Source organism: Mauremys mutica, chromosome 14 (genome assembly GCF_020497125.1).
Source record: "Mauremys mutica isolate MM-2020 ecotype Southern chromosome 14, ASM2049712v1, whole genome shotgun sequence".
NCBI classification, from domain to species: domain Eukaryota; kingdom Metazoa; phylum Chordata; order Testudines; family Geoemydidae; genus Mauremys; species Mauremys mutica.
In genome coordinates, this window is record NC_059085.1 from 4,805,686 (window position 1) to 4,875,903 (window position 70,218).

General features: G+C 51.5%; 2 protein-coding genes across 3 annotated transcripts; one reads left to right on the top strand and one right to left on the bottom strand.

Moving 5' to 3' along the window:
- The first annotated feature begins 2,801 nt into the window (after positions 1 to 2,801).
- On the top strand, positions 2,802 to 11,375 carry LOC123349649 (C-factor-like). Its single transcript, XM_044987863.1, has 6 exons — positions 2,802 to 3,201; positions 3,677 to 3,728; positions 5,533 to 5,720; positions 9,855 to 10,013; positions 10,554 to 10,673; positions 11,158 to 11,375. The coding sequence occupies exons 1-6, from the start codon at positions 3,055 to 3,057 to the stop codon at positions 11,269 to 11,271; spliced, it is 780 nt and encodes a 259-aa protein (XP_044843798.1). The 5' UTR covers positions 2,802 to 3,054; the 3' UTR covers positions 11,272 to 11,375.
- A 10,552-nt stretch (positions 11,376 to 21,927) lies between these two features.
- GOT2 (glutamic-oxaloacetic transaminase 2) lies at positions 21,928 to 48,022 on the bottom strand. Of its 2 annotated transcripts, none has more exons than XM_044987164.1 (10): positions 47,972 to 48,022; positions 35,421 to 35,577; positions 33,058 to 33,186; positions 32,241 to 32,300; positions 31,959 to 32,120; positions 30,809 to 30,913; positions 29,671 to 29,821; positions 29,146 to 29,311; positions 26,652 to 26,802; positions 21,928 to 23,900 (listed from the first exon to the last, which is right to left on the bottom strand). In XM_044987164.1, exons 1-10 carry the CDS (start codon positions 48,010 to 48,012, stop codon positions 23,778 to 23,780), a joined length of 1,245 nt encoding a protein of 414 aa, XP_044843099.1. In that variant the 5' UTR covers positions 48,013 to 48,022; the 3' UTR covers positions 21,928 to 23,777. The 2 variants fall into 2 exon arrangements, with proteins under 2 accessions (XP_044843099.1, XP_044843098.1); XM_044987163.1 differs by lacking the exon at positions 47,972 to 48,022 and adding an exon at positions 43,180 to 43,363.
- Between the last annotated feature and the right edge of the window lie 22,196 nt (positions 48,023 to 70,218).

A 70,218-nucleotide genomic window follows, 5' to 3' on the forward strand; every position in this document is an offset into this window, starting at 1 on the left:
CAGCCCAGGCCCCCAGAGTGCTGGCCCACCCAGATGGGCCTGGCACTAGGCCCACAAATCATAGATTATTAGGGTTGGAAGGGACCTTAGGTCATCTAGTCCAACCCCCCTGCTCAAAGCAGGACCAATTCCCAACTAAATCCCCAAATGGCCCCCTCAAGGATTGAACTCACAACCCTGGGTTTAGCGGGCCAATGCTCAAACCACTGAGCTATCCCTCCCCTCACAAAGGTCAGTCCACCAGGCCTGGGCCCACAAAAGGGCCATCCCCCGATATCCTTGGTGCCTAGTATCAGTCCGTTTATTACTGTTTTCACAGTCCAGCCAATCTGAGAAGGCCTCAGTAAGAGTACTGCAAACCCATGCCTGCTCTGTATACCTACCGGAGAGAGATGTGTGGTTCTCAACACCCCCATAAGCAGCCCAAACTCTATACCTGCCTGGGCCACCCCCCTGCAAGGTGCCAACTGAAGGTGTTGGAGAACAAAGAGATCGGGTGGCCTCCTAATGCCTGGAAAAGAGACAAAGGCCAGAGGAGGGAGTGTCAGTGCCTGTGCAGACTTCCGGGAAGCGCATGGTGTGGAAGGGGATGCTGGGATGCTTTGGAACAATTCCATACAAAGCCAGTCAGGACTCTGGGGGAGCCTCCTCTCTGAGCATGCTGTCTCCAGGGCAAGAAGCTTACACCTTCCTGGGTCTGACCTCGGAGCATTCAGCATGCCCTTCCACACTGTGCACTTTCCGCAGCGAGTCTGCCCAGGCAGGCCCTGGGGCAACCAGAGGTCCCTGCGCCCCAACTCTGCAGTCAGATGTGACTCTCAGCCAGACAGTAAAACAGAAGGTTTATTAGATGACAGGGATACAGTCTAAAACAGAGCTTGTAGGTACAGAAAACAGGACCCCTCAGTCAGATCCATCTTGGGGGGTGGGGAGCCCAGACCCAAGTTCTGGGCCTCTCCCGATTTCCCCAGCCAGCTCCAAACTGACACTCCCTCATCTGGCCTTTGTGTCTCTTTCGGACAAGGAGGCCACCTGATCTCTTTGTCCCCAACACCGTCAGTTGGCACTTTGCAGGGGAAACTGAGGCACCCACACAGTATTCAGAGAAAACATTAAGAACATTCCCACTTTGTCACAACAGGTGCAACAAAATTTAATACTGTATATTGAAGCAGGCAAGTGCTGCTTCTGACTTTCCACTTTTAATTGACCCTTGTAATCTTGTGGTGCTGACGCATTGTAGCTTCATTTTATATCAGCTTACAGGGTGAGAGCGGGGCGGGACGGGACCACCATTTTGGGCCCCACCAAAAATTATACGAACCTGCCGCCTATGGCTGCTTGGGTATATCTTATAGAAGAATAACCAGCAGTTGCGGGTTGGGGGTCCTGCCCTATTTCTCAGCAGTTTGTCCTGAATTTGGTATTCTCAGTTGTGACTCCCGGGGGCACGGTGGGCCCCTCGCACGGCACTCTCTGTGCGTGGGGTGGGAGTACAGGAGTGCATTCTGTCACCGCTTCTCACTGCTTGCTGTGGGAGTGGACAGTGAACAGAGCCAGGCCCAGATGTGTACCCACCTTATCACTCTTGCCTGCCATGCAGGGAGTGGGGTTGAGTCTGCGCAGCTGGGGGGGCACAGAGGAGGGGCTGGTGGGTGTCGTCACTTAAATTGTCTGACTCTTGAAATGCTCCAATTCTTGAGTAATTATTGGCTATTTATTGTCTCTTTCTCCTCTCAAGGGAGTTAAATGCAAAGAGCTGGTTATGCAGAGTAAAGGGCAGACAGGTAAAGTTACAGAGGCAAGGAGGCAATTAGGGAATAGTTCAGATCCTCAACATAGGGGCTGCTCCAGCAAATTGCATCCTAGGAGGAGATTCTTGATTAACTATATAGGTTAGTCGATCGTGCTGGGTCACAGGACTACAGTTCCAGTTTCGGGGGGGGGGGGGGGGGGGGGTTGTACTCACTTCGTTTTCAGGTTTTATTTTGAACAATTTTTGAGTTTGACATAGACATCCAAAACTCGGGGGCGGAGGGGGGCGCGGGGGGTTTGGGGCTTTCTCTTTGTGTGTACTGTAATGAGTACCGTCCAGCAGGACATACGGCAATGACTAAGCTCTCCCTAATAGTCCCTAGTGCGTTGCACACTAACACTGTTTCATTACATTAAAGCACACTCAAGGCCCTTTAGTGTGTATCAGCAGGGTCTACGCGGATGAATTAGTGTGCAACACGTCAGTGCACTTTAGAAAGTGCAGTGTCTTAGTTCACATTACTGCACCCTGTGGACGAGCCCTTAGAGACAAGGAACCACTTCCAGTGTTTTCCAGTGTTTACTGGCTAATCACCAATTTCAATTCTTTTGTGTTGGGTGCTCACAGGTTAAAGCCTAAAATCAGAAGCCCGGTACTATGTGCATGGGTGTAGTTAAAGTTTTATAACGTTGATGAAGTTTTATAAAATTGAGACCCTAACATATGGGGAGTGTGCTGCACAGCCTGGGCTTTTCCCCATCTTCATAGGACAATAAAATGTAGGGTTCTTGCCCTGCAGTACGTTATAACAGATCATTCCTCTGTAAAACTACGTCCCACAGCCCCTGAAAGCCATTACTAGGTGCCATGCGGCTCAGCCAAGTCAGGGGAGTGGAGAATGAGTTTCACCATGTTGAATATTAACTTGCCCAAATTCTTATCACTTCAGTGAGAGATTGCAAACCCTGCCCAGTTTAAAGGTCACCCCGTGAAAATGCACGAATCCATGCGATCCCTATAGCTTCCGATCAGCCTCCCCTCCACCCCCGCCATCTCCTTTTCTGCACTTCTCAGCTTCTCCCTTCTGGGGAGCTCCTCCAATACCCCTGCAGGGGGAGCCTCTGCCCAGCGGCCAGTGATTTTACTCTGCGCAGGGCAGGCGCCAGGCCTTGGTCTAGGATCGGGCACCCAGGAGTCAGACCCTGTGTAACCCCAGGTGCAGGGGAAGTGGGGCCAGCACTAGCCCAGCGCTCGCTGAGCAGAGGCACTGCCAGCTGGGGCACAGGCAGGCGAGGACCATGGCTGGCTTTAATGTCCGCAGCGTTCTGGTGACTGGGGCCAATCGGGGAATCGGCCTGGGCCTTGTCAAGCAGTTTCTGGGGAAATCCAACCCACCCGAGTGGGTCTTTGCGACCTGCCGGGACCCGGAGGCAGAGCGAGTGCAGGTGAGAACGGGGCGAGGTGAGACGGCGTTAGCTGGACCTGGGTGGGGGAATCTAAGTGAGGGGCCTCCAGCCTCCCAGCACGTGGAGCCAAAAGCAAGAGGCCCGAGCAGGAGGGGATTTCAGCCCCTGCTCCAGGCGGACGCTCCCTGGCGCATACGGCTGGGGACGAGTTCTGCACGGGACACAGGCAAAGCTAGCAGAGCGGGCGGGGAGCACAGGTGCCTGTCTCCTAAAGGGAACAGGGAAACGGGTCCCTGACTTGACTGCACTGAGCTAGATGATGCCGGTTTAGACACCCAGGATACAGACCCCTGCTGCAGACTCCGAAAGCCAGGGCTGGACCCTGCGCATGGGAGCTTTGCAGGCAGGTATTTACTTGGCCCAGGGTAGCAGCAGGGAGCTGAACTGTGCCAAGCCTGACCGTCCCTGCGAGCTGGCGGATCTGTCAATAATCATTAACTTTATTCTTTTTCAGGAATTAAAGACCTTGGCATCCAGGCATCCAAACCTGGCGATCGTTGCGCTAGGTGGGTGCCCTGCCCTGGGCCCAGAGAACTGAGGCTCCTGTGCTCTGGGTCCCTTTGTTCCCCGTTCCCTGTCCCCCTGTCTCCATGTTCCTGTCTCCTTGCCTGGTTGGGAGCCACTGTTAGTGTTATTCCTGCCTAGGTGTTAGTGAAGGGGAGGGGCCCAGGAAGCCACCATCTCAGCAGAGCAACTCCCAGGTCTCCCACGTCCCACTCAGCCTCTGTGGGCTTGCTCAGGAGAGGCCCAGGAAGTTCCTGGTATTTGCAGATTGCCACGCGTGCCAGACTGGCAGGGAAGGGATGATTTTGATTGAGACAGGGACTGCCTGTGCCATGCATGAGCCTGGCTGGTTTGGGTCTGAACAGGCCTCACTCTATTGGAGACAGATTTGCTTTCATAGACTCATAGAATCATAGAATCTCAGGTTTGGAAGGGACCTCAGGAGGTATCTAGTCCAACCCCCTGCTCAAAGCAGGGCCAATCCCCAACTAAATCATCCCAGCCAGGGCTTTGTCAAGCCTGACCTTAAAAACCTCTAAGGAAGGAGATTCCACCACCTCCCTAGGGAACCCATTCCAGTGCTTCACCACTCTGAGTGAAAAAGTTTTTCCTAATATCCAACCTCGACCTCCCCCATGGCAACTTGAGACCATTACTCCTTGTTCTGTCATCTTCTACCACTGAGAACAGTCTAGATCCATCCTCTTTGGAACCCCCTTTCAGGTAGTTGAAGCTTTGGAATCAAGGAATCAATTTCATGAACAGGGGCTGCCCTTTGTACAGCTCTGCTAGCCTCAGGGCTGCCTCTCACAGGATGGGAACCAATCCCAGCCTAGGGATCCTGCTGGGGCCAGATTAACGAACTAGGCCAATGGCCAGGGCCCAAATTCATGGGGGAGCACCCCAGGCTCAGGCAGTAGCCATAAAGTGGCTGGGCGGGCCATGCCTTGGATCTGCTGGGACCAGCTGCTCATCCTGCTGATGCTTGGAGTGCTGCTCACATGCCCGAGGCTGGGGGAGCAGGGCCAAATCGGAGTGAGTGGCACAGTGACTTCGCACATAGGGTCACACCAGCGCTCAGGTGAAAATTGATTGGCTCCTCTGATGTTTTCGGTGATGTATCGAAATGACTAGCGAGCTGTTTTGTTGAACCAGCTGTTTCAGTAACCCAAAAATGCTGCTGATGGTTCCAATAAAAAAAATGCCGCAAACACTTTTTAAAAGGAAAAATCGGCATGTTTCAAATGCTGCCAAACAACTGTGCCATCGGGGTGTTCTTCCCTGAAGGGTGTTCTCATGGGATGGTGAAAGCTGGATGAGGGTGAGCCTGCCAGTGCTCTGATGGCAGATTTCAAACCCTGCTCACCCCTGGGACGATCCTGTTGTTCCAACACGCCCTTCCCCCCACCCCATTAACACTCTCACTGCCACACTGGTTTACACTCGCCCAGCTGACTCCTGGTCCCCCCGCCCCCGATTTCACTCTCTGTCTTTGACGCTATCCGTCCTGCCCTTGCCATGGCACTAGCCAGCTCTGACTGGCTAGCTGTGTTTATGAGCGCCCTCGTCGTTAGCATGGCTCTGTAGAACAGCCTGGGCTTCGTGTCTCCGGGAGAGGGGCTAGCTACAGGGTGGAGGAACCACGCCTCTGAACTAGGGTGACCAGATGTCCAGATTTTATAGGGATGGACCCGCTTTTTGGGTCTTTTTCTTATATGGGCTCCTATTACCCCCCAACCCCCATCCTGATTTTTCACCTTTGCTGTCTGGTCACCCTACTCTGAACCCCCTGCTCTGTCTCTGTAGAAGCTACTGACCCAGCCAGCATCAAGGCTGCAGCAACCAGAGTTGAGGAGCATCTGAAAGGCTCGGGACTGAATCTGTTGATAAACAACGCTGGGGTAGTAAAGCTGAGCACACTAGAGTCTGAGACACCGGAGAACATGTCCCTGGTGTACACGACCAACGTGACAGGGCCCCTGCTGGTGAGCCAGGTAAGGGCCCCGACAGAGGGCAGGTCGCCGGCTGCACTGGGGTTTGACTTTGCTTAGGCCAGAACTTTTCCCTTCCCCCCAGGGCTCTGGTTCCCGGATCAATGAGCCAACCTGGTGTGTGTGTGTTTGGGGGCTGGGGTGCGGCGTTCATCACAGCATATGTGTCAGGTGCATTATGGGACTGTAACCACTCGAGAAATGGACCCAGAGGCCCTAATGCTGCCCCGGTGGGGTCTGAGCCAAGAGTCCAGCTCCTGCATTAGAGGCCATCTCCCTATCCACACCCTCCCCCCTCCTCTGACCACGCTGCTCAGAGCAGCAGGAGCTCGCAGCCATGGCACCATGCTGCCCGGCAGGAGCAGCAGGCCAGAGCGCCGGCGGCGCAGCACACTGAGGCAGCGGGGGAGGGGCCGGGGGCTAGCCTCCCAAGCCAGGAGCTCAGGGGCCAGGCAGGACGGTCCTGCGGGGTGGATGTGGCCCGCGGGCCACGGTTTCCCCACCTCTGCCCTAGAGAAAAGAGAGTTGATGCTTCTCCACTGTCTCCTTCCACTATGACAGGGGGTCTCAAACTGGGGGTCAGGACCCCTCAGGGGGTCACGAGGTGATTACATGGGGGGTCGCGAGCTGTCAGCCTCCACCCCAAGCCCTGCTTTGCCTCCAGCATTTATAAATACATTAAAAAGTGTTGTTAATTGATAAGGGGGGTCGCACCCAGAGGCTTGGTATATGGAAGGAGTCACCGGTATGAAAGTTTGAGAACCGCTGCACTATGACAAATAGTCGCAATAGAACGTCTAGAAAACATAGCGAGACCAGGGTTCCTTCCAGTGCCGCATGCGGCTCCTGCTTGTTAGTTTCTGTCTAAGCTTTTCTGGACCTGTCATCCCCCAGCTGCTGCCCTTCAGCTGCACCACAGGGCACACAGCCCCTTTCCAGGCACTTTGTGTCAGGAACTAGATGTGGCAAATTGAACCATTTAGAAACTAGGTCTAACGTGGCTTCAAGGCTCCAGGCACCAGCTGGCAGGGCAGGAGTCACTTTGGGGACGGGGGCACTTCAAATCTCTTTCCCTTTCTCCCCCAGCCCCACCCTCTCCTTCCCCCATCCCTCAGTGGCCTCTTGTCACTTGCCCTCATCAGGGAGCTGTTGTTGACCCTCCTGTCTGAGCCCAGGACACCCCACTGGACAGCATGGGACCAGCGATGGGTGTAAATGAGTTTCAGGAAGGAGGTCACAAGTGGTCACCCTTGGGAGCTGGTGCAACGTCCCCAGCCAGACTGGGAAAGACACTCCAGATAAGAGCAATTCAGCAGAGGTTAAGGCTGCCCATGCAACCTTAACTGTGCCCCGCTGGACACATGCCTTACAGCAGGCCTGCACAACTCGTAAAGCGGCGAGGGCCACATTACTCCAAAGAAAACAGCCGAGGGCCGAAACCTCCCGGCCCTGCGGAAACACCCCGCCCCAGAGCCGCTCAGCCCTGCGGAAACAAACCCTCCTTCCCCAGCGCTGCCCCACCAAAACAGCTGTTGGGGGTGGGGAGGTGATACTTTATTTTAAATCAACCGGGGGCTCCCCGCTGAAGAGGTGGCTGGGAGCCCTCAGGGTCAAATTAAAGGGCCCAGGGCTCCGGCGGCTGGGGGAACCCGGCAGGGCCGGCTCTAGGTGTTTTGCTGCCCCAAGCAAAAAAAAATTTGGCTGCCCCCCATCCCAGCCCTGGGCTCCCCCCTGCACTCCCCTGCTGCCCCAGTCCTGGGCTCTCCCCCCACCCACCCACCCACACCCCCTGCCACCCCAGCGCTGGGCTTCCCCCTTTCCTCCCCACCAGTGCCCTCCCTCCACCCTGCTGCTGCCCCAGCCCTGGGCTCCCCCGCATCAGTGCCCCCCCCCACCTCCTGCCGCCCCAGCCCTGGGTCACTGGTAACTCGCTCCCAGGGCGGGTCATTCAGCAGGAATTTTGGACGTGCACAAAACAGACAGGATTGGTTCCCATATGGTTACAGAGCTGCAGTAAAGTGGAACAATTTTCAGCTTGTGTGATTGGAGGATATCTGGATGCCTATTATAAGCCTGTCCTCCATAAATGAGGAAAAGTTGAGGTGCCTTTATTATTGTTTTGTTCCACTCTTTCTTTCTATGGGGAATTTGCCAATGCGATACCACTGTCTTCCTTTTAAACAAACAAAAAGGCAATGGCTATTGAAAACAGCAATTCCAGTCTAATAAGCATTTCTTGCTCAATTTTATCCTACTCTTTCTACAGCAAGTTACAGTGGATCAGTATATTTGATTTGGGAGAAATGAAGTAACAGCTGCCCAAACTGAGCTTGAGCACTCCTGAATTTTGAGGTGTTCAAATCTGGAAGGCAGGTGCTGGGGGGGAGGAAGGGGGCCTGTGGGCTCCACGGGGGAGCACGGCAGCAATGTGTCTGGAGCTGCATGGAGCCAGACACGCTGGTCTCAGTGGCACCGTAAGGGGGCTGGGGGTTGGAGAAGGGGTAGGGGGTTCCGGGGGGCAGTCAAGGGACAGGGAGCAGGGGGGGTTGGATGGGGCAGAGGTTCGGAGGGGCAGTCAGGAGACAGGCAGCAGTAGGATAGGCATGGGAGTCCCAGGGGTTTATCAGGGGGCAGGTAGGGGGTGGGGTCCTGGGGGGAAGTTGGGAGGGTCTCAGGAGGGGGCAGTTGGGGACAAGGAGAAGGGAGGCTTAGATAGGGGCTGGGGTCCCAAGGGGCAGTTGGGGCAGGGGTCTTGGGAGGGGGCAATCGGGGGACAAGGAGCAGCGGCATTTAGATAGGGGGTGGGGTCCTGGGGGGCAGTTAGGGGCAGGAGTCCCGGGAGAGGGGTATCAGGGGACAAGGACCAGCGGTGTTAGATAGGGGGTGGGAGTCCTGGGGGGGCAGTTGGGGCAGGGGTCCGGGGACGGGGCAAACAGCGGCCGAATGCCGGGATTCAAATGGCTCTGGGCTGCCCACAGCAGCGGGGAGCCCTGAGCCCTTTAAATCCCAGCCGCGGCTGGGAATCTCTGCGGGCAGCCCAGAGCCCTTTGACTCCCCGCGGCTGAGATTTAAAGGGCTCTGTGCTCCCCGCAACTGCGGGTAGCCCAGAGCCCTCTGACTCCCGGCTGCGGCTGGGATTTAAAGGGCCCAGGGCTCTTATACTGAGTGTAGGATTTGAAGAAGCAAATTGTATTGGCCTAACCGGGCTCTTAATACCTCCGTGTTAAAATTCTCATTGGCTCGGATGGAAGCCGAGTTAGGCCAAGGCTGCTGGTATTTGACCATCCTACCCGATTTCTGCAGTGTGCTGTAAGTACGGCTCAGCGTATTGGAGAGGAAATACTTCCATGTCAGTGAGTCGAGGCCTCTGTCTAGCACAGATCTAGAGCAGGGGCTCTCAAACGTTTGTACTGGTGACCCCTTCACACAGCAAGTCTCTGGGTGCGACCCCCCCTTATACATTAAAAACACCATTATAAATGCTGGAGGTGATGCGGGGTTTGGGGTGGAGGCTGACAGCTCGCGACCCCCCATGTAGTAACCTCGTGACCCCCAGTTTGAGAACCCCGGATCTAGAGGGTGTGTACAATCCCGCAAGATACTCTGTGCAGGGCTGTAAGGTAGGGAAACAGCCTATGATCGGCTGTATCTACACTAGAAACACGACAGCGGTGCCAAAAGAGTTCTTCTGTCGCTGTAGTAAATCCACTGCTCCGACAGGTGGTAGCTAGGGCAACGGCAGAATTCTTCCCTTGACCTCACGCTGTCTCCACTGAGGCTTAGGGTGTCTCTCAGGGGTGCAGCCCTTTTCACCCACTTTCTATTGTAAACACTGGCCTGGGACCAGCTCCCCCATTCACTGCCAGAGAAGGCAGAATGAGGTTACCCAACTCCTAGAAATCAGCCTTTGAAACAGGACTGAGCCTGTGAACAAGTTGGAGGGCAGGGGGAGAGCATGGCCCAGGAGCAGCAGGCCAAGGGGACCAGCCTGCCAGAGGTGTCACAGGCGGTGCTGCACTGCAGCTGGGCAACGGCTGAACCCACTTCAATTCAAATCAGAGTCCACAGGGGAAGAGAGGAATGTGGGTCCTTTCTCCTAAGCTGACCCGGGGGTGCTCTGTTCTCCCCATTGCCCAGGCGTTCCTGCCCTTGCTGAAGAAGGCTGCCCAGGGAAGCCCCCACCCAGGGCTGAGCTGCAGCAAGGCGGCCATTGTCAACATGTCCAGCGAGGCTGGCTCCATCACGAATCTCTTTGCCTGGCAGTTGGGGCAAGTTGTATCTTATCGGTGCAGCAAGGTAGGGGGTGTGCTCAGCAGGGCACCAATTCACGCTCGGTCCGTGTTCCGCTACAGCAAAGGGGAAAGAAAAGTCTTTCTTGCCTACGGTGACCAGATGTCCCGATTTTATAGGGACAGTCCCGATTTTTGGGTCTTTTTCTTACATAGGCTCCTATTACCCCCACCCCCGTCCCGATTTTTCACACTTGCTGTCTGGTCGCCCTATTCTTGCCCTGTGGCTTATCCCCCAGATTTGACCTGCCAGGCCAGCATTCAGGCCAATCTCACTCTGCTCCCCCTTGTGGGAAGCACGGCCTCCGGGTCACGTGATGCTTGGTCACCTGACCCCAGAGCCCAAGCCTTGGAACAGGACTCTGGGTCCTGCATGTGGGCCCATTGCAGTGAGAGGTGGCGACTCAGTAACATGCTGATCGTCCCCACGGAGAGAATCACACACTGCAGCTTGCATCAGCTGTCCCCCTTGCTCACCTTTCTCCTGGGGGTGGGTCCCTGCTCTCCCCACACGCTGCTGTCTCTGCTCATGGAGTCTCGCCCACAGGCTGCTCTGAACATGCTCACCAAGTGCCAATCCTTGGGGTATGAAGGAGACGGGATCCTGAGCATCGCTGTCCATCCTGGCTGGGTGCAGACTGACATGGGGCGCTCACGTTCCCACCAGGTAGGTGCCTCAGTGGGAGAGGCCAGTCGTAGCCACATGTTACACTGGAGCCTGTTCCCTTATCACCCCCCGCATATTGATGACACCTCTCAGGGGCTCCCATCCCAGCGAGGCAGTCGTCAGGACCTAGCTCCCTGGGGATTCAGTGCTGTGTCCTGGGCGTTGCTTCCCGGGGCTGCTGGTCCCATGGTTCCTTCAGCGCTCAGCATTGCACAGCAATCCCTACAGAGCTGCTGCTTGGGGAGCTGGAGGGGCAGGAGCTGGTCGTCTGTCTCCATTGGGGCTTAGGGTGTCTCTCAGGGGTGCAGCCCTTTTCACCCACTTTCTATTGTAAACACTGGCCTGGGACCGGCTCCCCCGTTCACTGCCAGCGAGGGCAGAATGGGATTATTGAGATCCTTTCCCAGATCCTGGCCCGGCCCCTGGTGTCCTGGGCCAGCCCCAGGGCAGGCTTCTCCCCCTCACTCTCCTTTGCCCCCTGCAGGCCCCACTGACGGTGGACATGAGTGTCCGAGGGATCCTGAACGTGCTCCCCACACTCTCCAAGAAGGAGAACGGGGCCTTCGTGAGCTGGGAAGGGAAAGTTCTTCCCTGGTGAGACGCCCCCTGGCCACGCGACAGGAGCCCTGGGCCAGGCCGTTCCAGTGACCGCGCCGTCAGCCGCGCCTGTGTCCTCAATAAACCCACTGTTCTAATGCAACAGCCCTGCCTGGCCTGGCCTCCACAGGCTGGGTTTGTACCATTTAGCCAGCCTGAAAGCTGGGTAAGCGCTAAGCCCCTATGCCCAGCAGAGCGGAAAGGCTGGACTCCCAGCGCCGGGGCTGTGCCGGTGCCAGGGCCATGGCGAGTGAGATCAGGGCAGCTCAGCACCCGGAGGGCAGCAGGAGCCAGGTGGTCAGGAAGCTGGTTTCAAACTTCCTGCTGAAAGAGTCTGCGAGACAAAGCGGGCTGCAGGGAGCCAGCCAATGGCAGGGGCCGGGGGGGCTGGGGATGCCGCTAGAGAGCAAACTGAGATGGCAGCTGCTGCAGGGGAACCGGGGCAGGCCTAAGCGTATGGAGACCAGAGCCCGGGCTCAGCACTACGGCAGAGCCAGGGGGTGGAGCGAGAGTGGGAGCTACGGGCAAGGCTGCTCTGGCTCTCTGGAGACCTGCCCACGAAGGAGGGGCTGACAAGGCTGGGGAGAACCATTCTCTGTCCAGGGCAGCTCGGCTCCTGCCCGGCAGCCTGTGGGGTTAGAGCCGCTCTCTGCCTGGCTACAGCTGGCTGCCAAGGACATCGGGCCAATAATCTCGCACCTCTCCCCTGTAACGTCTCTGCCCAGCGCCTCGCCCCTGACACCAGGCGGAGCGTCCATGCCAGGCGGGTCCTTGACCCCCGCACCACGGTGCAGCCCTCTGGCTTCTGGGCTAGGAACTAGACACTGGCACTGCTCTCCAAAGAACACGGCAAACTCTCCCCTGCCCTCTCTCAGCCACACACACAAAGGACACTGGACCAGGCCAGCTTCCTGCACCACATGCAGCTTCGTCCACGTGATTAGTGAGGTGAGAGTGAAGCTCCAGTAGCCGTTAGCCAATCTCCCAAAGACAAGGTGCTGCACGTGCCAGGGGCCTGACTTGGAACAATACAAAGCTGCCAGCACAGCCTTGGTCGTACGGAACGGCACAGCCCTTGACAGCAGCCACGCGGAGCCATGGGGCCGGCTTTAGGCCAATTCAACCAATTCCCCAATTGCCTGCAGGAGGTCCACCTGTCCTGCGGTTTTGGCGGCAATTCGGCGGCGGGTATGCCAAAGCCGCGGAACCGGAGGACCTCCCTCAGGCGTGCCGCCGAATCCGCGGGACCGGGGACCTCCCACAGGCAAGCCCCTGAAGGCAGCCTGCCTGCCATGCTTGGGGCAGCAAAATACCTAGAGCCGCCCCTGCTGACTATGCACAAAATACACCACCAACAATTCTCCCCTCTCTCAGCTTCCCATTCCCAGAGTCCTATGTGGTACCCCTACAATGGTAGCTAACCCCTTTCAGACACAGGTGTGATTTACACCCCGGGCCCTTCAACTGAATCCCCTCAATCCTGTGCAATCTTTTGGGTCACCGGTTGTAGTAAAGACATTACAACCAATTTGATTCAAGTCTGGCTTTCCCTTAAGAATAAGATCAGACTGTGCAGGGAGTTGAGCATTTGAGGCTTGTTTGGCTATGGAGATATTTGATTCTGTCCTTGAAAATTAAAGTGGCAGAGAATCGTGAAAGATGGAACAGACTTATCAACTCCTTGTCCCCGGCCCTGTGCACAAGGCAGGGAGGTGCCTACTGGGTAGTCCAGTGGTCTCCAAACTTTTCACATCATGCCCCCCATACCACTGTCCACCCCCCTCTGCCCCCCGAGAGCCACGGTCAGGAACTGGGGCCCAGAGTAGGGACGTGGCTCCTGGGGTCAGAGTGCGGACAGGATAAGGGGGCCAAGGCTGGAGCCAGAGCCGTGACTGGGCTGGGAGCTATGGGCCGAGTCCAGGGCCATGGCTGGAGGTGGGGCTGGAGCAGAGCTGGGGGCAGAGCAGGGTTGGGCGGAGCTCTCTGCACGTCCCCCGTGGGGGCTGGCCTGGGCCCACCACGCCCCTCTGAATGTTACTCTGCAAGTGCACCCCCCAGGGCACCCCACACAGTTTGGGGCCAGTGGTGTGGTCTCAGACGCTATGACTGGTCAGTTCTGACACTTACATCCCTTCCCCGGCAAGCATTCGACAGTAGGAAGGACACCACCGCCACGGTGGTTCTCTTGCCGTTCAGCCCAAGGTGCTTTTGCTTCGTTTGATCCCATCACTACAGCTGTATCCAGGGCTTTTGCACTCACGGTGCAGGGGAAGAACATCCACTTCTCGCCAGCTGAAGCTGCCCCCTTCCAAAGGAGACAGCATTCTGCTACACGGATGTTGCGCGGGGGATTAGTGCTGGATTAGTCCTTGCCCTCTGAGAGCGAGTTTTCAACACTGGGCTGCAGTTCCAAAGGGTTTTATACCAGTCCCTCTCCAGCCACAGCGCCGGATCCAAGACAAGCAAGTGCGTATTTGGAGGGTTGGGAGGGGGAAGAGCTGTTACAGATGCTGCAGGCGAACGTTTGCATCCACAGCACTCTGTCTTCATGGGCCTGGGGTCTCCTTGCACCCCAAACAACGTTCATGAAACCAGCTTAGGGTTAGTAACTGGCACAAACTTCCATTCATACAAAACCAAAAATAATTCTTAATTGCTCACCTCAGGGTAGACTGATTTAAATTAAAGCCTTTATAATCACCGCAGAGAAAACCTTGCTGTGAATCCTCGATCTGAATTGTGTTTGGCATTTGTACTTCAGCAGGGGCGGCTCTAGGCATGTTGCCGCCCCCAAGCACAGCAGACAGGCTGCCTCCAGCGGCTTGCCTGAGGGAGGTCCACCGAAGCCGCAGGACCAGCGGACCCTCTGAAGGCAGGCCACTGAAGGCAACCTGCCTGCCGCCCTCGTGGCGACCAGCAGAGCGCCCCCGTGGCTTGCCGCCCCAGGCACGCGCTTGGCGTGCTGGAGCCTGGAGCCGCCCCTGTACTTCAGTCATTTCCGTAAAGAAAGGTTAACTGTCCTTGGCTGGGAAACATCACAGCTGTGAGAAGCCAGCCCCCCAGCCCCGTCCCTTCCGCGCTCCCGGCCACCGGCCCAGCCCTGCCCCAGGCCAGCCCCCCAGCCCCGCCCCCTCAGCACCCCCAGCCCCGTCCTGCCCCAGGCCAGCCCCCCAGCCCCGCCCCCTCAGCACCCCCAGCCCCGTCCTGCCCCAGGCCAGCCCCCCAGCCCCGCCCCCTCAGCACCCCCGGCCCCGTCCTGCCCCAGGCCAGCCCCCCCAGCCCCACCCCTTCCGCGCCCCCGGCCACCGGCCCCGTCCTGCCCCAGGCCAGCCCCCCAGCCCTGCACCCTCAGCAGCCCTGGCCACCAGCCCAGTCCACCCCCAGCCCCGCCCCCTCAGCACCCCTGGCCACCGGCCCCGTCCTGCCCCAGGCCAGCCCCCCAGCCCCGCCCCCTCAGCACCCCTGGCCACCGGCCCCGTCCTGCTCCAGGCCAGCCCCCCAGCCCCGCCCCCTCAGCACCCCTGGCCACCGGCCCCGTCCTGCCCCAGGCCAGCCCCCCAGCCCCGCCCCCTCAGCACCCCCGGCCCTGTCCTGCCCCAGGACAGCCCCCAGCCCCGCCCCCTCAGCACCCCCGGCCCTGTCCTGCCCCAGGCCAGCCCCCCAGCCCTGCACCCTCAGCACCCCCGGCCACTGGCCCAGTCCTGCCCCAGGCCAGCCCCCCAGCCCTGCACCCTCAGCACCCCCGGCCACTGGCCCAGTCCTGCCCCAGGCCAGCCCCCCAGCCCCGCCCCTTCCGCGCCCCCGGCCACCGGCCCCGTCCTGCCCCAGGCCAGCCCCCAGCCCCGCCCCCTCAGCACCCCTGGCCACTGGCCCAGTCCTGCCCCAGGCCAGCCCCCCAGCCCCGCCCCTTCCGCGCCCCCGGCCACCGGCCCCGTCCTGCCCCAGGCCAGCCCCCAGCCCCGCCCCCTCAGCACCCCTGGCCACTGGCCCAGTCCTGCCCCAGGCCAGCCCCCCAGCCCTGCACCCTCAGCACCCCTGGCCACTGGCCCAGTCCTGCCCCAGGCCAGCCCCCAGCCCTGCCCCCTCAGCACCCCTGGCCACCGGCCCTGTCCTGCCCCAGGCCAGCCACCGCTGGCCAGGAGGAGCCAGGCCCCGCATGTGCCAAAGCCCCGCACAGCGCTGGTGCAGGGCAGCCTCTCCGCCCCCAGCTAAGCTCTGGAGTAGGCGGGGGGGGGGGGGGAGCAATTTCTGGCCTGTTCATGCCCTGAACCTGCAGGCTCCATAGCAGCCCTCTGGGCAAGGGCTTAGCACCCTCTTCCCCACCCGCCCCAGGTCCTGCCCCCCAGGGAGCACGGGGCTGCTCTGTCCCCTAGGCACCCTCCCCTGCTGAGCCCCCTCTGGGCCAGGTTCCCTGGAGCCCCTGCAGTCCGGTTCCCTGGGTCCTGGTGCACAATGCAGCCTGGGGGCTTAACCCCTTCCTGCCCGCGCTGTAGCCAGGGGCGGCTGGGTTATGTCGGTGGCCAGCAGCAGCCTGGAGGTGTTAGCTGCCTTTGCACACTGCAGGCAGGAAAGGACAAGCTGCTTCCAGCCACGCTGAGGGGGGAAGGAAAGAGATGAGCTCTGTAAAGACACAGGCCAGGTCATCCCTCTCCTCTGCCCCCGCTCCCGTGGCTGGAAGCAACTCCCGTCCCTGCCCTCCTGCACAGTGCTGAAAGGCTGCTGCCGGCCACATTCTGGTGTGAACCCTGGCAGAAATCCGGGGGGATGTGACCCTGCGTTATGCCCCACATGTTGCCTCAGGAAGATGCAGCACCAGGTACCAGGAGAGGCAGGTCCGTCCCAGGGGCCAAGCCAGGCATGGAGGGTGGAGAGCTCTGGGCAGGGAGGGTCAGGTAGGTTGGTCACCTCCCCTGAGTGAGAGAGGTGTATGGGAGTGTGTGTGGGGGGGGGAGGAGGGGTAGGGTGTGTTTGTGTGTCCCTATGTGATCCCTAAAGCCTTACAGATAAGAAGGTAAATAAAAAGAATCCAACTACACAGTATTTCTTTTTAACAGAGGCTCAGTCAACTTGGTGGTAATTTGAATGTGTGTACTGCACAGTTCTGACTGGTTGCCAGTGAACTGGCTTGAATACAAGTAATTTTACCAGGTGTCCTATATGCACCAGAGGGAAATATGGTCACCCTAGCTTGGTCTCAGTTTAATAATGTCCGCCTGGTCCAGAAGTTAAGGTCATTCGGTACGTGCTCTAATTGCGTCTGTCCGGGATCTGTGCCCGGAAGGTAAATCGCCCCAGTGAGACACTCTAATAGTAATAGCGTCCGACCGGTGACGGGAAGTTTAGTTGACTCAGTTCTCACTTTAATAGTATCCGGCAACTGTGACTGGACGCTACGTTGTCCCTGTACACGCTCGAATAGTGTCTGGAAAATTCCCACAGTGCTTGTTTGGTTCTACAGCAGAGAGGGGCTGGGGGAGCTGGTGGAGACTAGGGGATGGGGGCATTGAGAATGGGGTGCCTGGCAGGGATGGGGGGGGGTCTGGACCTGGTGTTCCCTGCTCTGGCATGGCAAGCTGGAGCTGTGACAGGAGATGGAGGCAGCAGTGCGCATTGTGCTACATCTCCCACAATGCACTTCTCTCCCCCCCGCCCAGCTTTCCATTGCCCGAGCAGCCTCAAAATCGGGTTACTGACCATGCAGCCTGGCCAGGGATTTCCCCAGCCCCACCACAGGCTCTGCGGTGCTTGTAGTGGGGGGTTGGGCTGGAGGGGAAGATGGGGGAGGAGACCCGGGGAATTGCCTGGAGGCGGGCGTGAGATGGGAGACAAAGGTGCCACTCCTGTGTTCCCAGAATACTGGACAGCCTGTTCCTGCTAGGAACAGTGTGGGCCCGACCCCACCAGCATGTAAACAGCCCCCGTGCTGGGGTTGCCAACTTTCTAATCGCACAAAATTGAACATTCTTGCCCTGCCCCTCTCCAAGCCCCACCGCTGCCCCTTCTCCAAGGCCACGCCCCTTCCACCCCCGTTGCTGACTCTCCCCCACCCTCACTCCCTTGCTCATTTTCACCAGGCTGGGGCAGGGGGTTGGGGTGCAGGAGGGGGGTGAGGGCTCCAGCTGGGGGTGCAGGCTCTGGGGTGGGACCAGAAATGAGGGGTTCAGGGTGTGTCAGGGCTGGTGGTTGGGGTGTGGGGGCTGTGGGGTCAAGTTTGGATGCGGGAGGGAGCTCAGGACTGGGACAGAGGGTTGGGGTGCGGGAGGAGGTGAGGGGTTCAGGCTCTGGGCAGCACTTACCTCAGGGGGCTCCCTGGAAGCTGTGACATGTCCCTCAGCTCCTAGGCAGAGGCACGGCCAAGTGGCTCTGTGCGCTGCCTCCACCTGCAGCTCCCACTGGTCGCACCTCTGCCTAGCAGCTGAGGGACATGTCGCAGCTTCCAGGGAGCCACGCGGAGCCAGGAAGGGAGCCTGGCAGCCCTGCCAACTGGACATTTAACGGCCCGGTTAGTAGTGCTGACCAGAGCCACCAGGGTCCCTTTTCGAGTGGGCGTTTTGGTCCAAAACCAGACACCTGGTAACCCTACCCATGCCCCAACCTAGAGATGGCTGCACCTCTTTGCCAATCATGGCATCTATAAACAGCCCCCACTATCCCACCTCAGAGGCAGCCGCATCTCAGCCTTGGGTGAGAGATCCCTCTATAAATACACCCAAGGCGGCTGCATCTCAATGCTGGGCAAGGGATAAACAGCACCTGTGCCTCACCCCAGAGGCAGCTACAGCTCAGTGCCAGTTGAGGGATCCCCGTTGTAGGGTGGGGAGAGAGAGAGCTGGGAACTTGTGAATTAAAGTTAAGCCATGGATTAAAATAGATGTTTACACGTTCACTGTCAATAGATCAGAGGGTCTCAAAGTTATTTGATCGTGCCCCCTTCTTTGTCTGTAGTCCTTTAAAGCCCCTCCCTTGGCTCTTGCCACACAAGTACCTCCACTGTGACGCAGCTCGGCTTCTCGCACACCCCGAATACATTCTGTGCCTCCCCTGGGGGCACGGACCCAGTTTTGAGAACCTCTGCAATATATGACTGTGGCAAAGGTATTGCTAACATTGCTAAACCGCACCCCGAAAGGCAACAGAAACTGGGTACGTGAGAACACAAGCCGAAAGATTAGCCCAGGGACATCCTGACCTAACACCAGGGAAGGGGATGTTTTGCCTGCGATACCTGGAGCACGACACCAGGGGACGTAACAAGCCGATGTCAGGAACCGTGTGAGATGGAGCGTAGGGTGTTTGTCTCAGTCTGTACATGTGGGTGTACCTCGCCTTCGCCCTTTGGGCGGCCCAGGGGCCAGCAGAAATCCCTGCTGCTGAGTGGCACTTGTGCTAGTGTGCCCGTAACCCCGGAGCCAAGGCGCTCGAGGGCAATAAGCCTGGCCAAGTGCCTTTATCACCACACCGAGTCTGGGCTATCGAGGTTGGCTGCCAGGGCTGGGCCAGCCTACAGAGAGAACACACGCACCTAGCAGCACTCAGCATCCCACAGGCTGTCAACGGCGCGAGCGGAGCACTGTGCTGAGGACTCGGCTGGGGGTGTTGCTGAATCACAGACTAACTGAAGCTTTCGCCATTATAAGATCCGCTCCTTTGGCCACTGTTTCAGGATATTTGGGTTTCTGGGTAATTGGCTCCTGCCTGGTCTGGAGGAAATCTCCAGAGAACAGGGCTCATTCGTGGCTTTACCACAAGGCCTGATCGCGGGCAGCGTGTTATGCTGCTCTTAGAGAACCCCTGAAAGTCATTTGTTGTGAGTTCCCTCCAAGGCACAGTGGACTTCCCTCATTGTGCTGGTGCAGCAGTTATGGCAGCCAGCTCACTAGGGGAATAGAGTCAAAGCTCTGCCCCCTCCCCAATCAATCGCACCCACCTGCATGGGGTGGGGCACTGGAACCCCCCCCAGGTAGCTCTCCTCCCCACACTGGTACCTGTCATGTGTGTAGCCTGTACAAAAGGACACCTCGTTAACAAGTTTTGTGTGTGAGGTGGATGAAGATGGGGTAGGTATGGTGCTGCCGTATGTGCCATAGATGGTGATATGAATGCCTCGTGGAGTGTTAGCAACAGCCACGTAAGGGTGACGTAAGGGTGACAGGGAATACTGGACACTTTCCTTTTACTATGCTTGGAGCATGTCGTAAGGCAACTTTAACTGCTGATCAACTGAGTTTGTGTTCATATGCACACTCCACAGATAACATAATAGTGGTGGGCAGGCAGCATAGACAGTGAGGTCAGAGTAGCCCCTACTCCCCTCATTCCCGACTGAGGAGTTGGATGGATCTCAGCTCATCTGTTTCTCAGGTTGAATCAAGAAGCGCTGCTTGGGCTGGGTGACAGTGGAAACCAACTAGGCCACTTTGTTCAGTAAGCCCAAGTGGCCGGGGGGGGGGGGGGGGAGAGAGGAGGGAACTTGCCCCATTCCAGTAATAAGTTGTGCCCTGCATGACCCAGCCAAGCCCCAAGATACAATACCCATGTTCAGTCCCTGTTCCCCACCTCCACCCACACTGCTGCTGCTAAGAGCAGTTTTCTGTGTAAAGAGCCTTTCGTTTTTGGACCTTCTTGGCTGCTTTTTCAGACCTTTCATCAACAGTTTCCAAATTGGCCATGGACTTTGGGTGCCTCTTTGTCCCTCTCTCGAGGTACCATGGGGGCTGGGTTTTTCAGAAGTGCTGAGTGGCCTCCGACTCCAATTAATGTCAATGGAAGAGGTAGGTGCTCAGCACCTTTGAAGAGTCAGGCCCATGGTAGCTCAAGTTGGAGAATCACCAACTGGAGGCATTCAAAAACTCAGCCGCTCTAGTGCTGAACCATTTGGTTTTTTTAAAATCCAAAATCTCAATTTTGACTATTTGGATAAAGTGCTGTAGGAAGTTTTGTTTAGTGTTAACTTTATGACAATGCTGCCTAAGAACAGCTTGACTTGTGAGCCTACATGGACTGTTTGGAATTTCTGTTAGCAAATTACAATGAAGGTGTTACACTTATTCAGCAGCAAAGAATCCTGTGGCACCTTCTAGACTAACAGACGTTTTGCAGCATGAGCTTTCGTGGGTGAATACCCACTTCTTCGGATGCAAGTGACCACAGGATTCTTTGCTGCTTTTACAGATCCAGACTAACACAGCTACCCCTCTGATACTTGACACTTATTCAGAGAAACATGGGTACACGCTATCTGTAGTTTTATTGTAACAGAGAGAACAGGCTGCATAAAGGCCTAAACGACTAGACAGTGGCAGACGGCTTGCCTAGAAAGGTGAAGAGCAGAGCTGGAAGCACACAGAAGCTTAGAACCACAGCACAAAAAAGTCATTCCCTAACCAGATGCACACTGAGAATCAGAGAGAAGCGAAGGCTTTGGGCAAGTGGCTTCAGTAACTCCCATGCAGGAGGACATGTACATCACCACTGCCATTAAAGTGCAATTGACTTCTCTTTACTTGAGACAGGCTAGAATCCTCCTTTACTCCTTTTCTTCTGGCTACAGCAGTGGCAGCTTAGGGTAGACTAGGGGGATGGAACAATGGTAGGAAGGAACTACAGAAGTGACAGCTGCCTATCGATCAGCAAAAAGCCCTCTAGGGACTAAAATAGGAAAGATGCCCATGGACAGTTAGCGATGGGGCCACTTAGTCTGGGAGTGAGTGGGAAGAAAAGAACACACATGGGGCTCAGAGGTGGCAGCAGTATCTTGCATGTGTCTACCTCACGTATGTTCATGGTCAGGCCTCTGCCTTCAGCAACGGAGAACTCCATGCTGCCAGACACTACGGAAACACTGCATTGTTCAGTGAAGGGGGATGGGAGAAGAGAAGGAAGAGAATGATGGAAACCCAGCTCGTTGGTTATAAGATGACATACGCTGTGGAAGAAGAAACAAAGTGGGGAGGGGCTCAGCCTTAAGAGTTGGCTTCAGCTGACAAACACTGGAAACCTGGAACTGATCCATATGGGTTCAGTTGGGTGCAGGAGAGTCTATTTAGGATTAAATATCAAAGTACGGTGGAGTTGCATCATAGGTGCATAACTTACGCAATTTTAACTATATGCACTCGGCAAAACAAGAGAAAATAATTTAAATACTGTACTTGTAGTGCGGGCAACTACGCCTGCCATTCTACTCAATGAGCGTTTGACTATATGTGATTTTCATCTTATGTGCTGACTCCAGAACCTAACCCCCGCGTAAGATGCGACTCCCCTGTAGTCCACTTCCTCTCTGAAGAGTGTCTGTGGAAGAAGAGACATCATGGGGTTCCATGTTTATTGATCAGTTGCCAAGAGACAACTCTGAGTTTACAAGGAGAGAGGTGTTCTTTTTTTGTGTTTTAGATGACTGGGATCTTTCCTTCCTGCATATGACCAGGAGTGCTGACAGTTCTGTTATACCCTCCTGACACAACCCCCTTGCTGCTTCTACAGATATAACTAAGTTTCAAACCCATGGCCAATTAGGTCTGTTGATGCACAACAAGGAATTGAAGCCAGCTTTCTCTCTCAGCTCCGGACGGATAGCAGGAATGTAAGATACCTAACAGCTAAGGCTGGTTGTCACACTAGTAGCAGGGATAGGAGAGTACACACCACACTCAGGTCAGGTGAAAGAAGTGGCCATTTTTCAAAGCAGAATCTTAGCGTGGGAAGAATCACCCTACTTCTGTGTGAATGGCACTCGGGGAGGCATGAGAGGGAGAGAACGAAGCAAGCCATGTTTCCAAACACAATTAAAGTGAGAAATGACAACCCCAGAGACGCACTGATCTCTCTCACATGCCCTAAGAGCATCACTAGTTTTTCTGAACAGAGATGGGATTCCTGATTAGAAACAATTGTACAGGCTTTGATATCAGGAGTTCTCTAAAGCTTTTCAGTTTTTCTTGTTCAGAAGCAAATCCAGACCCTCTGTGTCATTTCTACAATTGTTAAAGACAAAATCAACCCCAGAAGCGGCATTCAGAGACTTAGATTGCAATTGTGTAATAAGTATCCCTCATGCATGTGCTCCCTGAAAAGTGCTCTCTCCTTTCATGCTTCTGCTGCTGTAAAGGTGGAACAAGCCCTCAGCTGTAGCACTCTGACAGGCAAGGAAGAAGCAATCAAAATACATTGGTGATGCAAGTTTACACAGGCAGAGGGTTGATTATTTGGGAGCTCAAGCTGGTTTTCTGGGTCATTTGATCAAAAGCTGTTTTTCAACCAAGACCTGTATGGCATGTTCACTATCCCTCCACCTACCAAGCTGGAGGAGCAGCATGGGCAGAGGGTACAATAGGCCAGGGGAGGCTCAACCTCCCCTAGTGCAGCTGCTGCCATCAGACCCTGGTTGCAGGTGGCGTGGTGGAAATTTGTAATAGTTATTATGCGTCGTGCAGGTTCCTGGGCAGCTGAGATGGTATGTGCTACTCAGCTTCCTGGGTTCCTTAGTAATCTCCCTGGACTCCAAGGAGAGTCCTGATGAACCTGGGAAGCTGAATAACACATACCACCTCCTCAGTGGCCCCATAGCCTGCATGGTGCATATCAAAAGCTCAGGTTCTTCTTCCAGAAGAGAGAAGAGAAGGGCTTTTGAATGCTCCCACAGGGCGGCCTGGAGTCTGCGGAGGGGAGGCGCGGCTGCGGTGGCTCAGCTGTAGTGGCACAAACTGCACTACATGCACCAGCCCAGGGCTCCTCCAAGCAGGTTGGGTGGGAGGCTCAGGGCTCCGGCCACGGAGGGGGGAGCGGAAGGGGCGGAGCCAGGGACTAGCCTCCCTGAACTGGGGCTCCACCTGCCACCCATGAGGAGCAGACCCCAAAACTCATTTACGTACAGTGTTTTCAGTGGCCCTCCTCCAATGAGGTGAGTAAAGCAAGTGGCCATGCTGTACAACTAGACAGTAGAGCTGTGCTGGTCCCACAGCTCCAGCTGTTGCTCTACATCCACCAGTGTATAAGGACAGGGTTCCCTGTTGACATGAATGCAGTGACACGTTACTTGATCTCCTTTCAGAGGGGGAGGACGGGGTCTTGATCCTGTTCCAGCTCATTTAAAAACAGTAACTGAACTATGTTATGAAGCCTTCTCCCCTCCCAAGTAAGAGATGGCCACTGAGCGCCCAGTCCTCTGGGTCAGAGTTCTACCATTCTACACGCACTAGTTGTGCCAAGATGTTTAAAGCCTGACGTGCCTGTGTAGGGGAGAGGGTGCACAATGCAAGCAGCTACTTCTGAAGAGAGGAGCAGGAAGCAGTGACATCCCTGTCGGAAAGGGCAGGTGGCTTTGGCTATGATGTGTTGATGCCGCTAGCTGCAGCCTTGTACACGAACTACATTAAATGACAGAATCAAGTGCTGTGGTTGAAAGTAAATATTCTGCTTGCCCCAACCCCCCAAATGCACTTCCCCTTCCTCTTGATTCAGAAAGTCCAGAGACCGTTGAAGGGAAGGCCGTCTGCTCCACTGTGTTTACTTGCTGACTTGGTGTATTGCATGAGCTAGGTAACCCACGTTACCAGAGGTGACCCCTGCCACGGAGATCCGGCCATCTTTTGTCATGTATATGGAGAACTCTTTGGTTAGTCGCTCCACCTGAGGGGAAAACACAAAACAAAGTTCTTAGTTCCAGGGGGTCCAAACGTCACCGGACTGAGGGCTGCTTTGGCAGCTTGCCAGGGCCTCAAGGCACAACCAGTTTGCCTAAAATGAAGGTGTAGCCCAGGGGAGACAATCTCAGCATGCAGTGCTCCAGCCTGATTCTAGCAGCAGATAGGTAGAGACTCAGCACTGCATGCTGGGAATTGTAGTTTATGAGAGAAGGTGGCTTCCCCAGGTCACAGCACAGATCTCTGAGCTGCACTCGGCCTGCGGACTGCTCTTTGGCCAGCCCTGAAGCCCACTCACTAGCACGGTGGCACATAAAAGCACTAAAATCCTCAGCCAAGAGTCACATGACTTCAGCTGCACTTTAATGCCATCTTTTAAAGAGCAACACGATTGTTCCATTTTATAGCTGAGAGCAGGGCTTTGGAGCTGTGCTCCGGCTCCGCTCCAGCTCCAGGCAAAAACCTGCAGCTCCATTGCTCCGGAGCTGCTCCGCGCTCCAGCTCCAGGCTCTGCTCCAAAGCCCTGGGTGAGAGCTAGTTTAGCTTTTAATCACTACCACTGAAGGGTGTCGTGCGAGCACGAAAACATTTTGACGAGAGAACAGAGACTTTGGGGAAGAAGGACAGTCCTCTTTTCGTAAGGACCTCTCATGTCAGGAGGATGTTTTAGCCCATCCAAGGCTTCCAAAGAAAATGGCAAAGATTCTTAAAAACGAACATTGAAGATCAGGAAACAGAAAGGAGTTTGAGAGATGTTAATGGGCTAACAGTGCCTGAAAAGTTATCGTCTCCTGACTGATCTGCCAGTCTAAGGGCACGTCTACCCTTAAAATGCTGCACTGGTGCAGCTGTGCCGCTGTAGTGCTTTAAAGAGGACACTCTATGCTGATGGGAGACGCTCTCCTATCAGCGTAGTTAATCCACCTCCTCGAGAGGCAGAGGGAGAAGCTGTCTGCACAGGGGGTTAGGCTGGTATAACTAGAGCCCTGAGCAGATACACAATTTGTACCTGCATCTGATCTGCAACCATGGTCTGCAGATACCCAGAGTTGCAGGGCTCTAGGTGTAACGACGTCACTCAGCAGCGTGGATTTTTCACACCCCGAGTGTGAGTTATACCAATATAGGTCTGTTAGTGCAGACCAGACCCAAGTCCAAGATACTCGCTCATACGTCCTTTGCCCCTCATCAGCAGGATTGAGAGCGTTTTCCAAATTTCTAACAGGAAGCTGAACCCAGGATCTGGCAGGCAGCTCAACAGAAAACCTTGTTTGTAAACTATTTAAGTTATCAATAGTCTAGCATCCCGGACATGCACAGATAGATGTGCTCGCCTACTCTGTGGGCACCTTTACATCTACATGTTTATATTCCAGCAGTGACTTAGTTTCACTTTCATTGTTAATCATTGTAGTTCAGCAGTTCTCAAACTTTTGTACTGGTGACCCCTTTCACATAGCAAGCCTCTGAGCGCAACCCCCCTTAAATATATTAAAAAAGTGTTTTTAATTTGTAATACCATTATAAATGCTGGATACAAAGTGGGGTTTGGGGTGGAGGCTGACAGCTCGCGACCCCCTAAGGGGTCCCAACCCCCAGTTTGGGGACCCCTGTTGTAGCTGGTTTTTAGATAGTTGCATTTGACAACAGAGCCGTGTTCTGAGAACATGGCAAGAGGGAGCTTATGAGATTAGGGATGGCCTCTGCTTACTAGGCCCTGCTGCAGCACAGTGGGGTTGGACTGGATGACTTTAAGGTCATTTCCAACCAGACATTTCTAGGATTCTATGGTTTTGCCTCAGACCTCTGCATCTCATGTGAAATCTCGTGTTACTGGAACAGGTGGCTATTCATGGTACCTTTACGATAGTAGGCTAGTCTGAAGGGATAGACGACAGTTGCAAAAGACTGATGTTGAGTGCATACAAGATTCTCTATGTCTGCACAGAGGAAGAGGAAGCTTTTTTGTAAGGAATGAAGTTCCTCAGCTCCACCAGTGTCTTAACTGGCTTCATATTCGTGACTTCCTATTTGGAAATACAACCATGAGTGACATGGGCTTAAACTGCAGCAAGGGTGGTTTTGGTTGGACATTAGGAAAAACTTCCTGTCAGGATAGTTAAGCACTGGAATAAATTGCCCAGGGAGGTTGTGGAATCTCCATCATTGGGGATTTTTAAGAACAGGTTGGACAAACACCTGTCAGGGATGGTCTAGATAAAACTCAGTCCTTCCTTGAGTGCAGTGGACTGGACTAGACGACCTCTCAAGGTCCCTTCCAATTCTATATTTTCCCTAGTGCAGCCAGTAGCAACCCAGAAGGGACCATCTTCTTTTTCAATGAGAGAACAAGCTGCTCCTTCAAGGCAATGCACTGAGCAGACCAGCATGGAGCCAGCAGGAGTCACACACACAAAGCAACCCAACAGGACTGGAATTTCTCCTGTGAACTGCCTTAGGAAAACCTGCTTAGGTCCCACTGGGATTCTCCCAAGGAGGCTACATGAAAGTCAGGTACATCTAATCAGTTAAATTTAACACTGACCTCAGGCATACTTAGAAAGAAAAAGCCAATGCTAAAGTGGGAGATTTTGTCATCAGCTCCCTACCTTCCCAAGAATAGCATGTGTTCCATGAGCCCAGCCTGATGGGCACTGCCATGGATATCCATGTGCTTCCAGTTTCCCCCAGTCCAGGGGAATGGTTTTTCCGGCAGATTGGGGAGAATCACACTCACCTGTTCAGGTTTCAGCCCCGTGTAACAGAACATGCCGATCTGGTCAGTGATGTGTTGCCAATTGTGGGAGGAGCCTTCTTTCTTGAGGTTGGCCACCAGCTGGTTGCGCATGTCAATGATCCGGTCAGCCATCCCCTTCACCTCTTCCAGCCTGCAGGAGCAGCAACAGAAAGGAGATGCCTGGACATCAGATTCAGACAACGGTGAGGCAGGACAACAATAGAGACTAGCACGCAGTCGACTACCCAAAGGAAACACCTCTAAAGCTTCCCTCTTCACAATTCACACTGGGAACCCACCTGCAATGCCAAAGTGAAGTTAAGCACTGCTGCTTTCAACTGGTTGCACACACAGTCAGTGGAGAGTGCTACAGGCAAAAGATCACACTGGTGGCTTCAGTTAAAGAGGAGAGCAAGCCTAGTGTTTTAGTTCAGTGTGGGAAGCTGAGTCCACACTGCTTTAGGAGCTGCCTCTCTCTCTCCTGTGATCAGAAGAGGGGGGCTCTTTACTAACCCAGTGGGTGCAATATGGACTCCAGTTCAGAGGGGACCAGGGTGAGATCACCACACTCACAGGATTCCCCATTGCAGAGGGTTGATTGTTAAGCACACTCAAGCCATGGACTTTAAATATCAAGGGGCTCATCAAGAACAGAAATATTTCTGATGCCATCCAGAACAATGTTCAATTCTATAGACCTTACTGCGTGTGTTCCAGTTATCCAAATACCATTTATACGAGAATCCTAATTATCCAAATCAACAGTGTCATCTCCATGCAGCCCTATGCCAATTAATCACCCGCTGATTAACAAACATTAAGGCTGCGGGCACCGCGATTTGGAAGGATTTCCAGATGAACAGAAGCGTGGGTATGGTCAATTACCTCCCCTGAGGTGGTGGTGCCAGGAAGCAGTGATGCTGCTCTCCAAGGGTGGAGGAGAGAAAGAGGGAAGGAAAGCAGAGAGGGAGGGGACATAGCTACAGGGGTCTGGAGCCTCCTTGGTGTGCTCGAGCGCCTCCTGGCGAGGACAGCCTTAGGGCAGGTAGCCAGCTGTACCGCTCGCTATTTGTACTGCACTTGTGGAGCCTGGGGATGTTAGTGCTGGAGCAACACCAAGGAGGCTCCAGTCTCCTGCAGCTGCTCTCCCTCTCCTTCCTTCTTTCCTTCCCCTTCTCTCTCCTCTACCCCCAGGGACTGCCATCACTGCTCCCTGGTACTGACAGCCAAACCTCACAACTCCATTTATCCCAACATTCTGGGTCTCCCCCAGGCAATTCAGATAAACACAATTCTACTGTATTCCGAGGGTGACACCCGCTACTCCCCAAAAGCAACCCATCCAGGAGATGGCTCTGCTGGGGCTCGGATCTGTGCATGTCTGTTCCAGGCATAAGCACCGTGCTAAAGATGTGTCTGCCAAAAGGAGGCAGCTATCAGAGTTCCCAGCGGGGTGAGGGCTAGAGGACACAGCCTTCCCCTTTTGTTCTGCCAAGTCAGCTGCCTGCAGGGACCCTGAACTCTAGCAACAGATCAATAGGACTAGGAAAGCAGTGCATGGGTACATCAGAACATGGGATCAGGTTACCGTCCTCAGCTGTACTCAGAGGGGAGCAGAGCTTAAAACAAAACACCATTTCATTTCCCCATGGAAGATGTATTAAGAAGTCCTGCAATGCATTAGTGAGACCCTTTAGTGCACCAGCATTGAGCTGCTAGGCACAGACTGCAGCCTTCAGTCTGGGAAACCCGAACAGTTCCATTTACAGCGGAATTCTGTCCAGTTAAAATGACAGTGAGGAAACCTGCACATTCCAGTCTGAATTTCCACCAGATGATGCCATGCAGGCTGGTATGTTGTTTCCCAAGAGGATCAGGCCACCTGTTCAAACAGCCCTGCTAGGTTCTACATTTGGAGCAGCAGGAAGCCAGCATAGTCAGAGGAAGGGGAGTATGCTGTATTTAAAGGGACTCCCCTCCTGGAAGAGCTGGACTATACACTGACCTCTTTCCTGCAGCTCTAGGTAAAGAGGTGTAAGTAGCTTTTCTGTCTCTTGCTCGCTAGCAGCTTGGTGCCAGAGCTCCATGGCACTGTTACTGCAACAGAGGAGACCCACGCAGGGAAGCACCTTGACCAGAGTATTTGCCTAGGAGTCCTGAGGGGCAGTGTTCAGTCAGAGTTACATTTCTCTTGGATGACAGTCACCGAGCAGGCAAGGTGGAGAGACTGTGCCCTGTTTAGAAGCTTCCCTCAAAGGTAAGCCTCTTGAATTTCCCCCTCCTTTGGCTGACGACGCCCCATTGGGGCTGACGGGATGGGTCACCCTGAGGTACCTGCCACTGAGCTTTCACTCCTTTGTGCTCTCTAGCTACAATGGAGAAGCTTGTTCAGCCTGACTTGTTCAGGCTTTTGTCCTGCATCATTCCTATGCAGCACCTTTGCTTCTAGTCTGCTCGTGATGGGAAACAGGCTTCTGAAGGCGAGTCGCCTTACCATTCCTTCCGCAGGTCAGGACTCGCCAGGATGGTGGCAGCAATACGAGCTCCATTGATGGGTGGGTTTGAATACATGGGGCGGATCAGGATCTTCAGCTGGGATTCCACCCTCTTGGCCTCATCCACATCCTTGCAGATCACTGAGAAGGCACCCACACGCTCCCCTGAAACACAATCCAAGTCCGATCATACCCGTCCTACCACAAGAGACAATGTATGTTGTAGGCCTCCAGCATTTGGATTAGACCTGCCCTGGGACACCACAGCAGTCCCCGGTTGCAGAGGGGACAGCACAGGTAGAGTAGCATGAGCTTCCCCAGTACCCAGATCTGACCAGATCTCCCTTCTGTGCCAAAGGAGAGTGCCTAGGAGGTGAAAGGACATGGATCTGGTGGGCATTCACCAGAAGGTAGGGATTTCTGGTCACTAATGGTGCAGGTGGCTTTCACATCGGCAACCTGGAAGTGAAAGGTGCCATATCTCATCATTAGCCCTCTGAGCATCTTCCTTTCCCACTGCTTACCGTAAAGGCCCATGTTCTTGGCATAGGACTGAGACAGAACAATATTAATGCCTTGCTCAATAAAATGACGCACAGCCCAGGAGTCTCGGTTTATGTCCCCGCTGGCAAAGCCCTGGTACGCCATGTCAAAGAATGTGAAGAGATTCCTTTTCTGCAAGGAAAAACAAAGATTCAATCACTCACCCTTCTAATGGCTGAATGTCCAGGGTCACCTATGAGCCGCAGGAATTAGGTCAGTAGCGTTACTAGAGATTTATGCAGGGCCTCCCCCATGTGTTACTGCACCAGCTGTGGGCCATTTCCAGAACCACCAGGGATCCTGGCTACTAAAAGGCAGCATGAAGTGGCACACATAGTCACATATTATGTAGCACATACCAGTGCATTTCATTTGTATTCCAGGTGTGTACACACTAATCTTGGAACTAAATACTTTGAGAACTGTATGTCTGAAGGGAAGATTCATCATGCTAACCCCAGAGTATTAGACAGCTAGTCAGGTTGGCTGGCATCCTCCTGTCCTCCATAACTTCCTCTGTCCAATGGCCAAGATCGCACAAACATTTAGCTGGGTTTAGTTTTTTTCAGTCTTCTGTCCCCTTCCACGACAAACATATTAATGCCCATTGGAGAACCATTGCTCTAGCCGGACACTGACCAGCCCTCACTCCTACCAATTCTAGCTGCACTTTCCTTCCCACAGGGAATATAGTCAAAAATCTGCAGTATTCCCAGGCATTTCTTATTTCCATCCATCACTGGGTTGAGAAGGAAGGTAGTTTTAGCATAACAATGCTGGAGCTTCTACAATGTTCCAGGTTCAAGAAATCAAATGAGTTTCAGCAGAATAATTATCGGGGCCTTAGATAACGGAGATTTCCATAGAATGCTGAGTGTTTGACCTTTGAGTATGTGCTGTGAATTCTGCTTCTCCACCAGTCCAATACACTTGGGCTCCCCATTACTTTAGACAGGTAAGGTTGCCATCCAAACTGACAAGGGACAAATGGGCCAGTGGTCAACAGAGACCAAAGACTACACAGCAAGACTTTGCTCTAAGACAGTCTAGGAACATGGCATCATTTCATCAGTAGTATCAACACAGATATGACATACACCAGCCCACCCCATACCTCACCTTCACCACAGCAGCCAGCTCCTTCCATTGCTCTGGTCGGGGGTCCACACCAGTGGGGTTGTGAGCACAGGCGTGGAAGAGAATGACACTCTGCTCGGGAATTTTCTAAAGAAGATGTTACAGAGAGTGACATGAGACAAGCGATGTTTAAAGCAATGTTTCTTCTTCAGTTGCCTATAACTAAGCCACAGGGCAAGCAATGAGTTAGAAGGCACAGCAATATCAGAAGTGAGGAGTAAGAGGCGAGCAGCAGTAAATCAGTTTGTGCTCAAGAGTGTGATGAATTTTGTAGCGTCTTTAGAGAAGTGGTTCTCAATCAGGGGTATGCATACACCTGCGAGTATGCAGAGTCTTCCAGGGGGTACATCAACTCATCTAGATATTTATCTTGTGTTACAGCAGGCTACAGAAAAAGCACTAATTAAGTCAGCACAAACTAAAAATTTCATATTTTATACTAAAAGTTCATACAAATTTTTTTTCTGCTCTGTATACTATACACTGAAATGTAAGTACAATATTTATATTCCGATTTTATAATTATATGGCAAAAGTGAAAAAGTCGGCAATTTTTCACACTAATAGTGTACTGTGACACTTGTATTTTTGTCTGATTGTGTAAGCAAGTAGTTTTTAACTGAAGTGAAACTTGGGGTACACAAGACAAAGCAGACTCCTGAAAGGAGTACAGCAGCCTGGAAAGGTTAAGAACTGCTGCTTTAGAGGTTCCAATGACTACTAGAAATTGCAACTACAGGATGAGGGAGCTGCTCAGTGGTCTGAGATTAAGGCTTTGGCTACACTTACGCTTCAAAGCGCTGCCGCGGCAGCGCTTTGAAGCGCTAAGTGTAGTCAAAGCGCCAGCGCTGGGAGAGAGCTCTTCCAGCGCTGTCCGTACTCCACCTCCCTGTGGGGAATAACGGACAGCGTTGGGAGCCGCGCTCCCAGCGCTGGGGCTTTGACCACACTGGCGCTTTGCAGCGCCGCAATTTGCAGCGCTGGAGAGGGTGTGTTTTCACACCCTGCTGCAGCGCTGCAAATTTGTAAGTGTAGCCAAGCCCTCAGGCTCAGCCTAGAAGCTAAGTAAGTAGGGTCATGAGACTACAAACACTACCTTCCCCCTCTGCTCCCATCCCAACAGTCAACTCACAGAAATGTCATCCAAGGCTCCAGCAAAGTCAAAGCCGCAGGTCTTGGGATCATAGTAGCGATAGGCATGCAGCTGCATGCCAGCATCCCTGAAAATGGGGGTGTGGTTGCCCCAGGATGGTTTGGGCAGGTACACGTCACGGCTGTACTTGAAGAATCGTTGCTACGGCAGACAGAGAGAGCAAGAGAAAGTCAGTCTCCCAGCAGTAAGGAGTCTAATCAATGCATGAGCTTCAGCCACAGATGTCCCCTCTCCTCCCATCACCATTTACCAGGGACTTACCAAGAAATTGCCTCCAACTCTTAGAGACCCAGTCCCAGAAATCGTCTGCACGGTGACATACTATAAGGAAAAGGGATGCAAATGTGTAAGATGCCAACCTATCACACAAAATATGGACCATGTTAAAGTGCATAACATCTTTTTAGTGTGCATGAGCCACACAGAAGAAACACTGATGTTACAGGTCTATTCTTAACTCATCAATACCTAAATCCCGTACAAGACAGCAAGCTAATTCCCCAGGCCTGAGAAGTTAAAACAATGTCTCATGGATCTTTTACTCTATTTCAAATGGTAACTTACAATACAACCTGAGATTAAAAATTAGCTAAACAGCAAGACATGGCTCTACATTAGTTGAAATACTGTCTCATAATAGGACTGGGAGCCAGGAATTGCTGAGCTCCACCTCCAGTTCTAACACCGGCTTCTTTGTGCCCTTGGACAAGGTCGCCTCCCCTCTTAAGTGAGTTTTTCAGAAGTGTTCAGAGTTGCCTTCAATGGCAGCAGTTAGGCCAATGCCATGCTAGCCCGGAACACTGGGTTCTATTCCAGCTGGCTGACCACGGGCAAGTCACAAAGGCTTTGTTGTCTCAGTTCCCTCCTCTAAAACAAGGACAATGATATTGAGCTCCTTTGTAAAGCACTTTGAGACATATTGAGGCAAAGCACTACAAGAGCCAGAGGTATTATCTGTTGCTCTTTAAACACTCTGGACGTGGTTATGGAATTCTTTTGTTGACAGGTACAAAGCTTACAGGGTAGAACAGCCCTACTTGTACAGTGTTTTAGTTCAGATTTCCACCTAGCTCTTTACCCGGCCACTCTTGATAACCTCATTGGTGTCACCCAGTGCCAGCTCAGCTGATGCCTTATTGAACTCCGCCAGCCCTGCAATGGGTAAGTACTCCTTGTCCATCTTCTTAGCAGCTATCTGGGCCTCCGCCTAAGAAAGGAACACACACGTTCAGTTGCTGCAAACGTTCTACAGGCTCTCCAAGGCTCTGCCAGAGGTAATACATATTAATGTTTCCTTCGCTTAGCACTCATTATGATGGTAAAGGTACCATCCAAGAAGATAAACTGTCCATCAACAAGTTTTGGCTTGAAATTAGGTCAAGGTTTCTTCTTCATTAGAGCAGTGAAGTTCTGGAACAGCCTCCCAAGGGGAGCAATGGGGCCAAAAACCTAACTGTCTTCAAGACTGAGCTCTGCAAGTTTATGGAGGGGGATGGTGTGATGAGACTGCCTACAATGGCAGGTAGCCAATCTGTGACTGCTAGCAGCCAATATCGCCAATGGCCGGTGATGGGGCACTAGATGGGGAGAGCTCAGTGTTAGTATAGAGAATTCTTTCCCAGGTGTCTGCCTAGTGGGTCTTGCCCACATGCTCAGGGTCTAACTGATCGCCATATTTGGGGTCAGGAAGGAATTTTCCCTTGGGTCAGATTGGCAGATACCCTGGAGGTTTTCACCTTCCTCTGCAATGTGGGGCACAGGTCACTTGCAGGTTTAAACCACTGCAAATGGCGGAGTCTCTGTAACTTGAAATCTTTAAACCATGATTTGAGGATGTCAGTAACTCAGCCAGAGATTAGGGGTCTATTTCAGGAGTGGGTGGGTGAGGTTTTGTGGCCTGCAATGTGCAGGTGGTCAGATTAGATGATCACGATGGTGCCTTCTGAGCTTAAAGTCTATGAACTCCAGCTCGGCAGAGTTATTTCCCAGAGAGGAGGGCTCCATTCAAAGTCAAAGCCACCTATGGCAACCTGTCAGCAGAAATATTTAGTGATATTGCTTTAAAAGCAAAGTTTGCAGATAGGCTGACACGAAGCATTGAGTCTCTTAAGCCAGCATTGCTGCTTGTGAGCAACTGGTGGCCCAGTGAGTACTACTGAGCCAGGTTGCCAGAAACTAGAGGAAATGGTCCCTTCCAGGCTCATTAGCAGTAAGAGCTGCACCAGAGACAATCCTCCGCTTAATCTGAAAACATTCTGCAGAAAGTGAGAGCTACCATTTATAGGAGAGAAATGTCTGGGCCTGGAAATATACCCCAAGCTAGATCAGGGCTGAGGGCCAAGCGATTTGTGCTGGCTCAGATATAGACCTTAGCTGCACTGGCAAAGTTACCGAAATGTTCAAGACACTTTTCAAACCAGCTGGAGCTGCAGCATAGACAAGGCTCTGACAAATGATGTTGTTCAACCTGCTTTTAAGTAGTTTAACCAAACAAGTTATAAAAATGGTTCTGGCTGCCTCAGCCTTGTCTGCACTGAGGCTCCAACTGGTTTTAAAATTGGTTTAGTTAACTTGGTTTAGATATGAGAGTGGTTCCCCAGCACAGGCAAGGCCTCAGGAGTTCAGTTACAAATCTGAATGTTCACATGCTACACAGGTCAGATAGTAGCAGCAAGAACAATGGATTTCAACCACATTCTCCTTAGCACATTCGTCCCACCTACTGCAGCCAACAAAGACACCCGTATTGTGTCCAGAGCCTATTAACAGTAGGAATGGGGAGGAGCATTTGGGAGGGGAACATACCAGTAGACCCAGAACAGAGGATCAGTCATTGCCAAGGCTCAGATGCCCAGAGAAAATTTCCCTCAGAGAGGCTGATTTCAGTAAGTTTGACAATACAGACCTGTGTCCAATTTCCCTGTCCAGAATTTCAGACTGGATTAGAGAGAAGGCAGTAAGACTCAGAGGAATTTCTGAGACTGCCCCTTATTAGATTAGTGTCAGCTCTTTCTCACCGACACGGCGTGGTTTAGGGAAGTGCTCTTTGCATTAGTCTTGTTTATTAAAAAAAATCTTAAAAGTTTAAGAGCTCCACGCAGCATGATCCCCAAGGGGGCGCACGGAGCCCAATCTGACATGGGAGTCAGAGGCAAGATTGGTTATTTACTTCAACGGGAGCAGGATTTGGTCCTAGAGAAGTACCTTAGTTCTTCCTTCAGATGTCAGTCAACTTGATCCAATAGAGTCGTCTTCCAGACCACCCTAGTGCTGGCAATAGGAACTCACACTAACCCCATTCACCATGTGTTTGATTAGAAGCAAAGTCTTTCCTATGGATCAATCACCGAGACCCTCTTTACCCCATAGACTCCTAGCAATAGTACTTCATATCACACGATGCTTGGATTTTACCCCCAGAGCAGCTGGTGCTAGGCTTACTTTGCGGACACTGTTCAGGACATATGGCTTCCCGTTATCGTCCCGGTATGCCCCAACACCCAGGTTCATCTTCTTAGCGTTGGTGTCTCGTTTAAAGGCTTCAGTCACCCCCAAAATAGGATCAGGGGGTCCCATCTCCACATGAGACCACCAGGAGCTGCAAAAGGAATATAAGTGGGAGGATTAGGGTTATGAACGGAAGGAAATGGTCCATGGCCTAATCCTGTTTGTTATATCCTGGCCTATGGACTCAACGGTGGCAGGATCTCTTTGGAACTGGTATCCAATGGCTCAAACTGAAATACTGTATCTACAGAACCAACAAGCCATAGCTTCCCTCTCTCTCCAGAGACTAACCCTATTCCCACTGCGGCATGTTTATAAGAGAGACTGAGCACGCTAGCTTCACAGTTAAGCCAATATCAAATAACTGGGAGAGCCCTCATCACCAAACCTGCTGTGTGCCTTATCTTAAAAGGTTTTCTCCTCACTCAGTGACAGCACAGTGCCAGTCCCACCCCCATACTTGGAAGAAATCAAGGTGGGATTTTCAAAGGGGACTGCAGAAGCAGTCAAAAAAGTGAACATAATGTTGGGAATCATTGAGAGAGAGAGAGAGAGAGAGAGAGAGAGAGAGAGAGAGAGAGAGAGAGAGAGAGAGGATAGATAACAGGACAGAAAATATCATATTGTTTCTATATAAATCCATGGTATGCCCACATCTTGAATACTGCATGCCGATATGGTCACTCCATCTCAAAAAAGGATATATTGGAAGTGGAAAAGTTCAACAAAAGGGCAACAAAAATGATTAGGGGTATGGAATGGCTTGTATGAGGAGAGGTTAATAAGACTGGGACTTTTCAGCTTGGAAAAGTGACAACTAAGGGAGGATAAGAACATAAGAACAGCCATACCGGATCAGACCAAAGGTCCATCTAGCCCAGTATCTGTCTACCAACAGCGGACAATACCAGGTGCCCCAGAGGGAGTGAACCTAACAGGCAATGATCAAGTGATCTCTCTCCTGCCATCCATCTCCATCCTCTGACAAACAGAGGTTAGGGACACCATTCCTTACCCATCCTGGCTAATAGCCATTAATGGACTTAACCTCCATGAATTTATCCAGTTCTCTTTTAAACGCTGTTATAGTCCGAGCCTTCACAACCTTCTCAGGTAAGGAGTTCCACAAGTTGACTGTGCGCTGCGTGAAGAACTTCCTTTTATTTGTTTTAAACCTGCTGCCCATTAATTTCATTTTGTGACACCCTAGTTCTTGTATTATGGGAATAAGTAAATAACTTTTCCTTATCCACTTTCTCCACATCACTCATGATTTTATATACCTCTATCATATCCCCCCTTAGTCTCCTCTTTTCCAAGCTGAAGACTCCTACCTTCTTTAATCTCTCCTCATATGGGACCCGTTCCAAACCCCTAATCATTTTAGTTGCCCTTCTCTGAACCTTTTCTAGTGCCAGTATATCTTTTTTGAGGTGAGGAGACCACATCTGTACACAGTATTTGAGATGTGGGCGTACCATCGATTTATATAAGGGCAATAAGATATTCTCAGTCTTATTCTCTATCCCCTTTTTAATGATTCCTAAACATGCTGTTTGCTTTTTTGACTGCCTCTGCACACTGCGTGGACATCTTCAGAGAACTATCCACGATGACTCCAAGGTCTTTTTCCTTACTTGTTGTAGCTAAATTAGCCCCCATCATATTGTATGTATAGTTGGGGTTATTTTTTCCCATGTGCATTACTTTACATTTATCCACATTAAATTTCATTTGCCATTTTGTTGCCCAATCACTTAGTTTTGTGAGATCTTTTTGAAGTTCTTCACAGTCTGCTTTGGTCTTAACTATCTTGAGCAATTTAGTATCATCTGCAAACTTTGCCACCTCGCTGTTTACCCCTTTCTCCAGATCATTTATGAATAAGTTGAATAGGATTGGTTGGAGGACTGACCCTTGGGGAACACCACTAGTTACCCTCTCCATTCTGAGAATTTACCATTCATTCCTACCCTTTGTTCCCTGTCTTTTAACCAGTTCTCAATCCATGAAAGGACCTTCCCTTTTATACCATGACAGCTAAGTACACTATGTCCACTGGATCCCCCTTGTCCACATGTTTGTTGACCTCTTCAAAAGAGCTCTAATAGATTAGTAAGACATGATTTCCCTTTACTGAACCCATGTTGACTATTGCTCAACAGTTTATGTTTTTCTATGTGTCTGACAATTTTATTCTTAACTATTGTTTTGACTAATTTGCCCGGTACTGATGTTAGACTTACTGGTCTGTAATTGCCAGGATCACCTCTAGAGCCCTTTTTAAATATTGGTGTTATATTAGCTAACTTCCAGTCGTTGGGTACAGAAGCCGATTTAAAGGACAGGTTACAAACCTTAGTTAATAGTTCTGCAACTTCACATTTGAGTTCTTTCAGAACTCTCGGGTGAATGCCATCTGGTCCCGGTGACTTGTTAATGTTGAGTTTATCAATTAATTCCAAAACCTCCTCTAGTGACACTTCAATCTGTGACAGTTCCTCAGATTTGTCACCTACAAAAGCCGGCTCAGGTTTGGGAATCTCCCTAACATCCTCAGCCGTGAAGACTGAAGCAAAGAATCCATTTAGTTTCTCCGCAATGACTTTATCATCTTTAAGCGCTCCTTTTGTATCTTGATCATCAAGGGGTCCCACTGGTTGTTTACTGATGTACTTAAAAAACATTTTGTTATTACCATTGGAGTTTTTGGCTTCAAACTCCTCTTTGGCTTTTCTTATTACATTCTTACATTTAATTTGCCAGTGTTTATGCTCCTTTCTATTTGCCTCACTAGGATTTGACTTCCACTTTTTAAAGGAAGTCTTTATCTCTCACTGCTTCTTTTACACGGTTGTTAAGCCACGGTGGCTCTTTTTTTAGTTCTTTTACTGTGTGTCTTAATTTGGGGTATACATTGAAGTTGAGCCTCTATTATGGTGTCTTTAAAAAGCGCCCATGCAGCTTGCAGGGATTTCACTTTAGTCCCTGTACCTTTTAACTTCTGTTTAACTAACCCCCTCATTTTTGCATAGTTCCCCCTTTTGAAATTAAATGCCACAGTGTTGGGCAGTTGAGGTGTTCTTCCCACCACAGGGATGTTGAATGCTATTGTATTATGGTCACTATTTCCAAGCGGTCCTGCTATAGTTACCTCTTGGACCAGCTCCTGCGCTCCACTCAGGACTGAATCTAGAGTTGCCTCTCCCCTTGTGGGTTCCCGTACCAGCTGCTCCATGAAGCAGTCATTTAAAGTATCAAGAAATTTTATCTCTGCATTTTGTCCTGAAGTGAAATGTTCCCAGTCAATATGGGGATAACTGAAATCCCCCACTATTATTGAGTTCTTAATTTTGATAGCCTCTCTAATTTCCCTTAGCATTTCATCATCACTATTACTGTCCTGGTCAGGTGGTCGATAATAGATCCCTAATGTTATATTCTTATTAGAGCATGACATATCTATCCATAGAGATTCTATGGAACATGTGGATTCGCTTAAGATTTTTACTTCACTTGATTCTACATTTTCTTTCACATATAGTGCCACTCGCCCCCGCACGACCTGTTCTGTCCTTCCGATATATTTTGTATATATATTTAATGATTGTCTCCCATTGATTGCTCTCAGTCCACCAGGTTTCTGTGATGCCTGTTATATCAATATCCTCCTTTATCACAAGGCACTCTAGTTCACCCATCTTATTATTTAGACTTCTAGCATTTGTGTACAAGCACTTTAAAAACTTGTCCCTGTTTATTTGTCTGCCCTTTTCTGATGCATCAGATTCTTTTTTATGTGAATGTTTAGCATCTGATCTGGCCCTTACATTATCCTCTTCCATCCTCTGCTCCTGACTATAACCTGGAGATTCTCTATCATTAGACTCTCCCCTAAGAGAAGTCTCTGTCCGATCCACATGCTCCTCTGCAGCAGTCGGCTCCCCCCCCCCCCAACATCTCCTAGTTTAAAAACTGCTCTACAACCTTTTTAAATGTTTAGTGCCAGCAGTCTGGTTCCACTTCAGTTTAGGTGAAGCCCATCTCTCCTGTATAGGCTCCCCCCATCCCAAAAGTTTCCCCAGTTCTTAACAAATGTAACCCCCTCCTCTCTACACCATCATCTCATCCACTCATTGAGACTCTGAAGCTCTGCCTGCCTACCCGGCCCTGCGCGTGGACTGGGAGCATTTCTGAGAATGAAATCCAGGACCTCTATGGTGGCAGTCTCTTTCCTAGCAGCCTAAATTTGGCCTCCAGGACATCTCTCCTACCCTTCCCTATGTCATTGATACCTACATGTGCCACAACCACCGCCTCCTCCCCAGCACTACACATAAGTCTGTCTAGATGCCTCGAGAGATCCGCAACCTTTGTATGAGGATATGATAAAGATCTATAAAATCGTGACAAGTTTGGAGAAAGTAAATAAGGAAGTGTTATTTACTCCTCCTCATAACACAAGAATTAGGAGTCACCAAATGAAATTAATAGATGGCAGGATTAAAACAAACAAAAGGAAGTATTTCTTCACACAGCGCACAGTCAACCTGTGGAGCTCTTTGCCAGAGGATGTTGTGAAGGCCAAGACTATAAATGGATAAGTTTATCAATGGCTATTAGCCAGGATGGGCAGGGATGCAAAACCATGCTCTGAAATGTCCCTAGCCTCTGTTTGCCAGAAGCTGGGAATGGGCGCCAGGGGATGGATCACTTGATTACCTGCTCTGTCCATTCCCTCTGAAGCACCTGGCATTGGGCAATGTCAGAGGATAGGATACTGGGCTAGATGGTTTGACCCAGTATGGCCATTCTTATGTAAGGGAGTTTGAAACTTTAGCAAGAGTTGGGTGCCTAACTCCCGTGGGTCCCTTTGAGAGTCCCAGTCTAAATCGCTGGTGGTGTTCAAATGCAAACTGTGACACCATCTCAAGGTAAGCTGCAATGACCCTCTGCTCAGGCACAGTGCAGGCAGATATGGCATAAGCGCCGCTGCACTGTCGTCAAGCGTCCTCTGAGGGAAAAGCCAGCCTCTCTGTTACAACTGAAAGGATTCTGTATGAATGCAGCATTGCACGTCACCAGGGCATTTCCAAGCCAGCTAGTTGGTGCAGGATTATTGCGTGACCTGGATGCCTCAACAAGTGACAATTTCAGTCTAGACTCTAAATTCAAGCTGTCTCTCGATTAAGCTACATGCACAAGTAAAGACTATCCTCAGCCTCTCCCCTCCAGACCAAGAACTTTTATGGTGGCAGAAGCTATAACAGACAAAAAACACAGTTGCATTGTTTACGCTGCCCTAGATACATCTTTAGCACTGTTCTGTGATGGCAGGGTCTTCAGGCAGGGACCATTCCTACTTCTTACACAGTGCCTAGCATACAAACTGGGAAAAGCCCTAATATGTCTTAGGAATATTTCAGAGTAGCAGCCATGTTAGTCTGTATCCGCAAAAAGCACAGGAGTACTTGTGGCACCTTAGAGACTAAGAAATTTATTTCAGCATGAGCTTTCATGGGCTAGAGCCCACTTCTTCGGCTGCAGGGAATGGAACATATATTGAGGGGATCTAGATACACACACAGAGCATGAAAAGGTGGGAGTTGTCTTACCAACTTGGAGCTCTGAGCTCACCAACAGCCTGGCCAGCAGGTTCCTTCCTTCCCCTACTGCCTCTGGCTGGGCTGGGGCCCTGGGAAAGCCCCAACCGCTCCACCTGGGCACTGGCCAGGAGGAGCCAAGCCCTGCATGTGCCAAAGCCCCACACAGTGCTGGCACAGGGAAGCCTCTGACCCTCAGCTAAGTTCTGGAGTTGGTGGGCGGGAGAGAGGGGGAAGGAGGAAGAAGCAATTTCCAGCCTGTTCACGTCCTGAACCTGCAGGCTCCACAGCAGCCCTCCAGGAAGGAGCTTAGCACTCTCTTCACACACAACCCGCTCCTGGATCTTGCCCTCAAGGAGCACGGGGCTGCGCTGTTCCCTAGGCACTCTCCCCTGCTGAGCCACCTCTCTGGCCGGGTTCACTGGAGCCCCTGCAGTCAGGTTCTCTGGGCCCTGGTGCACAATGCATCCTTAGGGCTTAACCGCTTCCTGCCCGCGCTGTAGCCAGAGGCGGCTGGGTTATGTTGGTAGCCAGCAGCAGCCTGGAGGTATTAGCTGCCATTCTACACTGTGCGGGAAGGAAGGGACAAGCTGCTTCCAGCCACACAAGGGGGGGGGGGGGGAAGAAGAGGAGGAAAGAGATGACCTGGCCTGTGTCTTTACAGAGCTCATCTCTCTTCCCCCCCCCGCCCCCTCAAGCTGGAAGCAGCTCCCATCCCTTCCCTCCTGCATAGTGCTAAAAGGATGCTGCTGGCCACATTCTGTTGTGAACCTTGGCAGAAATCTGAGGAGGGGGGCATGTGACACTGTGTGACCCTCCACCCCACATTCCCTCAGGAAGACAAGGTGCCAGGTAGCAGGAGGGACGGATCCATCCCCAAGGCCCAGCCAGGCATGGAAAGCGGAGAGTGCCGGGTAAGTCGGTGACCCCCTCGGTGTGAGAGAGGTGTACAGGAATGTGTGTGTCGTGTGTGTGTGTGTGAACCCTAAAGCCTTAAAGATAAGAAGGTAAATGAAAATACAACTATGCATGATTTCTTTTTAACTGGGGCTCAGTCAACTTGGTGTTAATTTGAATGTGTGCACCACACAGCTCTGACTGATTGCCATTGAACTCGCTTGAATACGCGTAATTTTACCAGTGTCCCGTACTCAGCACAGGGAAATCTGGTCACCCTACTTCTGTCTGAACTTCCCTCTAGTCTTGTTACACGTAACACCCAAGAGTCACTGTAGCTGCGATGAGACACAGAAATGACCCCATTGCCCCCCCCCCCCGGCCCCTGTACAGCTGACACCGCTGCGCCCAGGCAGGTTTCAGACTCTCCCCCCCGCCCCCCATCGGAGCAGCTACTTTCACACGTGTCAGGCAGGGGCGAGCGCAGCTCCAGGCTGGCTCAGGGCCGGTTCTAACTCGCTGTAAGCGCCGCTGCCAGGGTGACCCCGTCGGCAGGGGAGGCGGCGATCAGAGCCCGGGACTCAGCGGCGGAGGCGGCAGCGGCTCCGGCCCGTGTGCGGGCTCCCAGCGCTGCCCGCGGGGGTGTCTGGGCCGGGGGGGCCCAGGGTCATGGGCTGGCGGGGCCGCCCGGGCACCGGGCCCGGCAGTGGGGGGGGGGGGGGGGGACGCGGCCTCTCCGCCCTCTAAAGCCGCCCCTCAAGGGCACGCGCGCAAGCACCGGCAGCCAATCACCGCGGCGGACAAGCACCACGCCCCCATCGCCTGAGCCAACCCGAGATACCGCTTCCGACTCGGCCATCACCGGCATTGCCAGCTCCGTCCGATACGGGCGCCGCCGAGGGACACGCTCCCTCGTAACGCGAAGCAATCAGGGGGGAGGGGAACACTTCAGTGGGACCGGCCGGGCTGCCCCCCAGCACCCCGCCGAGAGCAGACACCCCCCAGCTCTCACCGCCCCCCCCCAAACCAGGCGCGCGGCCCTGCCCGCCTCGGCGGCGGGGGGAAGGGGGTTCGCGCTCACGAGCTGCAGGGTGCGAGGCGCGCCTGGCCGCGCCGCGCCCCCTTCCCGCGGCAGGGCTGAGCGCCCCCGGCCCCGCTCGGCCCCCGGCCTGTCCGCTCCGGGCCCCCGTTACCTGGCTCTGGGCGCGGCGGGGGCCAGGCAGAGGCGGCGCTGGGCCGCGGCGGAGAGCAGGCGCCGGGCGGGCTGCAGCAGGGCCATGGCTGCGGCGGGAGCTGAGGCGGACTGAGCGCTGCCGCCGGGGGAGCGGATTCCGGCGCCCTCCGCGGCAATGTGCTGCCTGGGCTGGACTGAGCATGCTCAGTCCATCGGCCGGCGCCGCCGCCCCACGCCGCGCTGAGGAGAGGCCTCGCGCGGCCCGCGGAGAGGTGCAGGGCGAGCCCCCGCGCACGCGAGCGCCCTCGGAGGGCCAGGCGGGCTGTCTGCAGGCTGTCCCCGCCCGGCTGCGGCTGGGTCCTAGCTCCCTCTGCTTCGGGCGGGCGGAGTGTCGGCTCCGGGCATGTCCGTGTTAAAGAAAGTGTAGATTCAAATGAAGTAAAAATCTTAAGCGAATCCACAGGTTCCATAGAGTCTCTATGGATAGAAATTTCATGCTCTAGTAAAAATATAACAGTAGGGATCTATTATCGACCACCTGACCAGGACAGTAATAGTGATGATGAAATGCTAAGGGAAATTAGAGAGGCTATCAAAATTAAGAACCCAATAATAGTGGGGGATTTCAATTATCCCCATATTGACTGGGAACATTTCACTTCAGGACGAAATGCAGAGATAAAATTTCTCGATACTTTAAATGACTGCTTCATGGAGCAGCTGGTACGGGAACCCACCAGGGGAGAGGCGACCTTAGATTTAATCCTGAGTGGAGCGCAGGAGCTGGTCCAAGAGGTAACTGTAGCAGGACCGCTTGGAAATAGTGACCATAATACAATAGCATTCAACATCCCTGTGGTGGGAAGAACATCTCAACTGCCCAACACTGTGGCCTTTAATTTCAAAAGGGGGAACTATACAAAAATGAGGGGGTTAGTTAAACAGAAGTTAAAAGGTACAGTGACTAAAGTGAAATCCCTGCAAGTTGCGTGGGCCCTTTTTAAAGACACCATAATAGAGGCCCAACTTCAATGTATACCCCAAATTAAGAAAAACAGTAAAAGAACTAAAAAAGAGCCACCGTGGCTTAACAACCATGTAAAAGAAGCAGTGAGAGATAAAAAGACTTCCTTTAAAAAGTGGAAGTCAAATCCTAGTGAGGCAAATAGAAAGGAGCACAAACACTGCCAACTTAAGTGCAAGAGTGTAATAAGAAAAGCCAAAGAGGAGTTTGAAGAACGGCTAGCCAAAAACTCCAAAGGTAATAACAAAATGTTTTTTAAGTACATCAGAAGCAGGAAGCCTGCTAAACAACCAGTGGGGCCCCTTGATGATCGAGATGCAAAAGGAGCGCTTAAAGACGATAAAGTCATTGCGGAGAAACTAAATGGATTCTTTGCTTCAGTCTTCACAGCTGAGGATGTTAGGGAGATTCCCAAACCTGAGCTGGCTTTTGTAGGTGACAAATCGGATGAAATGTCACAGATTGAAGTGTCACTAGAGGAGGTTTTGGAATTAATTGATAAACTCAACATTAACAAGTCACCGGGACCAGATGGCATTCACCCAAGAGTTCTGAAAGAATTCAAATGTGAAGTTGCGGAACTATTAACTAAGGTTTGTAACCTGTCCTTTAAATCGGCTTCGGTACCCAATGACTGGAAGTTAGCTAATGTAACGCCAATATTTAAAAAGGGCTCTAGGGGTGATCCCGGCAATTACAGACCGGTAAGTCTAACGTCGGTACCGGGCAAATTAGTTGAAACAATAGTAAAGAATAAAATTGTCAGACACATAGAAAAACATAAACTCTTGAGCAATAGTCAACATGGTTTCTGTAAAGGGAAATCGTGTCTTACTAATCTATTAGAGTTCTTTGAAGGGGTCAACAAACATGTGGACAAGGGGGATCCGGTGGACATAGTGTACTTAGATTTCCAGAAAGCCTTTGACAAGGTCCCTCACCAAAGGCTCTTACGTAAATTAAGCTGTCATGGGATAAAAGGAAAGGTCCTTTCATGGATTGAGAACTGGTTAATGGACAGGGAACAAAGGGTAGGAATTAATGGTAAATTCTCAGAATGGAGAGGGATAACTAGTGGTGTTCCCCAAGGGTCAGTCCTAGGACCAATCCTATTCAATTTATTCATAAATGATCTGGAGAAAGGGGTAAACAGTGAGGTGGCAAAGTTTGCAGATGATACTAAACTACTCAAGATAGTTAAGACCAAAGCAGATTGTGAAGAACTTCAAAAAGATCTCACAAAACTAAGTGATTGGGCAACAAAATGGCAAATGAAATGTAATGTGGATAAATGTAAAGTAATGCACATTGGAAAAAATAACCCCAACTATACATACAACATGATGGGGGCTAATTTAGCTACAACGAGTCAGGAAAAAGATCTTGGAGTTATCGTGGATAGTTCTCTGAAGATGTCCACGCAGTGTGCAGAGGCGGTCAAAAAAGCAAACAGGATGTTAGGAATCATTAAAAAGGGTATAGAGAATAAGACTGAGAATATATTATTGCCATTATATAAATCCATGGTACGCCCACATCTCGAATACTGTGTACAGATGTGGTCTCCTCACCTCAAAAAAGATATTCTAGCACTAGAAAAGGTTCAGAAAAGAGCAACTAAAATGATTAGGGGTTTAGAGAGGGTCCCATATGAGGAAAGATTAAAGAGGCTAGGACTCTTCAGTTTGGAAAAGAGAAGACTAAGGGGGGACATGATAGAGGTATATAAAATCATGAGTGATGTTGAGAAAGTGGATAAGGAAAAGTTATTTACTTATTCCCATAATACAAGAACTAGGGGTCACCAAATGAAATTAATAGGCAGCAGGTTTAAAACAAATAAAAGGAAGTTCTTCACACAGCGCACAGTCAACTTGTGGAACCTCCTGAGGAGGTTGTGAAGGCTAGGACTATAACAATGTTTAAAAGGGGACTGGATAAATTCATGGTGGCTAAGTCCATAAATGGCTATTAGCCAGGATGGGTAAGAATGGTGTCCCTAGCCTCTGTTCGTCAGAGGATGGAGATGGATGGCAGGAGAGAGATCACTTGATCATTGCCTGTTAGGTTCACTCCCTCAGGGGCACCTGGCATTGGCCACTGTCGGTAGACAGATACTGGGCTAGATGGACCTTTGGTCTGACCCGGTACGGCCTTTCTTATGTTCTTATGTTCTTATGTGTCTCGCCCAGGGCAGGCGCTAGGTTTTTTGCCGCCCTAAGCAAAAAACATGTTGGCTGCCCCCTATCCCAGCCCTGGGATCCTCATTGCAAGCCCCTGCTACCCGAGCCCTCGGCTCCCCCCCGACCATTGCCCCCCCACACCCCCTGCTGCCCCAGTGCTGGGCTCCCCCCGACCATTGCCCCCCCACACCTCCTGCTACCCCAGGCCTGGGCTCCCCCCTACCCACACCCCCTGCTGCCCCAGCCCTGGGCTCCGCCCTCCCCCTGACCATTGCCCCCCCACACCCCCTGCTGCCCCAGCCCTGGGCTCCCCCCTCCCCCTGACCATTGCCCCCCCCACACCTCCTGCTACCCCAGGCCTGGGCTCCCCCCTACCCACGCCCCCTGCTGCCCCAGTGCTGGGCTCCCCCCTCCCACCACCATTGCCCCCCCCCACACCTCCTGCTGCCCCAGCCCTGGGCTCCCCCCCCACCCTCCTTCCGCCCCAGCCCTGGGTCACTGGTAACTCGCTCCCAGGGCAGGTCAGTCAGCAGGAATTTGGGATGTGCACAAAACACAGACAGGATTGGTTCCCATATGGTTACAGAGCTGCAGTAAAGTGGAACAATTTTCAGCTTGTGTGATTGGAGGATATCTGGATGCATATTATAAGCCTGTCCTCCATAAATGAGGAAAAGTTGAGGTGCCTTTATTATTGTTTTGTTCCACTCTTTCTTTCTATGGGGAATTTGCCAATGCAATATCATTGTCTTCCTGAAACAAACAAAAAGGCAATGGCTGTTGAAAATAGCAATTCCAGTCCTAATAACCACTGGGAAGCATTTCTTGCTCAATTTTATCCTACTTTTTCTACAGCGAGTTACAGTGGATCAGTATATTTGATTTGGGAGAAATGAAGTAACAGCTGCCCAAACTGAGCTTGAGCACTCCTGAATTTTGAGGTGTTCAAATCTGGAAGGCAGGTACGGGGGCGGGGGGGGGCTGTGGCTCCACAGGGGAGCACAGCAGCATGTATGCAGTAGCGTGTCTGGCGCTGCACGGAGCCAGACACGCTGGTCTGAGTGGCACAGTAAGGGGGCTGGGAGGTTGGAGAAGGGGTAGGGGGTTCCGGGGGGGCAGTCAGGGAGCAGGGGGGGGGGTTGGATGGGGCAGAGGTTTGGGGGGGCAGTCAGGGGCAGGGAGAAGGGGGGGTTAGATGGGTAAGGGGTTCGGGGAGGCCGTCAGGGGACAGGCAGCGGTTGGATAGGCATCCCAGGGGTTTGTCAGGGGACAGGTAGGGGGACGGGGTCCTAGGGGGGAAGTTGGGGACAAGGAGAAGGGAGAACTTAGATAGGGGGTGGGGTCCCAAGGAGAAGTTAGGGGCAGGGGTCCCAGGAGGGGGCAATCAGGGGACAAGGACAAGTGGCGCTTAGCTAGGGGGTGGGGTCCTGGGGGGCAGCTAGGGGAGGGGGTCCCGGGAGGGGGTGATCAGGGAGCAGGGGGGGTTGGATGGGTTGGGGTTTCTGTGGGGGGCAGTCAGAGGGAGTGGGTGGTGGCAGGCTGTGGCTACCCTCCCTCCCCGTGGAGTGTCCTGTTTTTTGAATGTTAAAATATGGTATCCCTACCATTCACAGTGCAACTCTCCACTCACAGCACTCTGCAGCATGAGGTCACCCCTTTCCTTTCTAGTTGGTAGTGGCCAAGGGAATGCTGGGAAATGTAGTTCTTTCCCTGCTCCACGGCTGGCTCTATAGGCAGGGAGCTAACCAAGGAACTACAGCTCCCAGGGCCCCCTGTTGGTTCTCAGCTCCCATGCTGGATCCCTGCTGCCCCTGCAAATGGGCTGCCCCAAGCTAGTGCTTGCTTTGCTGGTGCCTTAGAGCAGGTTTATTGCTCTCAGGTGGCCACTACCCGGGGTTAATAATCCCTAGTGTGTTAGAAGCGCTGTGCAGACACCAGCTCGTTAATTCTCCCAGTGGGGCTGGAGGCGGGTCCGTATCACCTGCCCCCAGATGGGGCAGCATGACCTAGCGATAATGCACTGGGCTGAGGCTCAGGAGACCTGCGTTCCCCACCCAGCTCTGCCACTGGCTTCAGCCCACAGCCTCAGGGGCTTCAGGTCCAAAGAAAGATTTCAATGGAAATGGTGTCTGAATACTATTGAGGATCTGCCCCCCCCCCCGCACTGTGTGCCTCAGTTTCCCCATGTGTAAAATGAGGATAATAATATTTACCTCCCTCTGTAAAGCACTTTGCTGTCTGTTGATGAAATGTGCTACGCAAGACTAGGTATTATTACAACAGGTGAGTAAAGTGAAAACAAGCAAGAGAGTGATGTTTCCAAGGCCAGGCTGCCTAAGCATTCAGTAGCAACACAATTTCCTAACAAAACCACTATAGATTATTAAAACCAATAGCATTTGCACTGATCCACTTTACTGTCCACTGTTTGTGTAAATTGTTCACTTTTTGCACTTCGGTGGCCTTGAACAACAAAACGAGACTAGCCAGTTTCATGTTGTGCACAGCGAGCGTCTAATTACTTCACTGCCTGCTTCTCCTATGCTAGCAAAACGCATGCCTGGCATGTAAAACTCAGCCAGGTGATGTTTGGATCCATACACCCTTCTCTCGGCTTGTTGTCTCTTTGTGCATTGGAATGTGAGGTCTGTTGTCTGCAGTGCATGAAGCTTTACCCTGTATTACAGAATATCAGGGTTGGAAGGGACCTCAGGAGGTATCTAATCCAACCTCCTGCTCAAAGCATGACCAATCCCCAGACAGATTTTTGCTCCAGATCCCTAAATGGCCCCCTCAAGGATTGAACTCACAACCCTGGGTTTAGCAGGCCAATCTCTTGTGTATTTGTTTTGTTTAGTGTAGCTTGTAGTCTGTTAGGCAGAGTAATGTGATTTACCTTTGGGCCTGTAAATCCTTACTTGTGAGAAATCTTTACTCATGCAAGTAATTCATGTAAATGATGGAACTACTTGAATGCAGAAGACCTTTCACATAAATATGGACCTTTGCTGTAGCTTGCAGTGCCTCGAGTGAGCTTTATGTAGTGGGGAATAAGGATCAATGGAGCAGCAATACCCCAGACCACACTCAGTCCCACTCCCATTCCAACTCCCTACATCTCCTGCATGCTTTAGCACAGACAGCTCACATGGAACAGTTACACAGTTGCTGTGTAACGCCCCAGGAGCCAGTCTCCATTGCTCATACAGCAGATCTGCATCCGTTCCATGGCCTGTGAGCCACCACACCCACAGAGGAGGGTGTGGATTTGTCCCTTGGCTCATGCAGCTGTTAGGGTGACAGTCGTGGAATATATCTGTGTCTCCTGATGAATTTCATTTTGTTTTGTATCATTAATAGACATTTTGCACTTCAATTGCTTTGAACAGGGTGACCATATTTCCCTATGGTGCATACAGGACACCTGGTAAAATTACTTGTATTCAAGCGAGTTCACTGGCAACCAGTCAGAACTGTGCAGTACACACATTCAAATTACCACCAAGTTGACTGAGCCTCTGTTAAAAAGAAATACTGCGTAGTTGGATTCTTGTTATTTACCTTCTTATCTGTAAGGCTTTAGGGGTCACATGAGAAAACACCCCCCTACACACACACACACACACACACACACTCCCATACACATCTCTCACACAGGGGAGGTGACTGACCTACCCAACCCTCCTGATGCTCTCTGCCCTCCATGCCGGGCTGGGCCCCCAGGATGGACCCACCTCTCCTGGTACCTGGCACCACCTCTTCCTGAAGCAATACATGGGGGGGTCATGCAGGGTCACATCCCCCCGGATTTCTGCCAGGGTTCACACCAGAATGTGGCCGGCAGCAGCCCTTCAGCACAGTGCAGGAGGGCAAGGACGGGAGCTGCTTCCAGCCGCTGGGGGAGGGGAGAGGGCGGGGTGACCTGGCCTGTTTTTGCAGAACTCATCTCTTTCCTCACCCCCTCAGCGTGGCTGGAAGCAGCTTGTCCTTTCCTGCCTGCAGTGTGCAAAGGCAGCTAACACCTCTAGGCTGCTGCTGGCCACCGACATAACCCAGCCGCCTCTGGCTACAGCGCGGGCAGGAAGGGGTTAAGCCCCCAGGCTGCATTGTGCACCAGGGCCCAGGGAACCGGACTGCAGGGGCTCCAGGGAACCTGGCCCAGAGGGGGCTCAGCAGGGGAGGGTGCCTAGGGGACAGAGCAGCCCCGTGCTCCCTGGGGGGGCAAGACCTGGGGCGGGTGGGGGAGAGGGTGCTAAGCCCTTGCCCAGAGGGCTGCTATGGAGCCTGCAGGTTCAGGGCATGAACAGGCCAGAAATTGCTCCTCCCCCCCCCCCGCCTACTCCAGAGCTTAGCTGGGGGCGGAGAGGCTGCCCTGCACCAGCGCTGTGCGGGGCTTTGGCACATGCGGGGCCTGGCTCCTCCTGGCCAGTGCCCCACGCCGGAGGGACTTGGGTTTTCCCGGGCGCCGGCCCAGCCAGCGGCAGTGGGGGCAGGAAGGAGCCGGCCGGCCAGGCTGCTGGTGAGCTGAGCACCCCGACCAGGGGCTGGTTCTCCGCACAGCGCAGGGAGCGGGACACGCCCCACCGGGGGGGATATGCAGGAGCAGCAGGGTTGTGGGGGCTGAAGTGGCAAAGCAGTGAGGGGGAGCACATAAAAGGCTGATGAGTGGGCAGCAGAGACAACACACGATCAGCCCCTGATTGGCACCTGCCAGCACTCACCAGCCACGCAGCTCACAGCGTGCAGCCAGCACAGGCAGGAAGTGGGACGGGGGGGGGGCAGGGCCCTGCTGGCCAAGAGCTGGCATGCACCAGGGGTTGTGCTGACAGACCAGCAGGGGAGCGGCCGGCCCCATGCACTGCATCTTTGCCCCGCCACCAGCCTTGCACACCCACCCCATCGTCAGCCACTGGATGCCCCCCGCACCGCTGGTGGGCGGGCGGCTGGCGAGCAGGGATACGGCCAGCAGCAGAACCTGACAGTGCTGATGACAGAAAATATGGAACAATTTGCCTGTGAAGAAAAAGTCGGGACACCTGCAGGAGGGCTTAAATACGGGACTGTCCCTTTAAAAACAGGATGTCTGGTCACACTAGCTTTGAACAACAAAGTGAGACAGGCCAGTTTGGTTTTGTTTACAGTGAGCTTCTAATTACTTTCTTTGCCTGTGTCTCCTGTGCTAGCAAAAGGCACATGTGGGTTGTCAAACTCTGCAGGGTGATGAATGGATTTAAACATCCTCCTTCTTTTGGATTGTTGTCCCTTTATGCACTGGAATGTGATGTCTGTTTTCTTCAGGGGAATTATAGACCAATCAGCCTAACTTCAATACCAGGAGGAAAGATACTGGAATAAATTATTAAACAATCAACTTGTAAGCACCCAGAGGATTCTAGAACTATAAGAAATAGCCGGCATGGATTTGTCAAGAACAAATCATGTCAAACCAACCTAATTTCTTTCACTGACAGGGATTTGTGGATAGGTGAGACGCAGTAGATGTAATAGTGGTTTGAGCATTGGCCTGCTAAACCCCAGCTTGTGAGTTCAATCATTTAGGGGTCTGAGGCAAAAAATCTGTCTGGGGTTTGGTCCTGCCCTGAGCAGGGGGTTGGACTAGATGACCTACTGAGGTCCCTTCCAACTCTGATATTCTAAGATTTTAATAAAGCTTTTGACACAATCCAACATGACAATCTGAATGTGGTCTAGATGAAATTACTCTAAGGTGGGTGCACAACTGGTTGAAAATCCATCCTCAAAGAGTAGTTATCAATTGTTTGCTGTCAAACTGGAGGGCGTATCTATGGGGGTCCTGCAGGGGTCAGTCCTGGGTCCGATACTAATCACTATTTCCATTAATGACATGGATATTGGAGTGGAGAGTGTACTTACAAAATCTGTGAATGACAACAAACTGGGGGGGGGGGTTGCAAGCACTTTGGAGTAAAGGATTAGAATTCAAAATGACCGTGACAAATTAGAGAACTGGGCTGAAATCAACAAGATGAAAATTACTTAATGTAGTACTTTGCACTTGTCTTAAGGAAGAAAAGTCAAACGCACAACTACAAAATGGGGAATAACTAGCCATGTGGTAGTACTGCTGAAAAAGATCTGGGGTGCTATAGTGGAACAGAAATTGAATAGGACAACAATGTGATGGAGTTGCAAAAAAAGGCTAATATCATTCTGAGGGGGTATTAATGGGACTGTTGTACGTAAGATGTGGGAAGTAATTGTCCCAATCTTCTCAGCACTGGTGTGGCCATAGCTGGAGTACTGTGTCCAGTTCTGGGTGCCACACTGTAGGAAAGATGTGGACAAATCGGAGGAAGTCCAGAGGAGAGCAAGAAAAATGATTAAAAGTTTGGAAAAAATGTGACCTATATGGAAGGGTTAAAAAAACCTGGGAGTGTTTAGTCTTGAGAAAAGAAGACAGGGAGGGGTGGGGGCCTGATAACAGTCTTCAAATATGGTAAGGGTTGTTATAAAGAGGCTGCTGATCAATGGTTCTCTATGTCCACTGAAGGTAGGGCAAGAAGTGATTGGTTTAACCTACAGCAAGGGAGATTTAGGTTAGAGATTAGGGAACAGTTTCTAACTCTAAGGGTAAAGTTCTGGAATAGGTTTCCAAAGGAGGTTGTGGAGCCCCATCATTAGAGGTTTTTAAGAACAGGCTGGACAAACACCTGTCAGGGATGGCCTAGGTTTACTTGGTCCTGCCTCAGTTCAGAAGGCTGGACTGGTTGACTTGTTGACATCCCTTCCAGCCCTACATTTCTAGGATTCTCTGATTTATGATTGTAACCTGCATTGTGGAGTGGAAACCCTGGTTCTAATCTGCTCATATTTTGTGTTGGGAGCCTGTCTGTCCTGGTCTGCGCCTAGCCAGGTTGTGATATATGACGAGGCCCAAGAAGGAGGAGCTTCACCTTATGGAGAGAACAGACAAGAAGAGTGACCCCTGTGTCAGTCAAGGACTATTGGCTCACTAATGACTCTGATCTGCTAGTCCATCCCCTCTGAAACAAGGGGAGTTGTGCACATGAATCCAGCATGACTGGAGAATGGGAAGCAGAACAAGGTATTACAGACTGCTTTTAAAAGAGACAAGCTGTCTGGGCAAGCGAAGCCAGCCAGCACTAGAAAAAGAGACAGCTGGAGAAGGAGGAGGGCTGGGCCAGGAGGCAGAGAGACTCCACCTTCCCCAAGGACACCGACCAAAAGCCCAAGGACTCCCAGGAGTGGTGAGGACAGTGAGGAGAGGATTGCATTCAGTTGTTTGTTGTTTTGCCTAGATTTGTCTCTCTCCCAAACTGCCTATGAGTGAGCTGTATGCATCTTTTAGAAGTTCCTCTGCAAAGCCCATGTTCCTTACGGAACTGTCCCATGTCCCTGAAGAGCTGAGCTATAAAGCAGAGTGCCCCCAAGGGTGGGCCTCAGGGGCAGGGAGGTTCAGCACAAATTTCAGGCCCTAGAGCGGCTGGATTGTGGCACCCCCATCCCAAAGAGGGCAGCCAGCCAGTCTGTAGCTCTGGAGTCAACCTGAGAATCCAGAACAAGTGAAAAGGTCTAGATGCTGCCAGCAACTTCAGCTCCCTGCCCACCCACCTACCACTGACATTCGTGTTTTCCGTAATAAATTAAATTAAATTAAAAGAAATATAAACACAGCCTCCCCAGGAAGGCCTGAGACCTTCCGCCATGCACGGCACTCCCAGCCCGAGCCACCCAGGCAAGGTGCAAGGAGGGGACTGTACTTTTCCCCATGGCGAGTGGTCCCCGGGTGTCTTCCATCCCTCCCGCAGCCCAGCGCAGCAGCCGCACTCTGGCTGTGCCCATGTAAGTGAATGGGTCGCCAGCCACGCCTCCTTTCTTTCCCTCCCCAGCCCGGGGTGGAGGCAGCAGGGCAGCTGAGACTGGGAAGGGGCTGGGATGCTCTCAGCACCTTCAGCAGCTGCCCGCCCGGCCACACTCACAGTGCCCTCCGGCGGGCTGACTCGGACGCTCACCGTGCTGCAGCCCCACATGCTGGGTGGCCACCAACCCACTGCAGGAGCCCGACCACCTGCAGGGGAGCTGCATGTGTTAACTTTTTAAACCACCTTTAACTTTTAGGGGCCTGTAGCGGGCCACGACGACTCAGTGGCGGTGCCTCCTGCTGGTCATCCAGGGAATTAGCTCTGTCCACTCAGGAGTGCTCTCTGCAGGCCGGTGTCTCGCTTGCCACTGGCCCCGGTGTCTCTCCTGCACCCCGTGCCCCTTCTCTCAGGGTTCTGCCCCCTGCAGTGCCCCACAGTCTCACTGGGTCTCCCCTCCCCAGGGAAGCCCCTATCCCCACCTCAGTCTTTGGTGACTGCCAGTCACCATCTAGCCCCTGCTCGCGGGGGCGGACTGCAGTGTAACTGACACCCAGCATCGGCAAGGGGGGTTTGAACCTGCTGCCTCTGCCTACCCTTGGGCTGCCCCTCTGCAACCCCAGTACCTTCTTGGCCTTTAACAAGGCCTGCAGCCTGGGGTTTTCCAGGCCGGAGCTCCCCAGCTCCTCTGGCCTTTCCCCAGCCCTGCTCCACTCTAGGCACCCGGCTCAGCTCCCAGCAGCCAGGCCCGTCCCTCTCCACAGCTAGAGAGAGACTCTCTCTGGGCTTCTGGCCCCAGCCCTCTTATAAGGGCCAGCTGGGCCCGCATTCAGCCAGCCACAGCTGTGGTCAGCGACCCACTCAGCTTCCCCAGCCATTCTTAATCTCTCTTACCCTGCTGCAGCCCTCTCCAGGGCTGCTTTCACCCTTTCAGGGCTGGAGTGGGGTGCTCACCCTGCTACAGGACCCCGGACTGGAAACCCAATAGATACAGGACCCCGGAACGCCGGTGCCCCAGGCATGTGCCTACGGTGCCTAATTGGAAATCCGGCCCTGGATGCTGCTCAGCCCTAGGTGGCTTGGAAGTAGATGGGATTCAGTGGTTGGGTCCAATAAGCAGACTGATAACCGTCCACAGGGGGGACCAGCAGGGCTGTAACAGTTCGTATGGATCATCTGATTCTCTGAGAATCTTTTTCTTTTTTACATTTCCAGCTTGATTTGTTCTGCTGATGCTCCACAGCAGAGACACAATGGCCTGGTGCTGTCACCGGGGCAAAGAGCTTTTTGTCAAGATCATTGTCCTTTTAAAAGACTTGAGATGTGGGGGAGCGGCTGGTTCAGAGGGCTGGAACAGGAAGTAGGGTCTATGACCGCTTTGTCTCTAGCTCAGGTTTGGAGGCCCAGGGAACATATTCTGAAAGCCCTTTGCGGGTGCTCTCCTTTTGGAATCATACGGAAACAATGCAAGGAGGGCTTCTAGGATCTGCTGTGACTGTCCATGGGTGTTTGGTTATCCGTGTGAAACCAGTGGTTTTTTTCAGCAGACTCCAGAAACCAAGACTGGCACTAAGGGGCTCCTTGTTGGAGGTCCCAGAAGAAAGTCAAGGACTGACTTGGTCATGAGGAAAGAACTATCTGCTCACCCCAAGAATCTGTCCTTGCAAAGCAGCATGGTGGGAAGCTGGCACTGCCTCTGCCTGTGTTCTACCTGTTCCAGGCTTCACTCTGTGAGACTATATTCACTTTACTGCACTCTGCCTCTCCCTAATTATCTGAGCACACCTGACCCCTCTCTGCCCTGCCTCAGTACCCCATTCCTCTATCACTTTCTTTCACGTCATCTCTGTGCATGGAAAGCTCTCCCTGAGCAGCACCCAGGGGTGGCTCCAGGCACCAGTGCAGCAAGCACGTGCCTGGGGTGGCAAGCCTGGGTGGGGGGGCATTTCTGCGGGAGGTCCGCCAGTCCTACAACTTTGTATTTAGCTTGGGTATTTAGTAACCTCTCTGACCCCATCTGTAAAATAGAGATAATCAGACCCACCTTTGTAAAATGCTTTGAGACCCTGTGATGGGATCCCTGGGTACAATCTAGAACTGTGGGACTGCTGCGCCCCCTTAATTCTCCTCCCTGGACTGTCTCTTACAACGCTGTGCTAGTGACAAACAGCAAAACCCTTCCAGGTGCTGTGATCACTCAGCCAGCAACAGGCAGGGACACACCCAGCAAAGTTGCATGAATGCTCTATAAGCCACTCATGAATTACACAGAGAAAGACACCAGCAAGGTCCCCAGGCCCCAGCCTTGCACCCCAGAAATGTATTGTCTTACACTGCCCTAGGCCTTCTCTTGAACAGTGCACGCTCATTAATTAGTTTAAAAGGAAAGTGGACATGCGCCATCCTTTGTAACCGGAGCAGATTCCCCAAGTACTTCAGACAAACTCACTGGTAAGGATAAAATGTTAAAATAAGTTTATTAATGACAGAGAGAGATTTTGCCAAGAATGACCTTGAGCGTATCACTGCAGACTACGTGGCTCTGGGAAGAAGGATAAAGGAATTAGAGGCGCAAGTGGTGTTCTCGTCTATCCTCCCTGTGGCAGGAAAAGGCCAGGGTAGAGACCGTCGAATCGTGGAAATCAACGAATGGCTACGCAGATGGTGTCGGAGAGAAGGGTTTGGATTCTTTGACCATGGGATGGTGTTCCAAGAAGAAGGATTGCTAGGCAGAGACGGGCTCCACCTCACGAAGAGAGGGAAGAGCATCTTTCCAAGCAGGCTGGCTAACCTAGTGAGGAGGGCTTTAAACTAGGTTCACCGGGGGAAGGAGACCAAAGCCCCGAGGTAAGTGGGGAAGTGGGATTCCGGGAGGAAGCACAAGCAGGAGACTGCAAGAGGGGAGGACTCCTGTCTCAGACCGAGAAAGCGGGATAATCAGCGAGTTATCTTACATGCCTATACACAAATGCAAGAAACGGGTAGTGATCAATGGTTCCATGTGTAGTTGGCAGCCGGTATCAAGTGGAGTGCCCCATGGGTCGGTGCTGGGGCCGGTTTTGTTCAATATCTTCATTAACGATCTGGAGGATGATGTGGACTGCACCCTTAGCAAGTTTGCAGATGACACTAAACTGGGAGGAGTGGTTGATACGCTGGAGGGTAGGGATAGGATACAGAGGGACCTAGACAAATTAGAGGATTGGGCCAAAAGAAATCTGATGAGGTTCAACAAGGACAAGTGCAGAGTCCTGCACTTAGGACGGAAGAATCCCATGCACTGCTACAGACTAGGGACCGAATGTCTGGGCAGCAGTTCTGCAGAAAAGGACCTAGGGGTTACGGTGGACGAAAAGCTGAATATGAGTCAACAGTGTGCCCTTGTTGCCAAGAAGGCTAATGGCATTTTGGGTTGTATAAGTAGGGGCATTTCCAGCAGATTGAGGGATGTGATCATTCCCCTCTATTCAGCACTGGTGAGGCCTCATTTGGAGTACTGTGTCCAGTTTTGGGCCCCACACTACAAGAAGGATGTGGATAAATTGGAGAGAGTCCAGCGGAGGGCAACAAAAATGATTAGGGGGCTGGAGCACATGACTTATGAGGAAAGGCTGAGGGAACTGGGATTGTTTAGCCTGCAGAAGAGAAGAATGAGGGGGGATTTGATAGCTGCTTTCAACTACCTGAAAGGGGGTTCCAAAGAGGATGGATCTAGACTGTTCTCAGTGGTAGAAGATGACAGAACAAGGAGTAATGGTCTCAAGTTGCAGAGGGGGAGGTTTAGGTTGGACATTAGGAAAAACTTTTTCACTAGTAGGGTGGTGAAGCACTGGAATGGGTTACCTAGGGAGGTGGTGGAATCTCCTTCCTTAGAGGTTTTTAAGGTCAGGCTTGACAAAGCCCTGGCTGGGACGATTTAGTTGGGTTTGGTCCTGCTTTGAGCAGGGGGTTGGACTAGATACCTCCTGAGGTCCCTTCCAACCCTGAGATTCTATGATTCTATGAAATGATTAGAAGTGTTGGGCACAGAGGTCAAAGCTGGCTACATAAGAAATAAAAATAGAATCTCAGTCTAAATTCAAACTTGAACAGACTGAGCAAGATTTGAATCAAGCAGGTTTTCTCCCCCCACTGGATGTTCCAGGCAGTTGACAGTTCTTAATACACAGGCTGAATTCCCTTCTCAGCCTGGGCCAATCTCCCCAGTTCAAAGTCTTTGTCCTCCAAACCATCTTTCAGGCACTGAGATGTGGGAGGGGAGAGGACAAGTGGTGAGGTCATTGACCCTCATTTATACTTTTCTCCAGGTGTTAGAAAGATCCTTGCTGTGACGTGGGGGTTAGGTAGCCCCGCTGTGTATGTGCCCACTCTGAAGAGTCTCTGGGAGAGCAGATTCTTCTTGATGGGCCATCAACACATGTCTGACAGGTCTGGATGTCAGTCTGTCTTGTCAATGTTAGTTGCTCCTTTGGTGCCAGTGAAGGGCTAGTTGTGGGCGTTTCCCACTTACCACATATTTCAGTAACAAACCTATAGCAATACTCCTAACTTCGCATACACTAATAGTACCCACAATTCTACAGGGTAGCAATGTTCCACAGATCAAGACTTTTTACATGATACCTCACAAGGTACAATACGTACCATAATCATATGTAAGAGTGTGTGGCCATCCCTCCCTGTCAATCTCTGAGGGAGGCCACGCTGCCTCACTGGCATGCACCTGTCAGGGTGATGTAAAAGGGGGAATTAGCTGCTCCCAGTGTTCAGGCCCTCAGGCTGGGCACAGCAGTAGAGAAGTCAGTGATCCATGGCCCTCAGCCTGGGTTAGGTAGGGATCTACCCCTCAGTATGGCTGAGGTCCTCTTTGGGCTCCAGCAGCAAATGGGATGACTCCAGCCCATCTGAGCTGCAGGGCCAGCCTTTTATACTTCCTCTTCCTGTCTGACCCCTCTGCTTCCAGGCCAGTGGCTCTCAAACGTTTGTACTGGTGACCCCTTTCACACAGCAAGCCTCTGAGTGCGACCCCCCCCTTATAAATTAAAAACACTTTTTTATATATTTAACACCATTATAAATGCTGGAGGCAAAGCGGGATTTGGGGTGAAGGCTGATGGCTCACGACCCCCTGAGGGGTCCCGACCCCCAGTTTGAGAACCCCTGTTCCAGAGGGCAGAGCATGGCCTTCCTGGCTCCGCCCAACAGGCGTCGGGTTATGGCCCCTCTCTGTCAATCTCAGAGGGAGGCCACACCTCTGTTATGTCCTAGGGGCAGCCGGTGTAGGAAGCAATCACTTGAGGCCAGAGAGCAGACAGCTAACCAAAACCTCCATTTTATTTACAGAAACAGAGAGCTCACTCAGCCGGTTGAAACCGGCTGAGCTATCCCTTAATAGTCTAACTCAGTTGCCATAGTAACAAAACCCATGACAACCAAATACACAACAACCTCCTTGCTGCATCATATCCCCGTAGTGAATATGGGGGTACCAGGGTGCTACTTTGAGGTACAGAGTCTCACAGACCCTCACATGAAAGAAGCTATGGAACTGATTTATTAGGATGATGGTTCAGCTGAATCAAAAGTTTCCATGCAGCAGCCCTGCTAGATTCTGGTGTTTTACTCTTGAACCACTAGGTGGGGCTACATTTTAACCAGTATTTCAACCACAGCAACCAGAACTCACAGGAGATGGGGAAGTAGAAATAATTATTCTGGAGAAGTCAGAGCAGGTCTGGGGTGTCTGTGAAATCACGAACAGCAATGAAGTCCCTGTGAGCGGAAAATTGAAAATCTTCCCCTACATAATTCACTATCCGAATTCATGAGGAGTGATGAGGAAAGCAACACTGAGAGGTTATGAGTAAGGTTATGATTTTATCAGGGAGGTCGCGGAATTGACGGAATCTGTGATTTCCAGCCACCTCCGTGACTTCAGCCTGCGGTGACCGGGAGCTGCAGGGTCCTCCGGGACGGCGGGGACCCCTGGAGCTGCTGGGATGGGGGAAACCCCGAGCTCCTGGCTGCCCCGGGCAGCAGGTAACCCCGCATATCCCGGCTGCCAGGGGTGGCAAGGGAACCTCTGAGCTCCCGGGAGCCCTGGGCAGCAGGGATCCCCGCAGCCCCCAGCTGCAGACAGCTCCTAGCTGCTGCACAGCTGCAGGCGTCAAGTGGGGTGGGAACCCACAGATCCCCATTTTGTCAGGGATATTTTTTAGTAAAAGTCACGGACAGGTCACAGCTTCTGTGAATTTTTCTTTTCTGCCCATGACCTGACAAAAATACCCCAGGCAAAATTTTAGCCTTAGTTATGAGACAACCTTGTGGCTCCTGTCTGTCTTACCTGAGACATCAAGCAAAACAGTATAACAATGGGACATACACACCATCCCATATATATGGTACGTCACCTCTGAGCATGCTATATCCCAATGGACTATGGATTCCTAGGGTCTATCTCCACTCCAATACAACCATCAACCAGTACACCCATTACAACACAGCTATCATTTTGGAACACAATGATCCATGTTTGAAACACCGTTTAGGAGACTGGTCCTGTCCACAGCTGTAGCATGGTTTGACTCCACAAGATGGAGCTATTATTTAAACTCTTGCACCATGGCCCCAACACGACTGGTTTCCAGTGTAGATAGGCCCTTTGGAAAAGGGAGGGTGGATTAGAAGATTGAAAACCTATAAACTTCTAGCCTCTGTCCACACTGCAAGTCTACCCACCTGTCTACGACACTATCTGACCTGGTTATAGCAATCCTGGGGGAACTGTATCCACTCAGCAGCTTGTCTGAGCGGTGCTTGTGCATCCCCAAAGAACGGTTTGTATCAGTGCTTTCTGGGAGAATCCAGACAACTCTCTCATAGTGCCTCAGTAGGGGATATAGCGTTCAGTAAACATGCACAGGAAGCAGCCCCAGCAGCACGAGGCAACATACTTGGGAGGGACGTCCTACTGCACAGAAAGCTGGGAGGACAGAAGCATAGCTATGGGGTTGCATCTGAACCAGGTACAGAGACACAGCTCTGGTTTGCCGGGCAAGTCAGATGCCTCCTGAAATGCAACAGATCACAGATTTGGGTAAATACACAGATTTTAAAGAGAAAACCCAGGAATTTGGTGGACACCTGAAAAAGTCATCATGGACCCCTTTGGGGCTGGCAACCCCGGTTTAAGAACCTCTACCATCCTGTACAGACACATGACAGGACATAAGTTGGTGCCTCTTGCAATGGAACAAGTAGCTTGCTCCAGCTGTTTGGAACTGCTACCCTCAAAGCCTCCCCTGCCCAACTCAATGTTGGCTCTAGGAGTTTTCAGATGAATTAGACCAGGATAAGTGAGGGGCGTAGTGTTTCCTTTGAACTGGATAAAAGTGACCATGAATATAGCGGTGCCAAGCCATGGCCATAGCTATACAATGTGGCAGACCAGTGTTCCTGCCTTTTCTCAAGAAGACATGAGTACTGTCCTCCTAAAGATCAGATACGGCCTCATCCTGGATTGGGCCTGAGTTCTGGAGGAGCTCTCAGATTTGCAGCCTTTCTTACCTGGAGTGGCTATAGCGAGCGGGCAGGGTAGTCACTGGAGGGGCTATACTGAGAATACTCCTCCAGGGCAAACTGCAAAGAACAGGGCAGACGATCCCCCAAACTGGTAGTTTAGTCTAATAATTAGACTCACCAAGCCAGTAATCAAACAGCTCCTGTAATACCACCATCCTTTGGCTCTCACCCTGACAGCCATGTCTGATCTAGTGAGTGTTACTGAAAACCTTATTCATCATACATAAAGTTCTACCAAATCCCAAGAAATCAGAAACATTGCTCACCAGGTCAATGAATATTTCAGATCTTCATAGAATGTCAGGGTTGGAAGGGACCTCAGGAGGTATCTAGTCCAACCCCCTGCTCAAAGCAGGGCCAATCCCCAGACAGATTTTTGCCCTAAATCCCTAAGGGGCCCCCTCAAGGATTGAGCTCACAACTCTGGGTCTAGCAGGCCAATGCTCAAACCACTGAGCTATCCCTCCCCCCTAGTTGAGAGCCTGACCAACTAGTTGATTACCCAAATACACACTTACAGCCACTCCTTATTAACTACATCTAAGATTTATTAATACAAAAGAAAAGAAAGAGAGTTGCTGTGGTCAAAAATCATTATACATACAGATATGAACAGAGTTCTTAGGACAGTTTAATAGAGAAAATGGTGAGGTTGCTGATTTGTAAAAATCCTTCTAGAATTAATTTAAAAGGTTACAATGCAATAGGCAGTCCAAGTGAAGAGTTTGCTCAAACTCGCCCTGAAAACAGAAGGGACAATCCAGAGTAGATCTGTAGACCTCAGTCTTATGGGTTTAGACTTTTCCTGTCACAGTTTAAGCAGCTCTGGGGTAGCAAGAATCAGGCCCGCAACTTTCTTTATAGCTGAAAGTTGTCAGCCTCTTGTCAGCAGATGAACACAGCAGGCGCTCTTTGGATGAGGAACAGGCAAAGCACACTGTTGCTTTGAAGCTAATCTGTTTCCTAGGCATACACTGGTAACTAGTTGCATTTGTTACCATAAGGCAATGAACTCTTCAAACAGTTCACAGGTGGTCTACTACAAATTGCAAAGAGAAATGAAGTCAATAATATTATTACACCACAAATTCCATCTAAATGTTAATATCCCCCTTTGATCTCTGAACCAATAGAATAAAGTAGTGAAACATTGTAGACAGGAACAGAAGTTTAGCATCTACAAGCTAGTTGGATCACATTGTTAAACTTCTAACAAGATACAGGTAAACACAGACAAATACAATTAGTATCTGCTCCTTAATTCTCTAACAATATAGGCCTGCATTTCAAGGACTCTGCTCTATTTAACATGGCTTTGCTAATTATCTATAAGGAATGGCCCTGTTTACCATTTCAACACTCTTCTAATATGTTCTTAAGGGTTGTTTTCAGGTCAGGCAGCCTGATGGTTGCTTAACCCTCCCTGGCTCAGTGTCACAGCAGTGTGCTCTAAGTTTACATGTTAAGAACACTTCTTACCGGTGGAATTTTTCTGGTAACCCAGAGCTAAGTGCTGGACCACTGTTTGAGTGCCCCCAAACAGGTACACACTGGTGGCAAATGCAGCATCACTGCTCACCTGTATGGCAGGTAAGGCCCTGTCCCACTGTAGATTGGCCCTGCCAGGACCAGGAGTAATCTGCATAGTTGCCATGAATTTGTGGCCCATGTTCCTGAGCCCTAGGCCTTATCACAGAGCCTCCCTACACAGTTGCAGAAGGACTGAGGAATGGCCCCATTGTGAATCTGGGCATGGCCAGAGTCAGGGCAGAAAAGTTCTGCTCCCGCTCAGCCTGCAGCATTTCAAGAGTGCAGGTATGTGCGGTGTCCAGGCTGAGCAGAGCCTGTGGATTTGAGCCATTTTCAAATGCCAGAGTCTTTCTGACCCCAGAAGTGCCCCCCACAGCTCCTGCCTCCCAGACCCAGGTTCATTTCTGTTCATTTTTTAAGGCTCGGGGATCTCCTCTGTGCTAGCCCCTGATGCTTTTGTTTGCTTGTAACCTTTAAGCTGAACCCCCAAGAAAGCTGTTTTGGTGCTTACATTTTGTAATTGTTTCTTTTAAGATCAAGCAAAACTCTAAGTTCCAAATGTATTTTTTCCCTTTTTGCTTTTAATAAAATTTACCGTTTTTAAGAAGAGGATTTGGATTTTTGTGTCCTAAGAGGTTTGTGCATGTTGTTTGATTAGCTGCTAGCCATAGCTAATTTCCTTTGTTTTCTTTCTCAGCTCTTCCCCGGGGGGCTTGAGGGTATCCCACAGGGAGGAATTCCCAAATGCTCCTTCCTGGGTTCAAAGGTGGTTTTTTTGGCATTTGGGTGGTGGCAGCATTTACCAAACCAAGATCAGAGAGAAGCTTTAACCTTGGGAGTGGCCAGTATTAATTTTGAAAATCCTTGAGGGCCCCCACCTTCTGCACTTGGCATGACAGTACCTGACACCAGTACCTGTCTTCTGGGCAGGCAGGCAGGCTTCATTGTGCTTTCTGCCATTCGTTAACCCTTTTCTGCCCATATGCGGTTTGTATGCTCCATCACAATACAGTATCTCCTCCATGAATTCAGAGCTCTTATTCAATGAGTTAAATTTACTCTAATTCGCTCCTTAGGAAGTGTTCCAGAAAGTAAAATGTACCAGGAACTGTGAACAGTTTGAGAAGCTCTTTACAGCTCTCCCTGCTGCTACATACATTCCATTTCTTTCAAACAATACAAGAGTCATCTGCACTGCGATCAGTCAGAACTTACAGGATATCAAACAATGTCTGACTTTGAAGATTCATTTGAAAACCTCTCAAAAGAATCTCAGACTGGGAATGAGAAAGCAAATGACTTGCCCTGGGGCTGAAGTTTTTTGGAAGAATCGTTTTGGAAACCATTCTATTTCAACAGGCTAGTGATTAATCATCAGTCTGTTCCATTCCTGCACATGTGAGTCCTGCAAAGAACAGAAAATTCCCAGCTATATCCAGAGTTTCAGTGGCTCTGTCACAGAGGCATTTGGGGCAAAATTCTACCCTCATATAACTCTACTAAAGCCAAAAGATTTACATCAAGGATGAATCTGCCCTGTACTCTACTTTTTGGGATTTTGACACATTGTTGGTGCATTTGTTCCCACAGTTCCTAATGATTCAATTAGTCGCAGCATAGATTGCTAACATCCTACCATTAAGAGAAACTCACCAAATGTTCTCTGTCAGATTCAGTCCTAATCACTTGTCTCATATCTGACATCAGAGAACTCCTATGAGCAAAAGAATCTGCAACCGCAGCCATACCTCCAGCTATCTGGGGAGCTTATATCAATCTATTCTGTGTCCTGTATTCAAAAGGCCTTGGTGAGATGAAAAAGGACAGCTGCTCTAACAAAAAATAATTAGATGTTATTACTTATAATTAGGAGGGAAAATAGGAAACTCTTTGCCTTAAAGCAGTATCATACCTCCAGTGCTTTAAAGGGTCAGCGTCAATGAATGTCAGACCCAGAATGGAGGTTTGGGGGTTTGAAAAAAAAAGGATGGTATAAAATCTATTATTAAGAGAAATATTTTTATGGTCAGATTTCAATGCAAAGTGTTTTGTGGGGCTCTACGCTTTCCATGTGGAAAGAAAAATCACATCGTGTCATTCAGAATGGCTTTTATTTTAGATTAAGGGAGGCTAGAATGAACAAGTAAAATGTCATAGATTTGGAAGGGACCTCAGGAGATCATCTAGTCCAACCCCCTGCTCAAAGCAGGATCAAGCCCCAAATCCCTAAATGGCCCCCTCAAGGATTGAACTCACAACCCCTGGGTTTAGCAGGCCAATGCTCAAACCACTGAGCTATCCCTCCCCCTATGTTCTTGATAGAGCCCAGTGTGTATGTCTCCTCTGTGACAAGAAGCATTGACTGCCTCAGAATGGCAGCTGCCTCTGCAGAGAGTGGACTCCGAGAAATGGAAGGGTGCAACATAACAGAAAGACATCTTCAGCATGATGATGGGCTAGACTGCACCCTCAGCAAGTTTGTGGATGACACTAAACTTAGGGGGAGTGGTAGATACACTGGAGGGTAGGGATAGAGTCCAGAGTAACCTAGACAAATTAGAGGCTTGGGCCAAAAGAAATCGGATGAGGTTCAACAAGGACAAGTGCAGAGTCCTGCACTTAGGACGGAAGAATCCCATGAACTGCTACAGGCAACTGGCTAAGTGGCAGTTCTGCAGAAAAGGACCTGGGGATTTCAGTGGACAAGAAGCTGGATATGAGTCAACTGTGTGCCCTTGTTGCCAAGAAGGCTAACGGCATTTTGGGCTGTATTAGTAGGAGCATTGCCAGCAGATCGAGGGAAGTGATTATTCCCCTCTATTCGGCACTGGTGAGGCCACACCTGGAGTATTGCGTCCAGTTTTGGTCCCCTCACTACAGAAAGGATGTGGCAAAATTGGAAAGAGTCCAGCGGAAGGCAACAAAAATGATCAGGGGGCTGGAGCACATGACTTATGAGGAGAGGCTGAGGGAACTGGGCTTGTTTAATCTGCAGAAGAGAAGAGTGAGGGGGGATTTGATAGCTCCTTTCAATTACCTGAAAGGAGGTTCCAAAGAGGATGGAGCTCGGCTGTTCTCAGTGATGGCAGATGACAGAACAAGGAGTAATGGTCTCAAGTTGCAATGGGGGAGGTCTAGGTTGGCTACTAGGAAACACTATTTCTCTAGGAGGGTGGTGAAGCACTGGAATGGGTTACCTAGGGAGGTGGTGGAATCTCCTTCCTTAGAGGTTTTTAAGGTCCGCTTGACAAGCCCTGGCTGGCATGATTTGGTGTTGGTCCCGTTTTGAGCAGGGACTAGGTGACCTTCTGAAGTCTCTTCCAACCCTAATCTTCTATGAGTCTATGAGAAAGAGAATCACAACAGCTGCATGCACTATAACCATTCTCCTGTAGTGTTCACGCCCAGTCACATTAAATTGGTGGATGAGACTCAGAAAGTGAAACTGACCAGCCTTGAGTGATAGTTCACTGTAAATAAAGACATGATGGTCTAGAACAGGGGTGGCCAACCTATGGCTCCGGAGCCACACGCGGCTCTTCAGAAGTTAATATGCGGCTCCTTGTACAGGCACCGACTCCAGGGCTGGAGCTACAGGCACCAACTTTCCAATGTGCTGGGGGGTGCTCACTGCTCAACCCCTGGCTCTGCCCCAGGCCCTGGCCCCACTGCACCCCTTCCCGCCCCCCCCCCGAGCCTGCTGTGCCCTCGCTCCTCCCCCCCCCCCGAGCCTCCTGCACACCATGAAACAGCTGATTGGGAGGTGCTGATTGGCTGGGCTGCCGGTGGGCGGGAGGTGCTGGGATGAGGGGGAGCTGATGGAGGGCTGCTGACGTATTTGGCAATGTACATTGGTAAATTCTGGCTCCTTCTCAGGCTCAGGCTGGCCACCCTGGTCTAGCAAATAGAGTCCTGGCCCTGAGTCATGACACTGCATTGCCGTGTGACCTTGAGCAAGTCACTTCACTTTTGTTTCCCTGCCCATCCTGTGGATGTTATGACTGTAAGCTCATTGGGATGGGGTCTGTGTCTTAATATCATCGTGATGGAGTGCATCACAGGCCACCAGCACCTGCCCACAAACCCCAACTACCAGAATGAGACCAGAGTATTACAGCCCACAGTTCTGTGCCGTGGGCAGAGAACAGCATGAACCAATGTGCACCAATGGCCGAGGCCCCCCCAGCGGCAGGGAAGTGGTGAAGTGAGATATCCCCAGATAATCCTGGCAAGCTGGTACAGTACACAGTGGGGTCCTGATCCTGGTGCTACTGTATTACTAATGAATAATAATAAAGTAAACCACATTGTTAACATTCTTTCTGTGCTACAACCATTGTAGCTGTATCAGAGGGGGAGCCCTGTTAGTCTGGATCTGTAAAAGCAGCAAAGAGTCTTGTGGCACCTTACAGACTAACAGACGTTTTGGAGCATGAGCTTTCGTGGGTGAATACCCACTTCGTCGGATGCATTGTAGCTGTAGTTGTTCTACTCAAGACTAGAATAAACCTGCCTTTACTGGAACTCCTCCAGCTTTATACCAGTGTATCTGAGAGCAGAATTCAGCCAATTGTACTGAACCGGGCCGTCTCCCTTTTTAAAGGTAGGGTACGATGCTTGGCTATAATTACATTGCAGGCTGTTGTGTTATCATGCCTGTGCATAGGCGCCGACTTCTGCTCCCGCCGGTGGGTGCTTAACCCCCCTCCGCCCCCGGCCCCGCCCACACTCCACCCCTTCGCCCAAGTCTGCACCCTGCCCTGCCTCTTCTCACCCCTGCTCCGCCTCCACCCCGCCCCCATTCCACCCTCTTCCCCAAGTCCCACCCCCACCCTTGAGCGTGCCGGGTCCCTGCTCCTCCCTTTCCTTCCCGGAAAGTGCTGGCAGAAGTGCTGGGAGGGAGGGGGAAGAGCAGGAACACGGCAAGCTCAAGGGAGGAGGTGGGGGGAGCTTGGCTGCCAGTGGGTGTGGAGCACCCGCTAATTTTTCCCTGTGGGTGCTCCAGCCCTGGAGCACCCACGCAGTCAGCACCTATGTGCCTGTGTATGGACTGGCAAGAGCTATGCCCCACTCCTTGGCACCACACACTTTGCAGACATATGAGTCAGCAGGATTATATGTAACTGATCCTGCAACTAAAACAACTACCTAGTACTTTTGTCTGTATTGCTTTTATTGTAAATAGGGGAAAACTCAAACAAAAGGATTAAAAAGAGAGAGAGAAAATTAGCTTTATGAAGCATAAGAAAAGTCCCTGGAGTCCCCTCTGCCATGTGACAGAATTAGCAAACAGCAAGGCTTTACTTAGATTCACGGGTCACGGATTTAAGGCTACAAGGGACCACTGTGATCATTCTAGTCTGACCTCCTGCATGGCACGGGCTGTACAACCTCACCCAGTAATTCCTGGCGGAGCTATAGCAGATGCTTTAGAAAGGGACCCAGTCTTGATTTAAAGACTAAAGATGGAGAATCCACCACATCCCGTGGTGAGCTGTTCCAATTGTTCGCCATTAACATGTGTTGCCTTAATACATACACATTTAAAAATATTATTTTAAGATAATCTCATTATTTTTTTGCCTGACTCTTATGGCTCAGTCCTACAATCCCTTATTCATATGAGTAGCCCTTACTCAGGCGAGTTAGTGTCATTGATTCCAGTGGAACTACTTGTGAGAGTGAGGGTTTGCCGTCCGGGGTAGTAGTATTTGTAGAGTGTTTCCTACAAATTGTAAGTCTGAAGGCTTTGTAGAGTAGAGTTACAGGAGAGCGAAATGAGCCGGGACAAGGGAGAGGAGATCTGAATTCTAATCGCTCTGTCTACCTACATAACTCTGTGCCTCCCCATAACCAAGGTAGCGTCTAAGCACCTCTCAAGGCTATTTAAAAAGGGAAATAGCAATTACAATCTTGCTCTCTTTCTTCCCAGCCTATAGGCAGGGGCATCATTTGCATGGAGCCAGGGGACAGTTCCCACTCCCGACCTTGGTTTGCCCCCCAACTTTTCATAGGTCTACATGCTCCGTGCCCCCATGAATTTGCCTGTTACAATAGAATCACACACAATGTTCTATCCAATGACATAATCCCCCCACGCCCATCCCAGGAATTTTTCTGAAATGATGGCCTTAGCTGTGGGACAAATAGCTGGAGTGGGTTAGACTATGGGTATTTTGCCCTGGGTCCTGAACTGAATGGGCAGCCTGACGGGATGTTTGGGGATAGAGGTGTTACAATTTAAGCATTCAGTCAGACCCCCCCCCAAATAATTTGATTTTAGAAATTATTACATTTGGGTTCTTTTTATTTGCATTCATAGGGGGTTACAATGTCAAGCTATTCTGTACAACGATGAGGGATAGAAATTTACTTTACAACTAAAAAATGAGTCTTGAGAAAAACCACCAAGTATTACAAGCATTGCCAGCACTGGTACTGTTATGGTCCAGGAGCAACAGCAGCCAAACAGGTGTAGGATTGATGTGACTGTCTGTAAACGCTACCAAGGCTTGTGGTGGACTCTCCACCATAGGACATTTTTAAATCAAGGTAGGATGTTTTTCTAATAGAGATACTTTAGTTCAATCAGGAATTAATTCAGGGAAGTCCTATGGCTTGTGTTATGCCGGAGGTCAGACAAGATGATTGTAACAGTCTGTTCTGGCTTTATAATTTATGAATCATCCAGTAGATGCTCGACTGACCACAGACCTGGTGTTGGAGAAATGACCCTCTATGGAAACAGAAACAGGTTTTTCCCTTTTAGATTTGCTCACAAGCCCAACAGCATTATTTTGTCAGTTGCTTTTATGGATACCCAAGGATTCCCCAGTGCAAAGGAATCCATAGGTGGCAGAGTTGAGATATCAAGTGCC

Excerpts from the sequence above, each read along its gene's own strand:
- LOC123349649 (XM_044987863.1), top strand. The coding sequence starts at position 3,055 with ATGGCTGGCTTTAATGTCCGCAGCGTTCTGGTGACTGGGGCCAATCGG. Across the intron at positions 3,202-3,676 it reads CGGAGGCAGAGCGAGTGCAG|GAATTAAAGACCTTGGCATC; the intron begins GTGAGAACGGGG and ends ATTCTTTTTCAG. Across the intron at positions 10,674-11,157 it reads GGCGCTCACGTTCCCACCAG|GCCCCACTGACGGTGGACAT; the intron begins GTAGGTGCCTCA and ends TGCCCCCTGCAG.
- GOT2 (XM_044987163.1), bottom strand. The coding sequence starts at position 43,265 with ATGGCCCTGCTGCAGCCCGCCCGGCGCCTGCTCTCCGCCGCGGCCCAG. Across the intron at positions 30,914-31,958 it reads GAGCCTTGGATGACATTTCT|AAAATTCCCGAGCAGAGTGT; the intron begins GTGAGTTGACTG and ends CATCTTCTTTAG. Across the intron at positions 29,822-30,808 it reads AGCTGGCTGCTGTGGTGAAG|AAAAGGAATCTCTTCACATT; the intron begins GTGAGGTATGGG and ends TTTTCCTTGCAG.